A 72,089-nucleotide genomic window follows, 5' to 3' on the forward strand; every position below is an offset into this window, starting at 1 on the left:
ATATATTCCTGGCTCCTGCTCATTAAAACTCCAAGACTCTTGTTTTCCTGGCTTTAGTGATGAAATGAACTTTTCTATGTAATCTTGGCAGAACATGAGGTAATTGATATGATCACTGAAATTTATGTCATTGCAATATAGGTAAATGATTGGGTAGCGTGTTATTGATAAGTATGGAGTTCTAAGAGTTCTGAAGGATGGTTTTGGATGGTATGCTAGAAGCTTGATTGACAGCTTTTTGTTGTTGCTTTCAATTTCAACTCCTTGTGTAGACCTGGGTGGATGTCCAGTTTGTTTGTTTCTAGATCAAGCAGTAACATGAGGTGTTTGCTATTCAGAAACAGCTTTTGGTTTTTGGCTGTGGCAGCCAGTCATCCCTTCACTTTTGTGAGTCAGCTTTCCTTCAATACAAGAGGCATTTTTTTTTTTAAGACTTAGAGAGAGTCTTGTTGAGATAGGGATGAAGGCAGAGATGGGCACTTACCTAGCATGCAGGCTACCCTGGGGTCCATCCCCAGCAGGGGAAAAGCACATTCCCATCTGAATAGTATTTTTAAGAAATACATAGGTCTCAGTGACATGTAGTGAAGTTAACAGGTGACCTCAGAACAATTTAAAAACAATCTTAACTTTCTCATTAATGCAAGGTGAGCACATCTGTTATAGTCATTATCTTTATTAGTAGTGTTTGTCTAGAGTTTGATAATACGAAATGAGGTCTCACCAATAACACTCCATTCCATTTTCATCATTATGCTTCATTATATTCCTGCCTTATCTGCATACATACACAATCTGATCCATTAAATATAATTTTGTTTTAATTACTAAAGTATTTTATTCTTGAAACTACTCTAGAGGGTTATTTTGTTTTCTCAGGTAATAAGCAAATATGCATTTTACCATTCTTATAAAGTAATTTGCTTTTTCTTATCAGTTTTTAATTTAGTAACAGTGATAATAGCTCTTGATATTTAGTTAGTAGATTACACAAGGTCTGGTTGTCTGTTTGCTGACAAATGCTTTGCTTTCACTAGCTTTTGTTGCATTAGACCTTTCTGTCATTGAGAGTAAACACTTAGCACATTATAGCACATTAACATTACCCTTTAGTCTTTGAGAAGTGCATCCCTTGATGTCTTTCTTAATCTTTAAATAAGCTTCAATGCACAGGAAATAAGACTCTTTAGCTTATTAATGACTTATTTATCGACACCTATTTTCTTGTTGGATTAAAAAAATTATTATATTGGCACATGCTTGATGAACTTCTAAGTAAATCACTTCAATGTGTTTTCCCCCGTCTTCAATTTCAGATGTTGAAAGTTAATCAATCAGTGGCAGGTACACTGACTGAAATGTAACTCTTTCCCACTGGGTCTCAATAACCTTCATGCATCTCCTACCTAAAATGCAATGATAATTTCTCATTGTTTCAGAAAAACACTCAGGAAATGGCTGTTATACGTAGTCGCTTATTGTATCCCAATTTTCAGCTGCTTCCACCAAATTCATTTGAATTTGTGAAAACCTTAGATTTAAATCACATTTTAGGAATTAATAATAAGAGTATTGGGTAAAAATTATTGTTAAACCCATATGAAACAAAGGAGATGTGTCAAGAAAACATAACGAAGCTTAACAAGAATGAAGAAACAATCTAATCAGAAAACGAGTAAAAATCAGGAAGGTACATTTCATCAGAGAGAAGATAGGAGAAGAAAATAGGAGCATGCATGGAAAGCTGTTCTCTAGTCATGGATGTGCACGGAAGGACCACAAGGAGACTTTACCATATACCTATCAGATGGCTAAAATTAAAAATAGGGCAAGACCAGACGGTCGAGATGACTGGGAGGATGTAGTTGCATTGTCATTACAGGTAAGAAGATGAGGTACGATCATTGAGAAAAGTCATCTGGCAATTTATTTGAAAATAAAATATGCATTTGTCTTATGCCCTAGGAACTGTACTCTTGGCATTTAGCTCAGAGAAATAAAATCCTATGCTTATGCAAATCCCTGAACATTAATGTTCTCAACAGCGTTATTTGTAGTTAGCTACAACTTTCCATGGACAGACTCCAAATGTCCTTCAATAAGTGAATAGTCAGACAAACTCTGGTACACCTAGATGATGGAATTCTACTGAGCAATAAAAAGAAAATCAAGATAAAACCAAACCCCAAACAATTAAGACATGCAATAACTTGGACAGACCTGGATAGCATTATGATTAACGAGGGGGCAAATCTAAAAAAGGTTATACACTGTTTGATTGCGTTTATATAACATTACAGAAATGCTAAATCTGTAGAGAGTAGTGATTGCTAGGAGACAGGGAGGGGTGTGGGCAAAAATAAAAAGGAGTCTGAGTGTGTTTTATGGTGATTACATGAAATCTACAAAGGAACAGAGTACATGAAACTTTGTTCCCCCTGCATTCTCCAACATACACAGGGCAGGGGGAACAGTGCTTTCCTGGTAAGGTCTAGGCCAGCATTGTTCTGATATAAATTTCCTTTTTTTTTCATGTACTAGGTTACATGAAATTGTTACCCATTTCTAAAAGGTTTCAAGGAACTCTTAGTACCTTATCTGTGTACCATCTCTTCTTATATGACTTTCCATGAATATAGGCTTATTTTAAATAAAAATGTTTCAAAAATAAGTAACAAGTAATGAATAACTTGAAGTATCATCCACTAGCCCTTTGTAAAATATACTGTATACACAATTCTTCAGATTCGCAGTTGCTGAAGAAAATACATAAACAATCATTTTCACTCTACATGTCTTAAATTATGATATAAGGCTACTTACGGATTAATTTGGTCAAACAAAATTGACTATAGAGACGTATTATTTTCTCATGGCATATGTATTGTCTCATGAAGTAATGCTGCATTTTCAGGGTTTGTCCTTTGGAAGGAAGGGAAAGGCAGTGGCGGCAGGGTTCACTGTAGATATTAGTCATCCCTTGATATTCCTTGATAAATGAATAAATTAGTAGGTGCTGTATTTAATGTGGAAAATAAAGAGTTTGCAGTAGGCACACTTATCACTTATGACCTCTCAGGAACTTATCATTGTAGAGGTAGCTCCTGTAGGACCCCCAAGCAGATAGATTTAGAATTAGCTTTCCTCATCTCTACTAACATGTTATCAGTACTAAACCTGTCACATGGCACACAGTTTCAAGAGCATCTGGGAAATTAAAATGAGCATGTGAATTTTTTGTGAGCCATAATTGTCTTTGTCACAAAAAGACACACGTTGATACATCTTAGTGAGAACAGTGAGGTGGCGATGAATTGTCTTGCATCCTCTTGAACTAATGCATGCTACACTAGGGGACTTAAATGCCCTACTGTCCCTTCCACTCATTGTCAGTTGCTGTCACACACTTCCTTTGTACCACTAGCGGATATCTTCCTTCTTTTTTTTTTTTTTTTTGATTAAAATCACTTTATTGATTGAAAGATAAGAAATGAAAAACAAAGTGGATTAATACAATTCACTAATTAGGAGAGAAGTTCACAGACCAGATATATTAGCCTACACCTGGAATATCATAACTCAAGGGGCAGAAAAGAGGAGAGCCAGATATATAGTCCAAACTGATCTACATCAAGGAAAGCTCTCCCATGATATCTGCACAATTGTTAGATATTGCATGGACATTAGACACAGTTAACTCCAAAATAAACAAAAACAACAAAAAATACTGTCACTGAAAAACTTCTAGTCTTATGTCCAAATTCTCAGCCATCAATTGTGATCACACACACACTCTGCAATAAAAGCAGGTGGATCCCTGACCATTAAAGGGCAGCCTGGGGAACACAGAGTTAGAATTTTGTCCCGGCAGAGGACAACAGTGTGTGGCGGCAGCAACCTGTGTTCACTTTACTCTGGAAGTTGAAGACAGGGATGTCAGGATGCTCAGGATCAAGAGTTCTTAAAAGAATTCAAGGAGAGAGAAGTTCTCAAAGAAGTCAGGTGGGGACAGTGGGAGTCTTATTGAGGTAGTAGACTCTATCCCTGGGTTTTAAAAACAAAACCCAGCCTTAGAACATTGGTCATAGCTGTGGGTAGTGAATACTTGCTGTCTCATGATGCTCCTTGCCCACTGTTTGTAAATTTGGGTGGAAATGTAGACTTATAAAGGACTTAAAGTTCATTTGGTCCAAATTCCTTAATGTTTTATTTTTATATTCTTTAATATCTGTGAGGGCACCGGAATAGAAGTCTGTGACTTTTAAGTCAGACAATACTTTCACTGCCCATATAGTCTTTTAAATAAGTAGTGCAGGTGGATAAGTACAGAAGGCCGATTAATCTCTACTCCTCACAGAAAGTCTAACAACACTGAGAGCCAGCTCTGGGAACAGACTTAGAGACAGCCAGCAAGTTTTCCTACAAAACATCTTTACCTTTGGTGTATTAGGTCCACAACTTTACAAAGCTGTGCCACCAGATAGGAACCAAAAGCCCAAATACATAAGCCCATAGGGGACATTTCATATTTGAGCCATAACAGTCTACACCTGGTCCCAACACTCTCGTGCCTGTCTCATAATGTCAAATCCATCCAGTCTTCCAAACTCCCACCAGAACCAACCATTAAGTTCTTCTCATGGCATTTAAAAACTTCTCTGGCTTACAGCTCCAAGCTCTTCCACATTCCTTCCACAAGACAGTTCAAAAAAACCTAAGAAATACCTGGTCAGATTTATTACAATGACTCCACTCTTGGTACCAGTTTTCTGTATTGTGAAAAAATCCTCAAGAAAAGCAACTTAAGGGAAGAAGGATTGATTTGGCTCATTGTTTAGGGGATTTTAGTCCACCTTGGAGTGGTGCACTCACACACTCCAACCCTAATATTAGGAGTCATCCCTGGGAAGTTTTTCTTCACTTTGGGTATTGAATGAGTGTCTGGGGGATTAGAAATTATGTGATATTGTGTGGTCACAAGGGGGAACTAAGAGAGGACTGACTGATACCCTTTTGTTTTTTCTGTTGCTACTCTTTTGCGCTATTTTCAAAGTGAATGATGAGCAAATGAAATTTACAATGTATCTAGGAGTTCTGCAACTGTAGACGAGAAAGAGCATGTACTACAGGTGAAGGTCTCCTGCAGACTGGCTCCCATGTCCATGTTTCCTATTTTGATGAAGAAGATGATGAGTGCTGAGTACTTAATCACCGGCTTCCTGAAAAACAAAACAAAACAACAATATCACACACACATACTTTACTATGCTTTGCACTGAGAGAAAATAGCTTCTCCCCGAATGATTTTAATGATTCTTGATGAAGTTACAGTGTGCCACCTACCTGTGGTTGAGCTAATGAACAAGTCTACATAGTTCTAGCATCAATGCCAGTTATTACTTTTATTTACCTTAACAAATAAGATAAAACAATGGAGATGCATATGGGCACTTCACCCCGATGTGAGTGTCACAGTGGCTTCCTTGCTGAACCCAAGGATGGTTCTGGATATGGGGCAAGTGGTTGCTTAACTTTGTGCTTGTGCACAGTAACAGCCACAGCCACACAGGTTTGCACTTTTCCCCAACTCCGAACACTTTCTCTGTTGCCTCAGTCTAGGCAAGCAAGCAAAGAGATGAAGCATTGATTTTTGTACTTTCCAATTTCTGTGGTGTGAACACTCTTATCATGGTTAATTTCAAACTCATTGTATCACTTCACTGAATGTACAATTGGGAAAAGATTCACAGTGGGGCTCCATTGTATAGATATGCAGATGCAGCTTGTGTGAAGAATTCCAAGAAGACCAACACTGTAAAATGTAATAAACTAATCAGTGGTGAGCATGTATTACTTTTGTTTGGAAAACGCATTATTTGTTTGGGTTTCGTATGACTTAGTAGCTATATTTAACAAGTGGGTCTGGGAATCTCTAGACATTTAACAATTGGCTCCTTTGAGTCAGTCAGGACACCTGTAATAGATGGTAACACAATGCTTTACATTATTCTTACCAGTAAACTGGGAGTCTCCTTTCATACCTCTCTTTTTCTGTGGGTCCCACACCCAGACTCTCAGCAAACCCTGCTGATTTACTGCTTTGCCTCTGACTTTACAGAGGAACCCCAAGAGTTTAGAAGAAACCACCGATGGATTCTGTATTAGTAACATCTCTCATTTCTGTGATAGAATATCGGATAAAACTCAAGAGAAGGTGAAGTTACTGTGGCTTACGGTTTGAGAAAATGCAGTCTATGTTGGTGGGGATGGCATAATGGAGACACACAATTACAAGAGCATGTGGCTAGGACTTCTTGTACCTGGGCAACCAGGAGGCAGAGATAAAGTGGGAAGCATGGCTGAGCTGCAAACCTCCAGCAGTCTGCTTCCAGCAGGCAGGGCCTACAGCCTAAATTCCCCATAACCTCCTAAAAGAACACCACTGGCAGGGGACCAAGTATTTAAACACATCAGCCTCTGAGGATTATTGTATTTCCAATACAAATTCTGCAAAGCCATATTAATTTAGTACCAGAGACCAGACTCATACTCTCCTCTGTCTGCACAATCCTAACTGAATAGTTGTTTTCCTCTCTAATTTCATTTGTGGAACAGATTATATACTTTCTCAGCCATTTTAGGGTCTGGTTCCAGCAGTTTTTCCTACCTCTTATACCATCAATTTCCCATCTTCTACTGATTATTCTACTCGACCTTCAAATGTGCTCTTATTTCCCGCCTCTTCCCTGCACACTCCTGCTGTCACTTCCTTGTCAGTTTCTGCCCCATTTCTTTCCTCCGTTTTTGAGGGACACTTCTTGGATGCTTTCTATGCTTCCAATTCCTTTTTCTCCAAAGATGTGGATCTACTCCTTGTTGTATTTCCATCTCCCTGGCAGGTAATCTTCTTCACAATCCTTTCATGTTGAATCCCTAGTACTTGGTGTTTGGATGTGTTTTCCCCTATCAATTCTAGCTCCTTGATCATTTCATACTCTCTCACAACACCCAATGTCATCTATAGCCCAGTAACCCCGTATCTCCAAAACAGACCTCTACTCCAATGTCTAGATGAAGCTCTATGCTGCACTGACTTGGATGTCTGATAACCCCAACTCTTGTACTCAGGTTCTGATATTCTTCTCCAGATCTATTCTTCGTCTACCTGTTGGCCTCTCATCAGACAAGCACAGCAAGCAGTGTATTAATGCAGTACCAGTGACTAGGCTCACAACCCACTCTGTCCACACAATCCTAGCTGAAGAGTCATATACCCCCCAATTTCATTTTTTTTAAAATTTGTGGAATAAATTATATTCTTTCTCAGATATTCCAAAGTTTGGTTGCAGCAATTCTTTCTCCTTTTAGTCTGACATCAGCTTCATTCTTTGAAACCATGCATGGTTCTTCTGCTTCACCCTTAATCAACTCTTCTACCTGAAGCCTATGTAAAATCTGACTACTCCCTGGTGTCAGCTGATCTATTATGTCTTTTCTCCTGAGGATTGATCCCAGTTCCTTGTGCTTGCTAAGCCTGAACCATGCTGTAGAACTATACCCAGTGTTATTACCCTGATCCCTCTCATTTCTCATCTGGATATTCTGTAAAGTTTCAATCTTTCCCCCTTTCATTGATTTTCTACACAGCAGTGATTATTTTAAACTTAATAGGATGCAACTCATCACTCAGCTCTCTGCAGTAGCCCCCCATTTCCCTCAGATGATGTCAAAGACTTCAGTGGGGAGAAGGTTTAGAGCAACTGCTCTGTTCCCGATGGTTCTTCAGCTCACACTTTCCCACTTTGCTGCTCTTGGAAAGGGGTGATCATTCATCAGTCATGGTATCTCTTGCTAGCTCCACTCAAGAAGTTTCACTTCACAGCTATTCTCTTCATTAATTTTTGGCCTTCTTTAAGTATGTTTAGACTGTGCATCTTCTTACTGAGTCCTTTTAAACCATTGATACCAGTTATGTGCTGTGTATTTCATAAAGCTAAGGGAAGTGATTTTTTTTAATGTTTTCCACCTAAAGAATTGATAATGTTTGGAGAGATGGATGCATTTAAGCCGATTTAAACATTAAACAATATTTTGATTTTTATTACTTTTAATTATGTGTACATATGTATTTCTCTGGGTGGGAATGTCCATGTGAGTATGAGTGCCTATAAAGTTAAAACTGTTGAGTCCTCAGGACCTGGAGTTACAGGTAATAGTAGCTGCTTGACATGGGTGCTGGGAACCAGGTTTTGGTCCTCCGCAGAGGCAGCACATGCTCTTACTGCTGAGGCATCTCTCCAGCCCTGATGAATTTAACTTAAAAATAAAAATTTACGTAATGATAATACACATTTTCTCTAAGGAAAGCAAGTAAGTCATTGTTTCCCAGTCTCAAATGTGGTGGATACATTGAAAGGAAAATTGGCAAATCTGAGGCCAGAAGGATAAGGAAGATGAAACAATCTTAATAGCAAAACAAAGCCAAAGAAAATGGGAACCATGACCAAAAATGCAACAGATTTAGTTCACACATTTCTGTTTCATAACAAGCAAATTATAGAGCAGCGGTGGGAAAATAAACGATACACAGAGACAAACAAAAGATTAAAATTTCCCTGATCTGACAAAAGATTGACTACAGATACTTCAAGGGGCTCAAAAAAGTAAATATGAAACTGCTACTCCAAGCCCTGAGAATATTCCTGAACTCAGCAGGTAGCATATTATTGTTTAATAGGAATAATGTATTCTGGTATTATATGCTACAGTGGAGTGAATACAATTGAAAGTAATGCATTGCATATCCAGAAATAGAAGAGAAGAATTTAATGCATTCATCTTAAGAAAATAACAAAATTTTAAGGTGGTAGATATGATAATTATCCCAACTTGATCTTTACCAAAGGTATACATGAATCTACATATTATATTGTACCTCTTAAATATCAACAGGTGTTATGTGTCTGTCAATCAGAAATCTTTTTTTTTTCAGAAATCTTTTTAAAGAACTTCAGGAAGAAAGAACGAGCTAGTTCTAAACTAAGAAATAACGAGAAAGACTACCATTGTGCCTGTATACACCACTGTCCTCCATGCTGTTCAACAGTTTACTCTCTGTGGAAGACTTTGCATTAGCAGAGTGGATGCTAAAACCGTGAGACTGACGAGGGAGAGGGGCTGATACTCAAGGACTGGCATTCACTAAGAACGTGAAAGAAGTCTATCTTTGTATGTTGGGGTAGGGTTAAGAAGTGTGCTCTCTATTTTTCCTATTAAAAAAGGACAAGTTCAGTGGTCTATAACCTGTAGGTCATGATCCCTTTGGAAGTAATATATTAGATATTCTGCATATTAGATATTTACATTACGATTAATAATAGTAGCAAAATTACAGCTTGCAGTAGCAACAACATAATTTTATGGTTGGGGGTCACCACACATGAGGACAGTAGTAAAGGGTCACAGCATTAGGAAAGTTGAGAACCACTGGACTAGAGGAAGAAAACGACCAGACTACACATTAAGCAAAACATCAATTTTAATGCACAGTGAAGAGGCGAGTGGTGGCCAATGAGGCCACCAACATCTGTAGTTAAGTTAACATAATGGGAAACCAAAGAAAGACCACAGGAGTATAAAACAAAAATAAATGAAGAATCGTGTTGCAGTAGGACCAGTAGTTGCCTGCAGTTTTAACACTAACTTACCAAAGAAAAGCTTAGGGATTACTTTTGTAGAGTATATTGATAGATGAAGTAGTTGGTCTTGATTGTCAATCTGATTACATTCGGAATCATTTGGAGACACAGCTCTGGGCATGTCATCAAGGGCTTTTCTGCAGAAGGTTAATTGAGGTAGAAAGACCCACTTTATATGTGGATGGTGTGATCCCATGGGTTGGGGTCCCAGACTGAAGAAAGAAGAAGTGAGCTAGTGGAGCGCCAGACACATCGACCTTTGCACTGCTGGATTGGATGTGGTGCGGCCAGCTGCCAACATGCTTCCCTACCACAACGGACAACATGATCATGAGCTAAAACAAATCCTTTTTCATGTGGTTGCCTTGCAGGCATGTTGTCATTGAAAAAGAAAAAAATCACTAATGCAATAAGAATTAGCTAAAATAAATCTAAATACTTCATCTACTTGGAAAAGACAGAAGCCAAAAGAAGGACCTAATTTAATTGTCTTAGGGTGGGAAGAAATGGGAATAAATAGCATATCAGTGGAGATGATGAGTGACATACTTTAGAAAGGAAAGTTTCCATGGTAGAAATGAAGAGTAGAGTCAGAAAAATGTCCAAATAAAAAGAAAGTCGGGCTGGAGAGATGGCTTCGTGGTTAAGAACATCGGCTGTTCTTTCAGAGACATAGGTTCAATTCTCAGCACCCATCTGGCAGCTCACTACTGTCTGTAAATCCAGTTCTAAGGGATCTGACACCCCCACACCAAAAAACATTAAAAAAATAAAAAAGAGAGAATATTTAAACAGTAACCTCATCAAATGTACCCCAAAGCAGAGCACGGAGTATAGGTGACAATAAAACTATAATATTAATATGTAATGTTGTGGAAAAAAGAAAACTTATTAAACAATGTATAAAAAGGCTGAATTCTTTATTTAAATGCTAAAAATATTTGTCTGAGACCAAAAAGCCAGTCTAAATATGCTTTTAATACATAAATATTCAAGAACCACTTAAAAATAAGGTTAAAAAAGTCAACATATACGAGTTGGGTAAAGAGAAACACAGGCAGCAAGCAGAAGAGGCAGTATTAATATTATACCACAATTAATGGAACTGAGAGTAAAATCACTAGATGAAATAAACACATTAACAGAATAAATAGGAATATTATGCAATTATGGGAGGCAAAATTTATGAGTGAATTATAAACCTGTGTGCACTGAACATCAGAGTATTTAAATAAAGTCAGCGAAGCCGTTAGAAATACTAGCAAACCTTGACAAACATGCAATAATAATGGTGAATTTCCGTATGTATCACCCAAATGGGCTGTATTTAGAAGCCTCAGAGCAAGCAAGAATAAATAAAATTGGTAGAATGCAGCTTGGAAGTCTGATGTTATCTTTTCTCCCATTTCTTTGTTTTGTCAGCTCAGTACAGCATAACAAAATATTGGAGACTGAGAGGCATATACATCAGAGACAGACTTTTTTCATGGTTGTGGAGACAGGAGGTACAAAGTCAAGGCCTTAGCAGGTTTGGTTTCTCTGGGCACTGTTTCCTCTACCTTGCCTTAATTGCTTCCTTAAATATGTTATCTTCAAAGACAGTCCCATCGGGGGCTAGGATTTTAAATTATGAGTTTTAGGGGAACAACATTCAGGTTGTGATACTCATAAACATAGTGCATGATCACATACTGTTTACTGTGAACCTGCGAGAGAGCAGGACCTAAAAGTGAGGTGGACTGAAGTCTCACACAATAATTAACTTTATTCAGAACATCAGACAATTTATACTCTGAGGATTAAGAGGACTCCCATGAGTAAGGCGATCAATCCCAAGGACAAGCCACACATGACAAAACCATGTTTTTCCATAGAGACACATGAATAACAACAGCTGAAGTCAACTCACTCCTAGATGCTACACCTGGGAAAAGAACAAAAACACACTCCAAGAACAATTCTGTGCTTTTGAAGAAACTGTGGTCACAAGACTCTTGTATTGTTTTCTTGGAGTTTTCTCACAAGCACTCAGAATTCCCCTCACAGGAACAACTCCATTTTTGGATTGTGTTTCAAGAATGTTTTGACAACATACCATTCTGAAAATTCTAGTACTCCTTAAGAATTATCATAAATTTATAAATGCCACAATGAATGGTGTGGGAGCCCGTTCTCGGGTTCCTCGTGGCTTTACCCAGCAGGTCGGCATAGAGGATGATTAGACCATGGGCCTGAGTGCAGGTGTCTGAGATGGTCTGCACTTGGCTGTGCTGGGGGAGGAGGTCTTTTGCTCCACCCCTTGGCGTCTCTATAAAAACCCTGGGGCAGAGACAGTCAGGGCCCTGTTGGAATAGGTTCCAGGCCCTCTCGAGGCTATCCTTTATTTTCTATCTGTTTATCTCCGCGATATTCTCCGCAATAAATCCTTCTATCTAATATTTCCTGCTGCTCGCACTCAAGAAAACTCTGGGGAACTGTGGGGGTGGTTGGGTATACGCCCCACAGAATGGCGCCATGAACAGGGACTAAAGAAAAAAGAAAGGGACTAAAGAAAAAAAGGGGGGACTAAAAAAAAGGGGGGACTAAAGACAAATGAACAGGGACTAAAGACAAAGTAATAGGGACTAAAGATAAAGGAAAATAATAGTTTTATTACAGAGTTTTTGGCGAAAGTGCTGAGTTCAGCCCTGCCGGTGGATGAGGCATGCTGGTGTTATGGAAAATATATATTTTTTATATATATATTTTTGAGAGGCAGGGGTTTTATCCTCGAGAGAAAAGGAAAGCGGACTGGAAGGATGTCCGATGCTGCAGCGAAATTCTCTTCTGTCAAAATTTTCTATCTTCTATCCCTTTCTCAATTTTTATCTGTGAAAAATAAGTATAATAAAATAAGTAATATAAGTAAATAAGTAAAATAAGTAAAATAAAAATAAGTATAAGTAAAAATAAGGGTAGTAAAATAGTGTAGGAAAAACTTAGAAGTGTAAGATTGTGTAGGAAAAAAAGGCAACTAGACAGAAAAACTCTTCAATTTTCTAACTTGGGGGCTCTGAATGCAAACTGGGGGAAAAAATCTTTCTTTGGGCTATTTGGGTAGTAAAAAAGCTCTTCTTCGAGCTTATGGGAAGAAAGAGTTTCCTATGGAAGCTTTTGTCCTGGGGACAGCTGAAATGCTAAGTCCAAGTGGCAGGAGAAAGTAACTTCTCCCTGAGGCAAAAATGGGGGTGTAAGAAAGTTGCGAAGTTTTGGGAAAAGTTGGTCTTTCTCCTGGGGAAAAAAATCTTTCTCTTAAACTAAAAGCTTTTCTTGGAAAACTTGGGAACTCTCTAAAAAGCCTTAATCTTTCTCAAAAGCTCTCTTAAACTTAAAAACTAAAGCCTTTAACTTTCTCAAAAGGACAAAAATTAGAATCACCTGAAGATATTAATATGGGGACCACCTGTGATTAGCTCAAAGGGAAAACAACAAACTTAAGACAGCAAAACCTCTAAGTTCTCTTTCAAGCTTTAAAAATCCTCCCTGCAATGCAGGAGGCAGGGACAAGTTCCTAAAAACCTCTTCTAAGCTCTGTCTCTTCAAGCTAGTAAAAGACAGTGGGTCAGAGTACCCTGAGGGAAACGCTTGGGAGAGTGTGGGTAAAGAGCTACAGAGAACCCAAAAGGGCGAGAAACTTTACCTGAGAAAAGCAAAAAAGCCAAGCTTTTCAGTTACAGCCGAGCTGAGGCATCAAGGGTTTTGTTTCTGAGTGAGCATTTCAGAATGAAAAGGTACTCCTAATCGTCCTAAATCAAAGATCCCCTGAAGCATGCAAACTGTTAGCATTGTATCCTCGCTTCTGACCAAAAACCCAGAGGCGACTGGCCAGCGTCTCTGAGTTGGGGTGAATTTTGGGGATACTAGGGTTCCTGCAGTGGTAAACTTCCTGGAGCACAGAGCTGAGGCAGGAAGGTGCAGGACCCAGGGGGAAGATTGCCAATGAACAAAGCTAAAGCCAGTGGGAATGGCACAGTTGTCCACTTTCCTACAAGTCCTGGGTTGATAGGTCCACAGCTGCAAAAAGAAATCTGAGAAAAGCTTTCTTATCAGAATAAGGACCTTTCTGGGAAAACAGTAAAGCTGAACTGTGTCTGAAGCAGTTGTCCTGCCAACGCTGTCTGGGGAAAGAGCCCAGCCAGGGCAGAACAGAACTATCCAGGAGTAAAGCTTTCTTTTCTGTCAGAGAAAACACCTCTTTAAGAAAAGCTTTGTTTCAACTGACTTCCCTGAGATGAGGGAGTGCAGCCCTGAGGGGTGATTGCCTCTGGAATAAGCTCTGTCCTTGAGCACCCAGACAAGCAAATGCAACCCACTGGGGGACTGGGCCAGGTGAAGGTCTGATAAGGCAAAACCCCTGTCCTAATGGGAGTTTAGAAATGGCAAAAACCTCCCTTGTTAGATTTTCAGTCTGTACGCAAACCACACAGACCCAGAAAACAAACGGACAAAAAGCCCCTACCTTCAGTAGCAGGGAAAGCCGCCACTGTAGTGTCGGAAACTGTTTCTGGGGTAGAGGGGATAAACTGAGACCAAACTGGGAACTGTCTGGGAGAAAGACTCTGAAGAAACAGAGAAGGGACATAATCCTCCCCAGAAAACTATATGACCTGAAAAAGCTGCTAGAATTTGAGGCAGATTTGGGGGGAGAAAAAAGCCCCTACCTCCAAAGGCAGCTAGCAGAGGAACAGAGCTGCAGATACTTGAAGCTCTGCATCTGGGGAAGGGAGGAACAAGCAAAATGAGATAGATCAGTGGGAGAAAATCTCTCTGAAAGAGCTATGGGAAAGTTGTGAATGTTTTTCACTGACTGGCTAAGACAAACACAAGCCCCGAGGAAAGTTGCTATCAGAAATTGCCCACCTCAATGCGCCCTAACGAGGCAGGTGCAGTTCTGATTTTGGGGCCAGTGTCAATTAAAGGAGAGACACCTGTTAAAGCCAGCTGAGGAGAGACCAGAAACCTCCCAATGTCCCATAATTAAAAATGTAAAATGCCTGTTCAAATCTCCCGTTGCAAAAGCAAAAAACTTTGTTCAAACCTCCCGGGCAAGAATTTGTAAGCAAGTCTGGTAAAAAAAGAACTTAAAAGTTGACTCTCAGACCCAAAAAGAACTATGGGAAATGACTGATATAAGGGAAATGATATAAAGGACTGATTTAAGGGACTGATACTATTATGGACTGATATAAGGGAAATGCATTCTGGGAAAGGTAGTTTTTCGCTAAAGATGGTGACACTGCCCTGAAACACTTTTGTCAGCTCGAAAATACGTTCATGGTAAACTTAAAATACAGCTTTTAAAAGAATAAGGAGGAAAATTGTCTAAGTGTCAGTTCCAATGAAAAATTGAAAGGATACAGAACTAGGTGCTTCGCGGTTTGGGGCTCCTTGGTAAAATGCCTTATTTACCCTAATAGCTGTGCAAAGTTTTTACGGTAGCTGGATGACAGAAAGCTACCTATAAGAGCAAACAAGCCACTTTAAAATCCTTAAAACAAGGGAAAACAGTTTATACACTGAACGTTGTCTTAGAATTGAAGCACTTAGGGGAACTATTATGAATTTGGATGAAGGGACAGCCTCTAGTTAAAAACTGTTTACCGCTAACAGTGCATCTCTGCCGGTCCGGAACGGCTGAGAGAACTGGCAACTTTGGAGTATGGCATCATCCTGGGAAGGTTATAGTCCCCTAGCAACAACTATCACAATTCTATAACACTCACTAAATCCCAGTGCTTTATAACAAAGCTGACTATAAACTCTAAACTTTGGAAATGATGTATGTACTTCCTGTCTAGTTAAGAGAATCTGTCTAATAGAGATAGTACTAATAATTAAGAGTAAGAAATAGAAAAAGATGAAAATAAGATATGTGAGTTTGTAAAAATTCTCTTGTTAGATCTGTGTTAAGAAATCTTTAGGTGTTTGCTAAGTTAAATATATGCTAATGATAGCCTTATAAAAGTTTGTAAAATAGATCTATAGAGTTCCTTTAAGAATATAAGCTTACAAGAAGAATCTAAGGTAGTCCTAAGACATGTAGTAATAAGCTTGTAATAAGTAAAGATGCTAGTTGTAAATGTAAGTTTAAATAAGAACATAAGAAATACATAAGAAGTAGTAAGAAATATATTTGCTAAAGTAGTTCTATAGTTCTCTTAAAGAGTATAAATAAGTAGATGTTAATGTTATACGTGAATTTGTAAGAAAGTGTAAATGTTAAACATGAATCTATTCCTAATGTATATGGTGAAAGAACCTGAGACACAGAAGGTTAGTGTCCCAGCAGACTGCAAAGTAGGCAGTCTGAATGGTTTCAAAAGCTCCAGAAGCCGCTAAGAAGCTAAGAATGGCGGACTCGAGAACCAGCACAACAAGGCATCTGCAGCTGAGATCCGTGGAAAATCGATGCAACACAGAAAAACCTGAGCTAACATCAAAAACGGTGCGGTTTAGAATACTACTGTACCTAAAAAGGTCTCTGGCTTGAGAATAAGTTCAGAGACGCTTGTTGGAACTAAAATTTTTAACAGCAAAAAGTTTTGGTTGAAAAATGTCTCTTCATATTTGGAAGTGAAAGCCTGATACCAGAGTTTATTTCTTGTTTGAACTTTTTGAACTTAAAATGAGATAAAACTACAGAAAGATTTTGGTTATGGATTTCTTCATATTTGGAAGGCTAGTACCAGAATTTATCATTTGAATTTTGGGACTTAAGAAATGAAATGAATAGAGATTTCATTGCAATGGGACAATTGAGTTTACTTATAGTAATGACCTAGGAACTGTTTTCTGGAATTGGGTTAAAAATGGAACTGTTTAAATGAAATTTATTTCTACCTAGAATCAAGATGCAGTTTTGTGTATGCATATATGCTTTATTAACTGGTGATTCATGAATTGTTTTGTGGAACTGTTTATGTAAAATGGAATTACTTATGCAACTGGTTTGTGTTACAAACGGAACTGTTTAAACAGAAGTTTGGGTTTTCTAACTAGGCTTGAGATTTTGCTTAAATTATAAAGAAAAGGGGGAGAGTTAATATTCCTTAGTCTAATTTCAAAAGTTGTTTGAGTGGATTAATGTCATGTTTTTGTTAGTAAGAAATGCAAATGGGGTATATTAAGAGACTACTTTTAAAGTGTAAAGAGTTTTATTAAACTGCTTTTGGATGTTTTGCTAAGTTTTCAAAGTGTTAATGGTTAGATTGAGAAGATTGCTTTTCAATATGGGTTTGTAGGAATTATATATGTTTGGATTCCTCTAACTAGGTTTGAGATTTTGTTTAAAAAATTATAAAGAAAAGGAGGAGTTACGAGATTGAATTATGTTTGCAGAACCCTATTGATATCAATGCACCCTGGTTTTGTGGAGTTAAGGAATATTTAAGTTTGATATGAATACATCGAAGTTTTTCCTATGTTCTGTTAGCAAGAAAATTCAAATGATTGAGTTAAAGTTGTAAGACGGAGAAAATTGTTAACTATATTTAGCACCATATATGCTAATTCAAATGGTTCTGTTAAGAGTTTGCTTTGAGTTGTAAGACTGAGAGAATTGTGGCTATGTATAGCAATATTTATGTTAACCTGTTAATGGTAATGATGAAGCTAAGGGATTCTTTAAGTTTGTAGTCGCCTTAAGAGTTTTTGGCTTAGAAAGGGCTTGAGGCAGCTAAGACTGCTGTAGTCACCTTGGACCTAATTCAAAAGAGAAATGCCATCTATATCATCCTCTACTCCATATTGGGAGGTGTAACAGCTTGGAGATTGCTGTAAGCCATTAATAGTTATTTTTTTTATATATTAAGAAAGGGGGACCTGTGGGAGCCCGTTCTCGGGTTCCTCGTGGCTTTACCCAGCAGGTCCTCATAGAGGATGATTAGACCACGGGCCTGAGTGCAGGTGTCTGAGATGGTCTGCACTTGGCTGTGCTGGGGGAGGAGGTCTTTTGCTCCACCCCTTGGCGTCTCTATAAAAACCCTGGGGCAGAGACAGTCAGGGCCCGTTGGAATAGGTTCCAGGCCCTCTCGAGGCTATCCTTTATTTTCTATCTGTTTATCTCCGCGATATTCTCCGCAATAAATCCTTCTATCTAATATTTCCTGCTGCTCGCACTCAAGAAAACTCTGGGGAACTGTGGGGGTGGTTGGGTATACGCCCCACAGAATGGTAGATAACAGTACATCTGTTTATGACATGGATTACTTGAGTGTTCCAAACTTGTTTCTTCTTAGAAGAAAGACAAAAGACTACTTTCAAAATATTACTTTTCATTGATGATGTACCTAGTCACCTAAGATGTATAACAAAACTCATGTTGTTTTTATATTTGCTAACACAGCATCCATTTTACATTCAATGGATCAAGTAGTCATTTAAACTTCTACTTCTCATTAATTAAGAAATATATTTTATAAGGTAAGGGCTGCAAGAATTATTTTTCTGATGGATCTAATACCCATCTAGAATGGAAAGCATTCACATTCCAGACTCCACGAACACTTGTGAGTCATGGGAGGAGATCAGGATGTCAATAGGAATAGGAGTTTGGAAGAAGTTGACCTCAATCCTTATGGAGATCTTTGAGGGGTTCAGGATTCTGGTAGAGGAAATAACTGCAGATATAGTGGAAATAGACTTAGAAATGAAGCCTGAAGTTGTGACTGATATGTTGCAATTTCTTGATAAAGTTGGATTAGATAAATAATTGCTTTTTTCAGATAAGCAAATAATATTGTGTTCTCAGGTGGTCAAACATTGTTGAAATGCCAACAAAGGATTTAGAATATTATATAAACTCAGTTGCTAAATCAGAAACAAAGTTGGAGAGGATTAACACACATTATGAAAGAAGTTCTACCATGGATAAATGGTGGCAAGCAGCATCACATACTATCTGTAAATCTTTCATGAAAGGAAGAGTCAATTTAGGTGGCAAATTCCACCAATGTCTTATTTTAAGAAGTTGCTTCAGCCACTCTAGCCCTTAGCAACCACCACCCTGGTCTGTCAGTAGTCACCAACATCAAGGCAAGATTCTCCACCAGCATAAAAGGTATGGCTTGCTGAAGGTCAGGATGACATCTAGGAACACTATTTTAAAAGAAGTATGTACTTTTGAGACATGATACCATTTCTCAGTTAATAGAATACAATATAGTGTAAACATAACTTTCATATATATTCAGAGACCAAAAAAAATCCATATGGCTGGTTTATTCTGATATTCACTTTATTGAAGTATTTGTTTTATTAACATCTTTGAGGTGTATTTGTGCGTAAAAAAGTCATAAAGTTTTGTTTCTTAGTAAGCCTCAATAATAAAGTTTAGAGTTTATGCAACAAACAATGAAACACAGTCTTTTTTTGGGGAATCCATACAAAATAGGCAGATTTGAGGCGGAATGGGAGGCACAGTACTCTGACTGAGGTTTTTCTATGCTCACCTATGCTTTCCAATCAAATGGCTGAAGTGAAAATGAAGTTTGGGCCTGTAAAAAAACAATCCCAAGGATTTAGAAGAGTTTCTGACACAGGATGCCTTATGTGCAGTGTGTTTACGGAAACTAAATAAAGAGCAATAGTTGTCACAGTTAGTATTTTTTCATACTTTTAGGATGGGTCAATGAAGAGGTGATTTTGCAGTTTGTAGGTGTAAGTTATGGAAAGTGTCCTCAAGGACATGTAGAAGAATGTCTTCTAAGTGACTCCCATGACAGTCAGGTTGACATTAAAGACTAACCATCATACCTCATGGAGACATTCCTCTGTGCAGGATTGGGAAGAGGACAGATACAGTGAGCATACACTCAGAGTCATTTCTTACTGCCTCCCAGATCAAAGGATTAGGTGTTCTTAAAGAAGGGTAACCTTAAAAACATATTGTTTAGTCAAACAAAAATAACCAGAAGGGAATATTTACTGTTTCACAAGAAAAAAAAATGCATGCTGAGAAGGAGAAACACATTCATATTGTGAGTGTTCATGGGAACAGAAAGGTAGACATCAAACACGTTATAATACTTGGCCAAGACATGAGAGAGGAATGTGAGTGGGTTAGAGAATTAGAGAGTGGAATAAAGCAAGGCTGTGCTTTGCACAGACCGGAGCTAATAATGGGCTCTCAACCTAATGGTGTGATTAAGAGGGCCTTCTGTACCTGATGTCCAAACATAAATCTGTGGACTGTAATTACAGATGATCCAAGCATAAAGAATGCATCTTTAAAAACATTTTTTTACAAGCCAGAATTAAAACATTCCGTATAGTTACCTCAGGTATGAGAAGCTGGACATAAATTGGATATTCATGAATCTGCCAAAATAAGACACTTCTGTCTTCAGACTATAATTGAGAACTTATAAAACTATGAGGGCTGAAGAAACCAAAACGGCCCCTAGGTAGAAAACATCCTACCCCACCTTTTAATCCTCACTCTTGGCCAGCCACTGAGAGGCAGGAGTTTCACACCCCAGATGTAATTACCAGCACAGATGCTCAGTCTTAGTACTCTGGTATTTCACACAGAAACTCTGGGAAGAAGATAGATCTTTTCAGTTTGAATCTCTCTGGCGTTTTGAGGCACTTGGAGGATTTCACAATGAGAAGCTGTGTAGATGTTCCCTGTGATCTTTGGGATCTCCTGGCAGTAGGCCTTGATTGACAGTTCTCTAGAGATCTTGAGATGACATGGATTGGGTAATTCCTATTCATGAAGGTTGAGAGAAGCTTGATGTGTGTCAGCTCTCACTCGTTTTTGCTTGTTTTTTTTTTTTTTTTTTTTTTTTTTTTTTTTTTTTTTTCTGGTTCTGAGTGTTGATTTCTTGGAGATGAGCTTGGCCCTCACTACAGAGAGTATATGCCATGGCAATTTGGGCTGTGAAAGAATGTTTGAGATATCACTGAAGGCTTTCAAGAAGGCAGTTCTCTTACAGCTCTTCTCACCTAACTATTGAGTATCCTTTTAGAAGACTATAGTTCCATTATCCTACAGTTAGTCACAAAAATGATAATCATATCCAACACCACATTCTGTTTAAGCATTGGCAGCCTTATCTCATTCAACTCCTTACTGCTCTGTGAGATAGATGCTCTGAGATCTAAGGCAAAAAGATGACACCACTCATCTCTCTAAGGACACTCAGCTAGAGCCTGGTAGGTGGAGACTGGGGGGTAAGAAGCTAAACACTGAATGCCATCATCCTTTGAAAGTCACCAATCATGATAGGGTGCTGTTAATCTGCTGTGCGGAAGGCTCAAGGCAAGAGGGAGGCAGCATGCATTTTGGAGTCATATGGAAGAAGGATTTTATTAAGAGTTTATGTGGGACATTCTGGGAGAAGTGATCCATCTCCTGAGTGGTTTAAGAGTAGATGTTTGAAATAACTGACAGTTTTGCCTCTTACACTGATATTAAACCTCATTAGTAGTTTTTAGATGACAAAATGATCATCGATGTACTTAATTAAATGATTTAGGCTTCTTACAAGTTAAAAAACATAATGTATAATTACTTCATATACTACCTGATGAATGGAGCTCAGTAAAAATAAAAGCAACAGTGGTAGCATTAACACTTGGCCAATTAATACACCCAAGTTTCAAAATGCTGCACAGAATTATTTTATAATTATAATTAAGAGCAATAACTACTAGCCCTTACTCAGTACTTTCATAGAATGTGATATTGCATTTAAAAAATTTTAATCAGAACTTTGACATGACAAAATTTTGTTAAGCTAATTAATATTAACCAGATATTCTTGTTTTTAAGAAGAAAATGAGGATACATTTTATATACACAGAAGGGACATGTAATTATATTGCTGACTTCTTCAAGTGAGGAAAATAACCTTTGTGAGCATACACATGTGTATGCATCCATCCATCCATCCATCCATCCATCCATCCATCCATCCATCCATCCACATGTGTGTGTGTGAGTGTGGGTGCGTGTGACAGCATGAGTGTGGATTCAGAGGACAACCTTGAGTGCCATTTCTAAGCCTTTCACTTTTGTTTAAGAGAAGATCTCCTTGTTTGCTGTTTATACCAGGCTGACCTGCTCACAAGCTCCTGGGGATGTTTCTGTCTCTGCCTATCATTTCACTGTAGGTACACTGAGATTCCAGATGTGTGCTACCATGTATAAAGATTTAGCAACAGAACCAATGTTGGAGTTTAGTGGTAGAGTGCTTTGGCCGGTCTGGGCCAAGGTAGGCTGCGTAGATTACACCACAAAACAGATCTCACGTAAGAGGTTTTTTTTTTTTTTTGGGGGGGGGAGCAAAAGTCTGTCTTAGAGTGGGACATGAGAGAGAAAGACAGACAGACAGAGACAGAGAGACATAGAGAGACAGAGAGAGACACAGAGAGAGAGAGAGACAGAGAGAGAGACAGAGACAGAGACAGAGAGCGAGAGAGCACACAAGAGAGCAATCTGTGACAGGGACCTTTTAAAGGGTTGGCAACTTGTGATGACATGGCTGGCCCACTGAGTCACTGAGGGCAGGCTGAGGGATCACGTGATTTTCAACACCATTCCCATTGTTATGTGAGTTTTGAGGACTTTGAACTACGGTCCTCATGCTTGCTCAGTTAGTATTTTATGGAGTGAACAATCTCTGCAGCCCTTTAGGAAAGTGTTCTTGTTCTAGATCAGTGGTTCTCAACCTTCCTAATACACGACCATTTAATATTGTTTATGTTGTGGTGATCCCCAACCATAAAAGTATTTCATTGCTACTTCATAACTGTAATTTTGCTACTTTGATGAATCATAATGTAAATATCTGATATGCAGCATATGTGATATGTGACTCCCATGAAAGAGTTGTTAGACCCCCCAAGGGGTCGCGACCCACAAGTTGAGAACAGTGGTTCTAGATGTTTTCCTAGATAATAAAACAGATACTAGGATAGTTTATTGGGAGTTTAACTAAATGTGAACATTTATATGATAAATGATACTTACTGAGCACTGACTATGTGACAGGCAGCATCTTAGGTGATTTCTATTACGTTATCTCATTTAATTATTATAAGACCCTGAGACTGTGGGATTAAGTATCACGGCACACATTTTATGAAGGAGTAGACATAGGCGTAGAGAGTGAACTGGCAGCCAGGTTTGAGGTCACACAGCTGCTGAGCTGCTGAGCTAAGATTTGATCTAACGTATCTTCAGCTCCTACCTGTTTACTCTCAGGTCTTTTGGAGATTCATCTCAATGGAATTTATTTATAGGAGATGATTCTTAAGGGTGAGCATTGGCCAGCAGCAACCTGCCCCCACACTCTGACTCTAATCTCCTGAATTAAGTAGGGAAGTATTTTTGGTGAGAGAAATAAGCATTTGATTGGGCATATATCACATGACATCTGCTTGTTGAAGTCTGCCTGCTCAGTGCTGAGTGATGTATTTGCATATGTACATATTTTTCAAAAAAAATGTATTGGGTGAAAAAATGTATTGGGATTTATATTAAAGAGATGAATTGAACTGTGAACACACCCGAATATATTTTTTCCTGGACATGGAGAAGTTTAAGACAGTGGAATACATATTTTATTGTTCTTTTACTCTTTTCTGGTATTTAAATACAAGATTCTGAAGTGAAGTCCACATCTCAATGAATGTTATTTCTATTTTCTCTAGTTCTCTCTAATTTTTGCTTGATTATTTTTATTGTGACTACAGTGAGATCAATTACATTTCTAGTATTTTAATATCTATTGTAAATGATTTTAATTAGAATTCAAATATTTTATTTAACAAATGTTTTACTTTGGAAGTAGATGAAAAAATCATATTTTTGTCTTTCTCTATGAATTCATATGATTTGAATTTTAGTATTTTTTAGTGTGCATGTGTGAGTGTGTGTGTGTGTGTGTGTGTGTGAGAGAGAGAGAGAGTGTTTGTGTGTATGTGTGTGTGTAAGCATGGATGCTTGTGTGCCATGGCAAGCATGTGGAGGTCAGAGGACAACTTGTAGGATCCATTCTCTGGTTCCACCACATCAGCTTAGGACTCAGATTCTCAGGCTTTCCCTGCAAGCTCTTTTACTGAAGGGCCATCTCATCAGCCTAATGGAGAAGAAATGAACGGAGTCATAAATAGTCACAAATATGCCTTAAAATGTCCTGTTTATGTGTTAAGGGCTAAGCAAATCTTAGTCATTATGGTTCTAAAACAAATTAACAAACAAATACAAAAGTGAAAAACCTAATGTTTATCTAGTGTGTGTCTCCTTGTGGGTGTCCTTGGGGGAGTTTAGATGAGAGATTTTAAATGTATGCTTCACTTGGATTATAATCTACACAATGAGATAAACATTCTGGATGAATTTCACTTCACTTCAATGTTTATTTTTTCACACACTGTATATTTATATGACACACTGCATATACATAGAGAGTTTTCCGCAGTCATTCAAATACTGCAGAATGGTGGACAAATGTTTGTAATGTAGAATGCTTCAATAGGGGTCTTCAAACCTTGAAAGATTCTACGTCACAGAAATTAATGAGTTGGTTATATGTAACTCATAAATATATTATGAATTGGTCTTAATATAGTATGTGGACCTCACCTTCATTCATATTACTGTGCTACTCATCAGAAATTCAATATTTCTGTGAAGCAGAAACATACCCATGAATTTTCTTTTCCTGGACCTAAAATGCATCATTGTTGTTAAACCTAGCAGTGTGACTCAGTTCCATCAGGACATTATTGGTCATCTGAAATGCGTGTGTTTTCACATTGTATATGAACAGGAGGCACATAATCACTCTATTTTTTACATTTAATTTTCAAATGTACATATTAAATTGGAATAAATTTAAAGCCATGTTATGAGTCTGTGAGATTTCTCCTCAAAACATACAGGATTTATTGAAACATTAACTAACCAAAGAGTATGTCCATTAAAATACTTCATTATTCAGATGATCAATGTACATTTATAATAGAAATACTTAGTTATTTATTTGGACAGGCCCTGAAACTCAAGTCTAAATGTCCCCTAGGGATACTGTTTACCATATACATACATTTAATATTTCTAGAAAACATCTCTATCTTGGATTCATGCTTTATGGGTGCTTGCATGCAAGTGGAGTGTTAAGAAATTGACTAGTAAAAATTCAGAAACAATCATAGTATAAAATTAATATGAATGCATTTCAGTCTCCATAGCTATTTTCACCCATATTTTACTTTATTCAATGAGAGCTACTTCATCTTCTGCTATTTCCTGAGAGAGAGAGAGAGAGAGAGAGAGAGAGAGAGAGAGAGAGAGAGAGAGAGAGAGAGAGACTCCTGGAACCCCTCTCCAGTCACAGGGTGATTTTTCGTTTCATTTTAAAGCCAGATTACCTTTGACTCTCCTGCACAAAGACATGAGAGGAACGATGGACGTGGGGACTCAGTGGTGATTATACATAATTCTTTGCTTCATCTGCTTCGTGACATCAAGCTACTCTGCCGCTCCCAGCATTGTCTCCCTTCCTATAGGTATATATCTAATCTGGGGATAAAATTGAGAAATAAATGAGGCAAAAATAAAGCATTGTTCAAAGTCGCCTTTTTACTGCCTTGGAGTTTGGGAAGGACTGCTCTCTACATTGGCATTTGAGAGAAGAAATTTGGCTATTATAGTTTTTCGTGTTATTTTTATTAAGCGAATGAAAAAGAATGGTAGCCATTCAGCCACTAGGGTGTCAGAACAGCAAATTGAGGGGCCCCCAAAGACCTTGATACCCATTTTCGAAGTTCAATTCCAATCCCCGAGATTAGAGAAGCCCTTCCAAAATGAGGGTCACAAATGCATTTGTGACTTAGACGATTTGTCTGGACGCTGTCAGGGCAACAACTGGCGATTATTGAACAGAACTGCTGAGTTTCTCTCTGTACCACTTTTTCCTTTTGTTTTGGTCGTTGCTAGATGTTAAAGTCTGTCAGCAAGTAAAAAAAGAACCATACTAGTTATGTGGAAGAGATGGAACATGGAGATAAAATGGGAACAAAGCAATCGGGAGATAGGTTTTCAATTAGAGATGACATTGGTTTTGTCTTAAGTAATTTAACTGATTTGAAAATATATTTGTCAATTACATATAGTATAGTATATAATACATAAATGACATTATTAATGTTGGGTCATGTGAAGGTGCTCTGTGGGCGCGGGGCAGTTGACCATTTCCATAGGACCTTCTCATCCTCACTGGTTCCAGCATCGTCCCTTGTGGTCCTCTTATCTTTATTATGGGTCATTGGTTGGGAGAAACATAGAATCCAGAAGTAGCCAATCCATTGATGGAGAGATTATCAGTACAAATATAGAGTGAGTGAACTTGAATGGTTGAACCTTTTCTGTCAGAATCTCCACAACCCTCAGGAATACTCACTCTTCATTTTCTCCCAACGGTCTGTTTCCAGCCCCACCCATCTCCCTCTGCTGCCTTCCTGTCCTTACCAACACACTACCATAATTTTCTGCTTGGTTTCTTCATAGGTTGCATACTGGCTGTGAAGTCCCATCTCCTGTTAGACTTGGAGAGTAAAGCCTCAACACATCATCAGATCACACCCTCTCCAGCTTAAAAGATTTCACTGGCTTCCCATACACTTGATGTGCTCTGAACTCCACTGCATGGCCTTTAATTAACACCCCTGGCTCTTGCTCTGTGCTGGTCACTTCGTTCATCTGCTTCTCCTTCCCCAACCACTCTGGCATAACTTTATCCTTCCAATAGCCAGGCAAGTCCACTAGACGGCAACTTCACAAGGTGTCCTATGTGCTCCTCACTGGACATTAAGTCTCAGCTTAAATGCTCTCTCCTCGCTCATGTGTTCCTGGTAAGATCTGTCTGTTACAGAGCATGTGAGGGTCTTCCCTGTGCTTCTTGTAACTTCAGACACCTATTTAAAGTGCAATAAACATAAGCATGAAATAAATTTTCATTGCTGCCCCTCCTTGGTGAGTTAGCAGATAATGTATATTTTCAGTGGAGGGTGGCTGCTCTGTGACCATGAGGAAGTCTAGCAGTGTCATGGAGAGGTTCACCTGGTAGGTTTCAGAGTTCATGCTCCAGCTCTGCCTCTTGCTAGAAGTGTTACCTTTGGCAAATTACTTAATAACCTCTGTGAACTGTTGGTCATTATGTAACATCGAGGTAATAGTATTATTTTACAAGGTTGTTGTAAGGATTATGAGCATGTGTTCCAGGTAATTAGCATGAATAATAATGAATAACATTTACCAATACTTTTCTGAGCCAGGTCCTAGGTTGAGAGTTTACGGTACCATCTCATAGATCTTTTTAAGTCATGCTATTATTCTCATCTTGCATTGAAAAAGAGTTTAAGGTTCAAGTATAAGGTCAAAGTTATTTAATTACTAAGTGGCAGAATCAGGATAAACTCATGAATTAAATTACAGAACCAAATTTTGTAGATATTAAGCTACTTTAGCTTCTTTGTGATACATGGAAAAATGCATCCAAATGGAAATAAGGAGTTATTTTTTTCTGAGTGAGTAGACAAAGGTAATCACAGAGCAGAGATTTAAAAAATGTATAGTAGTAGGAAGCCACATTAAGGACTCAAATGACCACTAGGAAGGGAAATCTGGGGCGGGGGTCGGGGGAAAGTGCCTTTGTAGTTTCGGTAATCTATGAGTTACTTTTCTCATTGCTGTGAACCAAATACCCCAAAATAAACAATATAAGAGAAGGACTTATTTTCAACCATGGTTTTGAGGGGATACAGTCCATTGTGATGGCCATCATGGTGGGTTTACAGTCCATCATGGTGGGGATACAGTCCATGATGGTAGGGATACATTCCATCATGGTGGGGATATAGTCCACATTGCTGGGACTACATGAAGAGAGAAATGTCCACAGTCAGGAAGCAGAGAGAGATGGATGCCGATGTTCTGTTAGCTTGCTCCCTTCTCTATTTCCATTACTTCAGAACTCTGCCCATGAAATGGTGCTGCCCACATTCAGGCTGTTCTCCTTATCTCAGTTAACCTCACTGGAAATTCCCTGACAGACAAGCACAGAGACAAGCCTCCTAGGTAACTCTAGATTCAGTCAAGTTGACAAGGAAGATTAGCTATCGTTAGCTCACTCCTTGTCCTCTTGTTGACCTGATATACAAGCACATAGTTAAAACCATAACAAGTAGGTTTTCGTTACCAAGGATAGTTCAGTGGTCCTGTTGGCATGCTTTTCTGTATTGGCTGACTCTAACAATCCTTGTTTTGATGCCCTAAACCTTCTTCTGTCATAATTGCTCTGACTTATGGTTAATTGCTTTTTTTATGTACATCATAACTTACTATAAGGCCACAATGGTTGCTATATTTGCTAGGAATGTCCATGAGTGTTGAACTACTGCTGGTCTCATACTAATAAGTCCTTATTTGTTTTTATCCAAGTTTTGTGGCTATAATAGCTTATGGATTTTATTTGGATTTTCTAGATTTGTACAAGCAATAAAAATTTAGGTCTGCCATTCTGGAATGGATCTAAGATTTAGAATTCTGGAATCTTCCAACCCCCAACACAGCTTCCTAAGAGTATCAGTTTTCCCTGTGGTTATAGTCAATATTTTTGTAGTCTCATTTTCACAGATGGGCCAGATCATAGACACTGGTAGATTTATTCCATGTTTTAGATGTAATTTCCTTTATCTAAGGCCAATGACTACATATTTTCTCCAGGACTTGATGTTAGACTCTCAGTCCCGACCTTCTATATCGCTTACCTGGTGCTAATTCCTATAGAACTAGACTTCATTTTCTGCTAAGATACCATTGCATTTTCTGCTAAGATATCATTGTATTTTATTCCCATGATCTGGCTCTTACTCTTCCTTCCTTGAGGTCTGTGTCTGAATTTCTGTGCTGGTTTTGTTTCAATCAGAATTTTAATCATCATGAGAGGAGAGCTCCTTTGTATCATATATTTTAAGATTATAATATATGTGAGTGTGGAAATGAATTGATATCCAGACATGTAGAAACTGTTGCTCATTAGTCCTGCTATGAGTGGAAAAAACATAATCTAGATGGAGTTTGCTCTAGGACCGTAAGTTTCAACTATACCTTGTAGAGGCTGACCTTATAGATGTTAGAGTCCAAGTGATCTGAGTTCAAGCCTTGAAACAAAATGAATAGATTCCAGTGTGTTGATGGAGCATGCTAACAAATGGATAGAGAGGAGGACTATGTGTCCAGAAAGGTAGAGCGGAACTAGAGAAGAGAGAAAGAGAGGTAGTGCTATTATTCCATAAGTCACAGGGAGCCCCAGAAGACTTTGGGGAGGCATAGTGCATAATCAGTTTTATATTTTAAGGAAACTGACTCAGTAGCAACATAAAGAATGAAAAGAAGACAGTGAAACCATGATATGAATCAATTAGAATGGTATTGAAAATGTCTAAATGAAATATAGTTGTAGTACTGACCAGACTGGAGGAAACAGAAGGGGAAAGAGAGATTCAAAAGAAGAAAAAAGGCTCCACTCACAGTCCACAGAGGCTGGTTACTTAGGAGAGAGGGGAAGGGAGATGGGAACCCCAGGCTTCTGCCCTGGGTGATGAGGAGGACATTTGGTTGGATTTATTGTACTGCCCCCACAGGCATGGGATTGTTTCATTCTCTGCTCTTAATATTACAACTTACAGCAGTATCTGCTCAAACTCAGCCTTGTGGTGTGGCCTCCTGGGTCCACTTCTGGGCCAAAGGTAATGCTTGGCAATCTTTCTTAGTGGCTCTGTTACTTTTCTTGTTGCTATGTCAAAGTAACTGAGAAAAGCAACTTGGCTCACAGTTCAGGAGTATAGTCCATCCTAGTAGGTAATGCAGGTTGGTAGAAGCATAGGTCATATGTGCCTACCGTCAGGAAGCCACTGCTCCACCTGTCTTTTCATTTTAATTTAGTCCAAGATGCCGCATATAGAATGGTTATTCCCAGTGGGTGGTGGTGTCGCACTGGGGAGGCAGAGCCAGGTGGACTCTGTGAGTTCAAGGCCAGCCTGGTCTACAGAGCAAGATCCAGGACAGGCACCAAAACTACACAGAGAAATCTGTCTTGAAAAACCAAAAAAAAAAAAAAAAGAATGGTTATTTCCACCTCAATTAACACAATATAGAAACTTTCCCACAGATATGCAGTGTTGTTTAGTTTTTATTGTCAACTTGACACAACCTAGAGTTGCCTGGGAACAGAAACCTCAATCAAAAAATTACCTTGCCGGGCGGTGGTGGCGCACGCCTTTAATCCCAGCACTCGGGAGGCAGAGCCAGGTGGATCTCTGTGAGTTCGAGGCCAGCCTGGGCTACCAAAAGAGTTCCAGGAAAAGGCACAAAGCTACACAGAGAAACCCTGTCTCGAAAAAAAAAAAAAAAAAATTACCTCAATCAGATTGATCAGTGGTCATTGCCAAACTCCTTTGGGAAGTGCCGGAGTCTAACATAACAGTATTCTAAAATGAGAAAGCTTTGGAGATACATACTAATAAAATATATAAATAAAATAAAACGAACAACAGTCCCATTGAGAGGCAACCATTTATGAATTGTGGTCAAATCAAATCAATCTTCATGAGAGATTGTCTTGATTCGTGACTGACGTAGGAGGGTCCCGATATGGTGGATGGTACTACGCCTAGGCAGTGGCCTGGGATGCGTAAGACAGCCACGCATGAGCCAGAGGGTAGGCTAGTAAGCAACGTTCTACAGGGTCTGTGCTTCAGTTTTTCCTTGAGTTCCTGCCCTGACTTCTCTAAGAGAGAGATGGCGACCCAGAAGCGGAAACCGAACAAACAGCTTCCTCCCCATGTTGGTTTTTGTTAGAGTTTTATCACAGCAACAGGAAGCAAACTAGAGCCCATGCCCAGAGGTTTGTCTCCTAGGTGGCTCTAGATCCTGTGAACTTGACAGTCTATGCTAACCATCACAGTGCTTTAGCTTCCACACACCCAGGATGGCCTGGAAGACCTGGATGTGAATTCCATATTTATGCTTAGCGTGCCAAGAAATGGCTTCAGTTTTTTCACATGTATATTGCCACATCCTGTGATCTCCTGGTTTTTGTGGGGAAAAGATGTGTTACCAAGGTGAATACATGTTTCTTTTCTCTGGGGATGAAAATATTTGATCTGTAGTTGGAGAAAAGTGAAATTAAATGAAACCATAGAAATTGACTGGAAAAAAAAAAAAAAGAAACACTGTATGTTAGCACTTTTTTTTTTTTTTCTGACAAAGCTCAGCAAGCCTGGACAGAAATCCTTGCACAAATCTGATTACCAGACTTTTCCTCACTGCAGCAGGAGCCAGCTCAGCAAGGGAATCAACAGAATACACTGATAACCCCCCTTTTACCTTTTTCCTTTAAGAGGAGATACACCTCAGAAAATGTGCAGCCTGTTCACAGTTCAGCACAAACTCACATGGCTTCCTTCTTTCCTCGGATCCCTCTCTGAATTCTAGACGGGGAAAGGACATTCTACAGTCAAGCAAGATGAGTCTCCACCCGAGATTACCTCCCTCCACAATGGCTCTTTACCTGCTCGCTCCAATACTTCACTCCAACTGCTTTATTTCCTCTAGAGATGAGACTCAAACTGGAGCAAACATAAGAGACCTTTCAACTTGAAAGGGATGATTACAAGTCAATGTCTGTGTTTGCTGTGTCCAGATCTCCAAATTCACTCTGATGGATGGTCATTGCCAAGCTCCTGAGAAGTGCTGGGGTCCAACATCACAGCACGATAAACTGAGAAAGCTTTGAAGACAAGGATTAAATGAAACAAAACAAAGAGAAGTCCCGTTGAGAGGCAACATTTAAGATTTGGGTCAAAGAAGCCTGAATTGGAAGTGAGGATGTGGATTCTGTTTTTCTCTTCTCTGTCACCACTTATACACATGGCCCTCTGCCCCTTGACCTGTCCTGGACCTTGGTTTCTATATTTGTGACATGAGGGAGAGAGACAGCTAGCGGCTTGCAGATGTTGCTCAGTGGTTGGGATGCGTCCAAACCCCTAAGGAAATAAAAAATTTTAGGTGACACAATCAGGTTTGATTTGTAAGTTTGGAGAGTATATCAGGAGTCTTGAGTTTGTAAATTACCCCTAGATCCTTTTTTTTTTTTAACTTTAAAAGTTTTTGTTTCAAAGAAAAACCTGGAGTCTAAAAATGTTCCAAAAGAACAAAGTGAATTCCTGTATATTTTTCATTTAGACTTTTTTTTTAACACTAGTACTGTCTTACCTCTCTCCTCATGTATCTCTGTGTGCATGCATTGTTATAATATGTTCTGAAGTAGGGGGATTGTTAAAGATATTTAAGCATAGAGGTTAAGAGAAAGAGAGGATCCGAGAAGATGAGCCCCCCCCCCCAAGATGGCCATGTGCTTCTCAATGAAGAGTTGCCTATTATAATATTTTTGGAACAATTTGAGGGTAAATCACAGTCATCATGGTTCCACACCTTAAAACACTCCAGTGTATACCTCTTTATATATCCACCTTTCTAATCACAACATGGTGGTCCAACTCAGGGAATCCAGCATCAATATGACATTATCTAGTGTACAGGAGGTTTTTAAATTTTTCAGTTTTCTAAGCATTATTCTTCAAACCTAGCTGTATTTTTATACACCTTTTTAAAAAATTGGAAACAAGGTTAAAAGAGTCGAGTCAGTAAGTAAAGATATTTGCCACCAAGCCTGATGACCTAAATATTATTCCCAAGACCCATAGGGTGGAAGGAAAAAAATCAACTCCCGCATTCTGTCCTGTGACTTCCTTTCATTCACTGTGGCACCTGAGTTGGAGTGCACCTGTGTGTGTGTGTGTGTGTGTGTATGTGCACGTGCAGGCCCAGGCACACTCAGACACACAAATAAAAGTAAAATATGTTCAAAAAGTGGAAATAATCATACAGCAGTTTTTTTTTTTTAAAAGGAAAGTCCATTACAGAGAGCCTTTCGTTCCCAAAGTATTTGAGGGAAAGCAGAAAGTCTAACGGTTGCTGCATCCACCCCAGGATTCTAGTATGTATTTCTTAAAGAGACTTTCTCTTCCATAACCACAGTCCCAGTGCCTGTAGAGGAAATTACCATCCATACTACTACCCTCATGGTCAGACCCCATGCTCCCTTTATAGACAACCATCTAGCTCAGAATTCTATGCTACCTTCACTGTTGTATCTTTTTAGTTTCCTTTAGTCTGGAAGAGTTGCTCAGACTTCTTTTGGCTTTCTTGACCTTGCTATTTTAAAGATCGGGGGACATTTATTTGTAGAAAGTCCCATGTCTAGTTTTGTTTGACGTTTTCTGGTGATACAGGCTATGTGAGCCCATCAAAGATGTTGTCCCAGTCCCAGATTCAGATAGCTCTGTAAATTGTCCTCATTCCTTGTAGAGGAAGACAGTATTCTTGAGTGCAGATCTGGGCAATAGCCATGTTCATTAATATTGGTGTATTACTCTTCTCTCCTTGCTCACACTTCGAGACCCCTGGTCATGGTGGCTTTTCACACTCTGGTATGAGTGTCTATTTTTTTTGCCTCTAAAACAGAGGCCCTCCTGTTCACACTCCTACAGTTTAGAGGAGCAAAATGAAGTAGAGCATACTTACCTCCAAGGCAGAAGTTGGGGAATTAAGTCAGGAGTGTTGAAAATAAAAGAATGAATCATAGAATATCATGTAACCTGGAGAAATGATGATTATGTAGAATAATGTATAAGTTGGTGTAATCTATGTTAATGCACAAAATTCATTGTACTTGAGCAATGTTTCTGTTTTACTGTAACCCTAAAGTGGTTGCATCTGGGTTAGGGTTATAGGGTATACCATGTCGTATAAAGGGGCTGGGGAACTCTTATTTTGACAAGAAATGCACTTATGTCAGATTTCTTTAAGAAGGACTTGAAATTTGAAAGTGTGATCCACCTCATGCCAATGAGAATCTTCTCTTTCTCTTCTACGGATTCAATTTCAGAAAATATCTTTGGTGGTAAAAAGATGAATTAAAAAAAAATAAAACAGGAAAAATGTGACCTTAAACATTGCAACTTGACTGTATAAGTAATTATAGAACATTGTTGTTGTTTGGTCTTTGGTCTTTTGGGGGGTGGCCTGCCACCCAGCTCCCAAGTAAATCACATATGGAGGCTTATTACTAATTGTGAATGCCCGGCCTTAGCTTGGCTTAGTTTCTAGCCAGATTTCCTTATCTTAAATTATCCCATCTACCTTTTGCCTCTAGGCTTTTCTTGTTCTCTAACTTCTGTAAATCTTACTCTTACTCCATGGCTTGCTGCGTAGCTGGGTGGCTGCCCCATGGAGTACTCCTTCTTCTCTGGCTCCTACATCTTAGCTCTCTCCTCCCAGTTTTCTCCTATATATACTCTCTGTCTGCCAGCCCTGCCTATCCTTTCTCCTGCCTTGCTATTGGCCAGTTCTTTATTAGACCATCAGGTGTTCTATACAGGCACAGTAACACAGCTTCACAGAGTTAAACAAATGCAACATGAGCAAAAGTAACACACCTTAAAATACTATTCTACTACATTTCCCCCTTTTTGTCTAAATAAAAAACGAAAGGGCGTTAACTTAAACATATAAGACTATATACAATACCAATTATCAAGTAAGGATTATATTCACAATATTCTGTCCATTTGTAGTTAGAATATTCAGAGAAAATAATGCATTATCTATCCTATCTTAGTGAAACTGAAGTTTTATACCTAATTTACTATTTATCGTATCTAAGAAAAACTACAACTATAACTATTTAGTCTTCAATTCCATCAAAGACCCAGAAAGATGTAATATTATTTAACAACAGAGACATTTGGCTGCCTGGACAGTCACCCAAAGTTCCTCTACAACATTGGGACATCCATCTTCAGTCTACAGGCCTAGAGTATCTGGCAGACTTTTCAGTGAAGTAGGAAATTTAAAAGACTATGCTGCCTTGTATTGGCAAAATTCATCAGTCATTTTCTTCTGTGTCCTACAGAATGTCTGACAGACTCTTCTGTGAAGCAGGGATTTTGAAAGACTGTCCTGTCTTGTTTTGGCAAAGTTCAACAGTCACTTTGCTCTGTGTCCTGCATGTCCAGTCTGCACAGCACATTGTCAGCAGTCAAAGGCAAGAACAGTTTCTTTGCACAGTGGCTAATCTTGCCACTATGAAAGCAAACTCCATAAGGAGTTTCTTCAATGCCCATCATCTTCTCTGAACTAAACTGGTGCTGCCAGGAGCAGATGTGTCTCATTGTTATGGAAAACCTGAACTTAACAAAAATATTTTAAATGCCATATTCTATAGATCTTTGATGTATGTGAAGACCATCTATCTAAAATATATCTATCTAACCTAGAAAACATACCTAACACATCTACACATTTGATTGTTATAAATGACTAACTACTGGCCTATGTTTCTTGATTATGCTAGATAGTTTAAAATAACAGCTTTCAAAAACTAGATTTTTACCTTACATTTTAAAATAAACTGCATAGGTACAATACCTTAAATAAGAATAGAAATATATAGACAATATGTTGTAACAAAAACAACCTTAATTTTTTTATCGAGATACAAAAATCCTTTAAACAAGAGTAGAAACATATATACAGTGTAACAAAATAACTTCAAATTTGTATCAGTATACTCTATTCCTCTAAACGATAACAAACATCCATAATCCATCAAACAATCAAAAGCCACTCACACCCACCAATTCTTGGAAATGTAGGTATAGTTTCTCAATACTTCTTTCTGCTATCTGTGGACAAAGTATCTTTAGGGTCCCAGAGAGAAAAATTTGAGATAATGACGAAGTCCTGGGAAGACCAGCAGCAATAACCTTTGCTGGTAGATATCACCTGTCAAGTTTCAGGAGGTCTTGCCTGATCAAACCTGATCCATATTAACCCTGAAGGAATTCACAGCCTCTCATCTCCTGTGGGAATGAAACTCCAAAGCATTTTTGATTTCCATTTGACAAATACATTTTTTAACTTTTTTTTTAAAGTTAAGGCATTTCTAAAATATCTAGATTTGTACAATTTAGCAGTCCAGTTCACAATCCCATGCATCCTAGCAGCTGTCTTTTGCTTCTCAACAGTCAAAAAATTCAAAATCAACACAATAACAAACAGAATCCAAACTACCTGTGCATTTCCCATCTTACGTGGCTTTTTTCTTCTTTTACTCTTTCTTTAAAGACTTTATTATTTTTAAACTATTTCTTTCTATGATTGTCCATATCCCTTTTCTTTCTTTCTTTCTTTCTTTCTTTCTTTCTTTCTTTCTTTCTTTCTTTCTTTCTTTCTTTCTTTCTTTCTTAAGCCTATGTACGTTGTGAAACACGCTGGAACCTGTTCAGAGGTGGTTCCATCTGGACCTCCTTTACTACATCTCTTTTAACCTTCAACAAACTTTTAAACTGATAAGGTACACCTGGATTCTCTGCATGAGTGGTTCTCAGATGGCTCAGCCTGCTTCTTGGGTCATGAAAGCCAAGCTTGAAACCCGAGTCTGTTTGGAGGTTTGTCTGACCAGAAACTGCATTCAACCTTCCTAGAGCTCTAGAATGTCAATGCTTGCACTGTTGCAGGCGTTTTTTACTTAGTTTTTTGTTCCAACTTCATGTACTGGCTGCTCAAGAGCTCACTGACCTGCAGAAATGGTTGGCTGAGACTCTTAAAGGAGCTGTATTCCCCCCATCCCCCTTTTTTAAACTCAACTTTCTTAAGCCCTTCCTGGAAATAAGGGCCCACGCTGGAAGGCCATTAATAGAAGTCTTATTTACATAGTAGGACTCTGGGGGATAGTGTGAAGGCCTAATGAACCCTCTGCTGCGTTGTGCCTCATACATCCTTACCTGGTCCTTGATAAATAAATAGGTATCCTATTTTCAACACTGGCACTGGGGTGGGAGTGCAGAGGAAGGGTTGAGTGGAGATGGTGCATTCCCGTAATTCCAGCACTCTGGAGGTAGAGGCAGGAGAATTGAAAGTTTGAGATCAGCCTAGGCAGAACCCGCTTCAAAAATCTATCTTACCAACTAAACAAAATCCTAAAACAAGAAGCCATAAAAACCAGCACCAGGATCTTATGTTTATTTTTCCTTAGATTATATGATGCATAAATCAGTTACAAATGTAGTTAGAGATAATCATGAAACCACAGTTGCTGTATTTTCAAGGTATTTATTTGCTCATTTGTTCTAAAAGTGTGTGTGTATTTTTTAATTAGTTCTAACACTATCAAATAATCAAAATGCACATGTGGGGTATAAGGAATGCATGAGATCTGTGCCTTGACACAGGCTACTCGGACCAGGGCTGCCATTTATAGCTTAAGAGATGTTCCCTGCATAAGGCCCCACACTGTTCCCACTATCATGAGGAGAACACCCTTTGGAGGTGTGCTTTAGGCTGCTCTGAGAGCAGTGTGGCATCTGCCATCATGCTTCTGATTCTCACACAGAGCCTGAACCCAGGAAGGGGAGAGGCACAGCTGCTTTGGTCTGTAGGTTCCCTGGGTTGACAGGCTTGTTCTTCAGTCTGAAGTCTCAGTCCAGAGCCCTTTGAGAAGACAAACACTCAGCCCCTCAATACGTATGTGAGTCCCTGACATCGGAGCAATTTAAATTGCAAGAGCTTTGTGTAAATGGAACAAAAAGGAACTGGCTTTTGCAGTGCGGTTATGTTTTACTGAACTATCAATGTAGCATGACCTTCCAATGAGTCTCTGGGATGCAAGAGGATGTGTCTTTGCCTGCCAGCCACCCACCCTGCTGATGTAGCATCTGCAGAGCCCCAGGGAGTCCTCTTTGAGTGTGTCGAGAAGGAACTCCTTGGAATTACCCACTTTCTATTCACAGAAAGGGAAACCCTTCCTCTAAAAAGCCGTTCTTAGCCATCAGAGGGGATCTGAGACATTTGGCAGGATCATTTCTGAACAACTCCAGGCCTGCTTCACTGAGGCCGTCACTAGCAATGGGCCAGGGGTCCCCGCACATTTCACAGGGCAAAGCTTTCATTAGGCTCTTCCGAATGGCTTTCAAACTTCACTTCCAGGCTTGCAATTTTTACGTAGATGGAGAGAAGTAAATAATTAACACATTGCTCTGTTTAGTGACGACTGGATATTGATAGCAAGGCAGAAGTAACAGCAGCTGTCATTATGTGTTCATTAAGTGGCATGCACCACTGGGGCCTCTTTCCACAAATTATCTTATGCACCCCTTGTGTCTCCCCTCTGAGGCAGTTCCTCACATCTGCAGTGACTTCCACTCTATGCAAGGCCAAGAAAAAAAACATGGAATGCAAAACCCTTTATCCAGATGAGACAAAAAAGAGCTAGCCACAGCCTTGAGATGCAGGTAAGTGAAAAGAAATCCATCATGCAAGAGGGTAAAGCAAAAGAACTCACATGGCTTCTTCATGGCACTGGGCTCAGGAGGAGTGGAACATTCTCTAGACATGAACACCAGAATCCCCTCGCGGCAGAATCTAACTTCAGTTTACCCTGATGGCCATTGTAAGACATGCCAGGATTTTGGAAGTGTTTAAATTGAAAACTTTTGTCTTCAAATGAATGGAGTAGCTGTTTTTGTCAGCTACTTATTCCAGGCAAAGAAACTAATCTGAATGTGTAACATGAGGAGCGTGTGCTGGAGCACAATGCTTCCTGAGGGTCTTGATAGCCTGATGTTTGAAAGACATGTGTGTCAGGATATGGCTTTTTATATAAAGTTATATATAAAGTTTTATATATATATGTATACACACACACACACACAAAGTTATGAACATCAGGAGGCAAAGCCTACTGTCAAGAAAGTTAGTTCACATGTAAGGTCACTGAATCAGAATAGATTTCTTAGGCATAATAAAAGGACAGGAAGATCCTCAGACTCAGCGTCCCATTCTTGGCTTGTCTCTTCACGCTCCATGGAGGGTGCTGGAAACAGACTTTTTCTCTGAAAAGAAAAAGCCTTTTACTTGATAATATTGTGTCTATTTAAGTTCAAAATAAAACAGATAAATGGGAGTAAGATTTCCCTGTTGATTTTTTTATCCCTACTTAGCAGAGGATCTTCTTTGAGTGTTTTAGACTAAAAATATTCCCGACACACACTGTGACTATATGATGAAGCTCATGGATAAAACTGCACATGGTTTTCTTACAGAAAATACTGGAAATGCAAACTACTAAGAAAATGGCTTACAATCCTATTTATTTATTTACTTATTTACTTACTTATTTATTTACTTATTTATTGATGGACAGAATCCCATGTTAGCTCGGCTGGCCTCAGACTCCTTGAATTTCTGATCCTCCTGCTTCTACCTTTCAATATTGGGATTTCAGGTGTTTGCTGCTGTGCCTAGTTTATAGGGCACTGAGGATGGATCTTGGCTTCCTATACGGGAGGCAAGCAGCTGAGCCCTAGTCCCAAGAATTGCTTTTACTAAGGATAAACTTCCTATCTTTGAGGTGGTTCTCTTGACCCTAATTTTATTTCTTTTTGTCCCTGATTTTTCCTACATTTTTATATTGAATAGAAAATAAAGAATGTCACACTGGGTTTGTTTGCACATATTCTCACACTACTATCAAAATAGCAATTTAAAAAAAACAGTAGGGTTATAGTGCATGTGATGAGCTTTGCCCATTAACAGATAGATGAACGGGCTAGAGTGGAAGAATCGTAAATGGAAAAGGGGATGAGTGAATTCACAAGCTAACTCAGATAAGATTAGCAGGGTTTCCACATCTGCTATCAAATATGATAGTGCACTAGTGTCCTCTGGAGGAACAGAGCTGATAGAATGGTTCTGTATCATAAAGGATATTGACTAGTTTGGCTTACACGGTGTGGCTGGGTATTCTAACAATGGCCGACCTCATGCTGTAGAGTTCGGGGACTTGGTAGCTGCTCACTCTATATGCCTGGGTGCCTCAATGGTCCTAACCAGCACAGAAGGCCTGGAAGATGACCGAAGAGCAGCTTTTCTTCAGCCTATATTGAAGACCAAGGAAGCTGGGTTCTTCAGTCAGCACAAAGGATGCATGTCAGCATCAGCTGGGGAGAGGGAAGAGATACTCTGTACTGGTGAAGGTGGGCGCAAAGCATGAGTAGTTCCCTTCAGAACTCTTTATGTCTAAGCTGCTGTCAGGAGTGATGTGAACTGTGGAAGAAAGGGGCTTCTTCCCCAGTGAATCTTTTCAGGACATACCTTTATTGACTCTCCCAGAGGCATGTCTCCTAGTTGATTCCAGATCCAATCGAGTTGATTACCAAGACAAACTATGACACACTATAACTATAATTTTATAGGACACCTTCCCAGGCTTTCTCCAATCATTTTCCCTTTTGCATAATTTAACTTTATTTTCTGAGCACCTGAGTTTCCATTAGTGTTCTTGTCCTGTGGTGGGACGTCCACCGAGAAAGAATTTTTTTTGGTGAAGAGCTTGTCCTGCACCAAGCTGGGGAAGGCAAAGCCCCTTGCCATTGGTTCATAGCTTTGAAAACATACATGTGACTTCTTAGTTGAAAAAGCTTCCGGGGACATGAAGGACTAAAATCCTGAAGGATGGTTTCTGAAGTTTTTCTTCTGAACTCTCGGGACACTTACAGTGTGGGCCAACAGAGAAGAAAGTGCTAATGAAGGACACTGGCTAAGTCCTCTGCATCAGACTGTCATCCAGAGAAGGTCTGTAGAGTGTAATGAGGCAGACAGTAAAGTTGCTGGAATTTGAAAAGGTTGAAGCAGCTTCAGGAAGAGCTACTTGTGCTTCTTGGGTGTTGGGATGTCATGCCGGGACTAAGCCGTATGCAATCCAGAGACAATGAAGCAATCAGCTCTCTGTGTTGGGAAAAGTCTGTCAGGACTCAGCATGGATGGAGAAGCCCAAGTGCTTTACCTCTGAGGCTAGACCGCATCACAGAGACTCGGGCCAGTGATGATGAATCTTTGCTGTCTGTCAGCAGGGTTTATGGGGTACCCACCAGGTGCAGGCCATATAGTTCGGTTTGAACAAGCCCTCAAAAGTTTGGCATGCATGGAGTATGATGTCAGTAAGTATCCCAAAGTCTGCAGCCTCTCCAAAAGTCTGTAGTGCTTTCGTTGGGATTTTAAGTTCAGAACAGACTCTACATCTCATCAGACAGGAGCTTGGACTAAATAAGTGGCAATGAGACTGTGAGAAAGGCAGTTTCATGTATATCACACTGGTAAATTGTTGAGATCATTATGTAACTCTGCAATAAAAGAAAGGGTTCTTATTAAGAACACGTAGGCACGCTCCACACCGCTCTTTTTCACTGGTGGTGTAATGAGAAGAATTGAATCTCTTTGGAATATTCTTGTCTATAGCACTTTCCCTGGACAAAATGACACTGTTCAATGACTCCTTACTATCCTTTTTGTTGTTGGTTTGAGGCAAGATCTTAGAATAAAGCCCAGGCTAGACTTGGACTCTGGATCTCCTGCCTGAGCTTCCCGTGTGCTGAGGTCATAGGAGGGCATCCTAGTGCCTGGCTACCATCCTTTTGACTAGAGAAAAACACAGGAGAAATACCGATGTTTTTTGTCATGGCAAAAGTCAAGATCCCAAGAGTAGGTGAGGGCTCTTCTCTATGGTCCTTGCCCAGTAAGAACTTTGGTTTCTCAGGCTTATCATTTATGTTAGCCATTTAGGGATCTTGTAAGGATGAAGACTCCCACTTTGTACGTTTGGAATTCATTCTGAGATGCTGTTTTGCATCTAGGTGATCCTGATGGTTATACATTAGAGAGTCCAATCTCAGAATTTCTGGTGCATGGATGTAGAGTTAGATAAGATTTGATTATCCTATAAGGCATTTAAAACCAATTCCTTTTATTATAAGACATAATGTAGTGTTGTGGTTTGAATGAGAAATGTCTCCTATAGACTTATCTGTTTGAACACTTTGTCCTCAGTAGGTAGGGAGGTGATGAGCTTTTAGAAGGTGGAGCCTTACTAGAGGAAGTACATGAGTGGGTTGGGTGCAGGCTTTGAGGGTTTATAGTCTTACCCCACTTCCTGTTCTTTTCCATTGTTTGCTGTGTGTGGACGAAGATGTTATCAGCTAGCTTCCTGCTCCAGTGTCCTGCTGCCACGCCTTCCCCACCATTATGGACTCTCCCTCTGTAACCATAAGCCAAAATAAACTTTCTTCTAAGGTTGCTTCTGATCATGGTATTTTATCATAGCAATAGGAAAGTAACTAGTATGCATAGTAAAACACAAGGAAAAAAATGATATCATGGCAGCGTAGAAACATGAAACTTAAAAAAAAAAAAAAGAAGCATGATCCAGGACTGGCATTTCTGAGTTGACCTCAATCTTGGTAAGGAAAGTGCAATGAGAAAGGCAAGCAATGTTTCCCCAGGCACTGAAATGTGCATGCAGATGTGGTGTGTAGCCTGGCGCTAAGAGGGAAGAAATAGCATTTTTGCTCTGGAGTTGTGAGTTATTTTCCAAGTCAGCAAAATTTTGTGCTTCCCTGGGCTTCTCAGCTCATATGGATTCTTGACAGGGAAGTAAAGTGCCTGTCAGCTGTTGGAAGGTAGCAGATACCAGAGAAAGCCATGAATTTATGACTGGATTTATCTTTCCAAAGCTGATACCTTTGGGGTAGAGGAGAACAGAGTTTTCCCAAGATTTAAAAAAAAATGGTCTGTTTAGCCGTAAATAAACTCTCTCTGTGTGCACACCTGCAGTTCTGGTTAGTAAAGGGCTTCACCTGTGTGAAGTTTTTTCAAAACTAGATGAAACTAGGTAGTCAGTGACTTTGAGTTTGTCAGAAAGCTACGGAGAACTCAGGATCGTCTCTTCCTGTCCCAGCATCTTGCTCTCAGTTACATGATGACTCTTCCTCCCAAGGAAAGGTTGCTGATAGTTTCTAAATGTTTGCAGACTGCCACTGTGCTCACGTTTGGCCCACAGAACACATTTTGCACTTTCCTTGTGTGTTCCTTTTTTGTGTACCTTGTTAGGCAGAGATCAATATTTCTCCTTCCTCTGACTCTATTTTTTTTTTTTTTTCATATAGAAGTTACAGCAGCTATTGTTTATGAAGGCAGAGTTCAGGGCATTTATTTTTTTTCAGATTCTGAACGAAGTCTGAACTTGCAAAAAATACATCTTTGACCAGTGATCTCAGCTCTGCGGCAACATTCTCGTCCACTGAGCACTGATACTCTTGGAACAGAATATGAACTCAACTCCCTAAAGACATCTGAGAAAGGTCTGAAACCAAGTCCGAGTTAAAATATAGATCCTACACGGTGCAGGTTGTGTTTCTGTGCTATGTAAACACATTTCCTTTAGGAGCACACACAAGGGAGCCTGAGTGAGGAGAACAGTAGAGAGCAAAGTATTTTTCAGACACTCAGGGCAAACGCATGTCCCTGAAAAACATCACAATAGGAAGAACACTTGTCTAAAACAAATGCTGTTGTCCTATCCTTTACCTTCTAGAACAGGAACTTATCTTTGTAAATAACTGGTTCATGCCCTAAGTTTACTTTACAGTAGCGTCCTCATAGAGTGATCTGCCACCCATTCCTTAAAAACATGGAGGCTAGGGGCTAGCCTTGGACCTTCGAAAGAGAATCAGTGGATCATGTTTTTCATAAACATCCTTGATTAAAACTACATAAGTAAAATTTGCACAATACTAACAAATAAGATTGGAGAGACGATCTTACTGAGACTTTACCTAGGAATAGTGAGGAAGCTCCCTCAAGGATGGTAAATATTATCTATATGTCTGTCTATCCATTCATCCCTGTTCTCAGGTATCCCAGGAAGGTTTGCTTTTAAACCCATTAATTGTTTAATCAAATAAATATTAGCTCTGGGACTTCTTTTCAAGCACAAATTTTCTGAAAAAAATGTAAAATTTCATTAAATAATAGATTTTTTAAAATAATAAGTGTAGTTTTATGAGTAAAGAACTAGTTTTCAAAGTTTCACTTTTTAAATAAAATCAAAATAGAGTTGTCTTGTTGAAGAGCAGGCACGTGTATGTATTGCATTTTGAAGCTGAGCTGACTCATTCAGCTCCCGTTACAGTCTTCTGAAGTAAGTGTTGATAAATTCCATCCAGGAAAGCATTTCTTACTCATTTGACTATTTTTTTTTTATAAATAAAGTTTTACTGAACATACTGATGCCCATTTATTTGTATGTTGTACATGGTTACTTTGGGGTTATCGTATCAGAGTTGAGCCAAGACAGAGAGAGCTGTTTATGTAAACCCTAAATGAAACATTTTCTATCTGGTCCTTTATGGGAAAATTTTGCCTTACTCTGCTAGAGCTGACCATGCTTGAAATGTACATCTTGTTGGCCTTGGGGCAACTTGCACCCCTCTAGGACATCTCTGTCTATGGTAAGTGCTTGCTGTTGTGTACTGTCTAGATTTATTATTATTTTTATATCTTCCATGTCACAAAAAGAAAGAAAGCTCTTTCTGAGGACAATGGTTCAGCTACTGTTTGGCTAACTTTGCATTTCCTAACTTATAAAATGTCAGTGAATGATGCAATGTCTTATGGGATATTTGGGGGTATTTCTTCTTGTGATCCTTTAGCTGGTCCACATTACTTGGTTTTATCTTGTCTCTTGTAAACATTTTTCTGCATCTTAATTTACATTTGAACACCTGTTCTGTCTTTTCCTTGCTCATTAGCCAGTTGGAAATACACTTATCTAATCAACGGCCAGGGCAATCGGAGACTGAGAGGGATCTCCAATTTTGTGTCAGAAATTGACAGGCAAACTATGTACACTGTCTTATTGGTAATGAGTCCCAGTGACAACAAGCTAAAATGTAGTCACTTATTTCTTGTGGGATTGCTTTAAATCAAATTCCTATCTTCCTAGTTCACTTCTGTCACTATGATGGATGTCACAGGATTAATTTATATAAAAAATAGATGTCAGACAGTCATGCTTGCACACACCTGTAATCACAGCTCTTGAGAGGGTGAAGCAAGGGGTTCATTGTGGGTTCAAAGCCAGCCTGGCTACAAAGTGAGGTTCTGTCTGTCTTGAACAAATCAGAACAAAAGCAAAAAAAAAAAAAATGGAAATGAATAGATGGTTTAATGGTTCATGGTTCTGGAGGACGAAAAGGTCAAGAGTCTGGCCTCCATAGCATCTGATGTAGTTCCTTTTGGTGCACAATAGCATGGCAGAGAGTATCACATGGTGAGACAGAGCAAACATTTCAGCTCAGTCTTTCTTCTTGTAAATTCACTAACACTATCATGGTGCCTTCTCCCTCATGGTATCATCTAATCCTAGCTTCTTTCAAAAGGTTCCACCTCTGATTACATATGAGTTTGGGAAATACATTTCCAACAAGTGACCTTTTCAGGGATACATTCAAACTGTTCAGTACATTTCTTTTTGTGCCCATGAATTACATTTGTTTCATCAGTGGTGTTATATAGTTTAGCTGTGGACTTGTCTTTGGAAAGTTACATCTTAAAGGATAGGTCATTTTGATTACTCCTGCATCAGGTATGGAGCAAAGTATGTTTTTAAAGTGTGTCATTCATCCATGACAGGGTCACATCAGGGAAATTATATTGCATTGACAAATTTCTACCCTCTTTACAGAATTCCATCCCATTCTACTTATTTTACATAATTTGAGTTGTCAGTGAGAAGACACTGTTTGGTGAGCAGAGATAATGAAGTCATCAGTACTGTTAGAGATGGATAGTGTTTACATTGTAGAGTATGCTAAGTGATTTTTAGCTGGCCACCGAGGAGGCTTTTATCAAAGTCATTGCAGAATGGGCTGAAGAGACATTCTGAAAAATCTTCAAGTGTGATACTTTTCATAAGATCCAGTCTGTCTCCGAGTCTCATGTCCTTGTACTGAGGTGTTGGATATTGTCTGTTGCTGTTTATAAAGCCAAATGACCAAGCTTCAAGTGGCATAATCATTTCTTCCTGGAGCTTATCACCACAATCGAGCTCCCACCACTAGAGTCATAAGTCTAATACAGTTCCTCATGCTGTAGTGACCCTCAACCATAAAATTATTTTCATTGCTATTACATACTTAACTGTAACTTTGCTACTGTTATGAATTATAATGTAAACATCTGTGTTTTCCGGTGGTCTTAGGTGACCCCTGGGAAAGGGTTATTCGACTCTCCCAAAGGGCTCAGGACCCACAGTTTGAAAACTGCTGCTCTAGACTCTAGAGTCATAAGATCCATTTTTTGCAGCAGAAAGAGCTCACTATGATGCTTCACCCGCCACATGAAGAAATGGAATACTTTACTCTTTATAGTGTGCGTAGACTTTTAAAATTGTGGTGACAGTAGTGGACCTGTGGCAGATAAATAAGTGGAAGTACTAGCCATTTACTTATTTAACGTAGACTTGTAGGCCCATGGCAAGCTGAGCTCACTGCCCTGCTGCTCCTTTTCTAATGAAGCTGACTGGGGGTGGGCATGCTGTCAGTTAAAGCTCTTGGAATGTGGCTTATCTTCCTCATGGCTTCCAGTCAAAAGCCATGGAGCCATAGTCAGAGACAAGAGGCTGGCTTTCCCACAGTGATTTCTGGTTTCTCTGTCATTGGTGAGGAAGTCTGATCCTCAATAACACTGTCTCTCTCAAGATGGCCACAAGCAGAAAGGGACCAGGCCCTAAGCTGCTTATTCCTGTTACCTGAGATTGTTCTAGAAGCAGGGACAGTTCTAACATGATGCTTTCTTTCTAAGCAAAGCACAATACACTAATTCTCAAAGAAAAAAAGGAGGGATCTGTTGAAATTGATTTCCTTCTTTCAAATAAACATAAACTTAAATGTTTTCCTAAATTTCCCGGAGTCCATTTTCTTTTTCTTAAGATGAGATGCTCTGAAAGGCCACCTGCTCTTTGTAGACTTCAGAGACAGCACTCTAGCAAAGAGGGGTAGGAAGTAGTGAAGGAGTAAGAGTCTCACCTGGGCAGCGTCTCTCCTGGGGGAACACGATGTTTCTCTTCTTCAGCAATGCACAGTCTCAGCCAACAGGAGAGGTGTGGGGTCTGCCAGGGCACACAAGACACTAGGAAAGCTTAAACACTCAAACTGTCCTTCATTCCCACGTTTCATGGAAATGGAATTTTACAGGGAATAGACAGGAGAATGTGAGATGTCATAATAGTGTGGGTTTTATTTTTTTCTTTGTTTTATTGAGACAGGGTTTCATATATTTCAGGTTAGCTTAGAATTCTCAGTGTAGCCAAAGATGACCCCAAGCCCACTGGTACTTCTGAGCTAGAGTGTCGAGATTTCAGGTGTGTACCACTCTACCCATTGTCACTGTGTTGGTGGCTAGAGAGGAAATCTGGGCTTCATTCAAGATATGCAAGCACTCTGCCCAATAGGTTTGTTTGTTAAAATACAAAAATACTAAGACGTTTCTTTGCATTTAGTGAGAAACCTCTCAGCCTTCCTTTTACTTTTACAAACGCCCAACCCTTTCCCTGAGGAACTTACCTCCCTCAGCTGTGATGTTACTTGTACAGTAATTTACAATGCAAAACGTCCCATAATTAAGCAGATTGCCATTCTATTAAAAATCCTGCAGCTGATGTAAGAGCATATTTCTTCTCTCCCTTCAAACCTTTCTCCAGCCTTTATGGTAATGATACCCATTCTTTATATATCTCCCTCTGCTTTCTTCACAGTTCCCCAGGTGGTAAGAAATGTTATTTGAAAGACACAGACACAGACACGTTAGGCAATTAACAGGCCTTCGCTAAATAGAGCCAACAGACCATTGGAATATGCACATCTGTCCAGGCTAGCTCTCTTCGTATTTATCTCCATAACAATGACCCGACCCAGTGGCTAACTAGGTGGAGGAATTCACCTCTTTAGCTCCACTCTATGTTAAGTGCCAAATAAGAACAAGGCACAGATAATGAATTTCTACTCTCAACAACAAATGTTCTAACACTTCCATCCCAAGTATGCCTCCTGTTGAGGCTGCTGAATCAGGAGTTGCACATTTACGATAGGAAATGGAATAATTCGCCTACTCCAACCCAGGGAGAGGCGATATCCTGCAATAAATGACCTGGCTGTATAAATAATAAAGTAAAAATGGGCCTGAAGCTGCCTGGGTTTTTGTTTGCAGGAAATAGGATAACTCTAAGCAATTTATGATACTGTTTCCCAGCTAGAGTCCAAGGGCTATTTAGTTAGTAATGGCAATAACAGGAACAGCTTCATGTCAAGATGGAGCCACAAGTGCTAGGCAGAAAGAGAGCAACAAATATTAAAAGATGTCAACTGCCAGCATGTGTTGATTGCAACTTGTGGTGCTGGGAAAATGGAGCATGCCAGAGGCATTAGTAGTGAGAGAACCAACCATCGGAAAACCTCTGAGGCCAATAACAGCTCAAATCCCCTGGACCCTGAGATCCTCACTGAGGAAAGAGAGAAGGAATAATTGATGAGCCCCGGAGGCTTGATCTGTTAACACACTATTATCTCAGTTAGTGTAATTACTGACCTGACAGTATTATGGATATGCATCTAGAGGAACCGACATTCTTGGGTGCTTATGTGAAGTAAAGCTTTCAGGTTGCCAAGGTGACCAGTCCACTGTTGCATATGTCCTGGGGCAGAGAAAGGCAGCCATGCTCAATTTCCTTTCTGAGGTGTTAAACCCAAGGGAGATGATGCTGATGTGGAGTTTTTTTTTTCTTTTTCTTCCAAAAATCATATAACAAAAAAAATCTTCAAACCTCCCCAGGATCAGATTCCAAGCCGAAGATCATGCTGTGAGTCACTTCCATTTATTGAGCACTTACTGTATGCATCTGCAACAAAAACATATGCAAACAATCACCTTCGTTGCTCACAGTGATCTGAGGCAGGCACGTTTTTATCTACATCTTACAGGTGGGTGAAGTAAGGCACAGGGAACTGAGTCAATTGGAAGAGCAAACAAGGTTGGTAAGGGTGGAGTTGGAGTGAGACTCAGTTTTGTTTCATTTCAGAGTCTGAGGCTGAATTAGTGCTCATGTTGTCTCATGTAATAAAGACCAGCAAAAATTATATTCATTTTAGCTTATACGGATTGAGTACCAATTATGTTATCAGTGGGCTAAGTGTTTTAATAGAACAGAGTAGGATTACCACTGTAAAAATGGTCTCCAATCTTTAGTGTCTTAATACACTGCAATTTAGGGCCACAAATCACTACAATGAATTAAATGAAGGGTGTGGGTGGTACAAAGGGGGTTCTACTATATGACGTCTTCAAGGGACCTGGGTTTTCCTCCAGTGAAATCACGACATGAGCGTTCGACTTGTTTTAGGGAGATGTGCACAGACCCCACACAGGCCACCACTGACAAACCTAAGGATTTCCTCTAACTCTATCTTGGTGAACCAATGAGTTTATTAAAGTTACTTCAAGAAGGAACATGGGTGAAGAGTTTCTTCTAAGAACCTGGAGGACATCAAGACTGATCTTTCTCCAAAAGCCCACCCCAGTACTGAGGAGCCTCCTTCTCCTTTAGTAATTCTTTGCTGCTTATCTATCTCAAGGAGGGGTTTGGTGAATCTTAAAACTTTTTGAGCATCCTGAGTCCTGTAAGTTGTGTGAGCTTCCTGAATCTTACAACTCTGTCTCTTCTCTCCAGGAAGTAATGTTCCTACTCAGAGGGAATGGATTACCAACCAGGACTTCAGAGACTTCAAAGGACAGAAAGCAGAGGAGAGAGGGGCTCATGGGAAAGTGGCACCTTACTGCCACAGTGCAGAAGTGACACACACCTAGTGGGCTCACAGTTGGTGGCTTCTGCTGAGAAATGTGCTCGGTCAGGCTAGGAGGTCACTGCAGAGCACAGATTAACTGGTCCTGTCAAGAGTAACACATTCAATGAATACCCAGTTAATCTGGCACAAAATTGGACTTGCATTAACTTATTACTCTCATCTATGTTTTGACATTTGTCTCATGATAAAAATAAGGAAACAGATGTAGGTCATTCCACCTTGCCCAGACTACCCAAGCAGTGGTTAGAAGTGGGTTTATGGTGGAGGATGAACAAATCTCTTCTCCCATAGGGAAATCTAAAGTTTGTAAAAACCCTTCCCCTTGGATCCATTGACCATTTTTTTCCTTTGACCATTTTAATAGACTATTAGCAGCATTTTTCCTTGCAATCATCTCTCTAGCTCCCTCTAGTTCTGTGTTCCCTGGATAAGCTTGATTCTTTCCTCCCTTGGCCCTTTGCCTGAACTGCTATCTACAGTCTCCTGACTTGGGCCCCTCCAATACCCCCTTCAGTCTCAGCTTGGACACTCTTCACAATATCAGATTTCAAAGCTTGAGTTAGAGAGTCTATTACAGTCTTCCTCAGTCTCCCAGGATGCTGTGTTTATGGCTTATCATAGTATATTTCAGCTATTAGCTAGTATATCTGTCCCCCTTACCATAGGTTGAGACCTACAGGGACAGAGATTTGGCTTTGCTTCTTTATGTCTGTGTGATGGTATCTGAGGTGCCTGGTCACCAAAGGAGACCAGTGAATATCTGTAAAATAAGTGGAGAAAAACAGGGATATGCATCTCAGTGTCCTGACCCTACACGCTTCCCTCCAAAAGCTTCAGTCTTTATATGTTATTGTTTCTTCTCTTTCATGTGTTGAATGTTATGTTAATCCATGGGCAAATTTAAAGAAAAAGAAAACTCTCCTATGCTCTCAAGCAGATCACAGACTAAGAGACATAGAGATATGTAATACTGACATAGAGACAAATAAACTATGACACCCTTGGATAATTGCCACTATTAAAGGAAAGGAAACGGGGTGGGGGCAGTGATGTCAGATCATAGAGAAAGGAGAGATTGAGGAGCTGTGACAAGGTTTCACAGAGAAGGTCTTGATGACATATGCATTTGATAAGTGTATCAGGAGGATGGAGAGAAGGCTCAGCAGTTAAGAGTCCTTCTTATCTTTCAGAGGACCCAGTCTTAGTTCCCAGCACCTATGTGACTTATAGGTGTCTGTAACTCTAGTTCCAGAGAATCTGATGCCTTCTTCTGGCCTTTATGAGCTTCTGTATGCATGTGATACACATAAACTCATGCAGGCATACACACATACATGTAAATGAAGAATAAGTTTGAAAAAACATGCTTCAAACAAAGCCAGAGAGAGAGAGATTCCCAGCATGGGGAATCATGTAGAAAAGACCAGGAAGATTCAAATGCTTGTTTATTTTAATTTTAAAAATTAGCTGTGAGGTGGTGGCACACGCCTTTAATCCCAGCACTCAGGAGACAGAGCCAGTGGATCTCTGTGAGTTCAAGGCCAGCCTGGGCTACAAAGTGAGTTCCAGGAAAGGTGCAAAAGCTACACAGAGAAACCCTGTCTTGAAACACCAAAAACAAAAAATTATATTTGTAGGGCGGGAGAAATGGCTCAGCGGTTAAGAGAATTGTCTGCTCTTCCAGAGAACCCGTATTCAATTTCCAGCACCCACATGTCAGTTGACAATTGTCTATAACTCCAGTTCCAGGGGATTCAACATTCTCACACAGATATACATGCAGGCAAAACACCAATGCACATAAAATAAAAAAATAAATAAATCACAAAATATTAAAAATATATATTTGTGTGTGTACAGATAAATGTGTGTGAACACATGTCCATGCCAAGATACATTTGTGGTGGTTAAGGGACAGAAGTGGAGTTGGCTCTGTCTACCATATGGGTCCCTGATACTAAATGCAGCTTGGTGGCAAGTGCCTTTACCTTTTTAGGCCATCTCTCTAGCCCCAAATGCTTATTTGAAGGATACATAAAGGCAAGTGATCCAGTAAACAGGCTAATGATTTGATAGATATTCTGGAAAAGAAAGAAAGAACATCTAAGGTTACTGAAGAGATGCTAATCTTGAGGAAAACACAAATTAAAACAAGAGTTTACTCCTCTGAACATCCAACTGAATGACTGATATTAAAGAGTCTTAAATATCAAGTACTTGATGGTCATGAAGTGGAGTTTCTGGAGCCCTTGTATCCTGCTTCTTCAAATGCAGACTAGTACAGCAATTTTGGAAAACAGCTTAGTCTAGTGTATTATGGGATTAAGCATGCCCTTTTCTGAATGCTCAGTTGTTCTATCTTTGGACATGTAGCCAACAGAATGAAAATATGCACCCACACAAAGATGTCCATGGACATTCTGCTAGCAACTTTACTCATAACAGTCCAAAGTAGAAAATCAGTCAAATGTCCCTCAGCATGGAATTGGAGAAACAGGTTCTTCTATAGCTATATGTGAGAAATGCTTTTTCCCCCCTATCCAGAGTAGTTAGCCCAATAAGGGTCCTACCCCTTCCCTTTTGTGCTGATTGGCCAGTAGTGTCAGATTGCAAGTTGTGATTTAACCAATAGTATGAGACACAGTCACAAAGATAAGAGATAGAGGCCATTTGGGGCATGCCTCTTTGCTAGCTTGGTTGGGGTTCTGGTACACTGCACCCTTTTTGTGGATGACTTTCACTTTGGTTGCATGTTTCTTTGGGTGAAATCAAGAATACTCATTCTTTACACTAAATGACCATATATTCCTCAGGAATGAAAAAGAAACAAATTAGCAATATATCCAACAGTGTGGATGAATCACAGAAGCATTTCACTGCGTGAAAGGAGCCAGACACAAGAGTGCATACCGGGTACATTTACATGAAATCCCAGAACGGACAAAGCTGATCTGTAGCCATGGAAAGTGGGTTCATGGAGAGTGAATGCCTGGAAGTGGGTGCAAGTGGGTATTTTGGGGTGATGGGAATAGTTCATAGTTCAGTTGTGGTAATAGTTATGGGAGTGCATGTATTTAATAAAATTATCAAACTGTATGCTTAAAATGAAGACATTTTGTTATATATACTATGTACCTCAGGAAATGTTTGTTTTACTTCAGAAGTAAAACAAAAAATAGAGCAAGGAGATGTGGAATGCCAATTTTTAGAAGAGATAAGTAGGCCACAGACTGTGTATGGAATGACCAGCTGGGAAAAAGGCTCCGGAGGTCAGCTAGCAGCAAATGTGTGAGAGGGTGGGCTTTTCCCAGAGGCCGATGGCTCGGAACTTGTTTACAAAGATACAATAAGACATACTGTCTGTATTAACGCATTGGAAGACGGTCTCCAACCCTGTGCACCCATCCATCAAACTGCCCGAGTCAGTTACAGTTGCTCTACTTTGAAACCAACTCTTCTCTTTAAATAAAAGATTCCTGGATAGACCAATTCATTCCACAGTTCATCAGTGTGTTATGCTTGCCTATCTTGAAGAAGCAAACCAGAAACAAATAACCATCAACATGATACAGCTAACTGACATGGTTTAGAAATCTGTGAGAAATAAAAAGAGGGTGGGTGGTTGAGGGTGAAGGAGATCAGGAAGCAGTCACAGCATCTCTCTGTTGCTTACTATGTGACATATACTTTGCTAAACTCTACCCATGGAATCCCAACATTAATGAAGTAGGAACAACCATCCCCATTTTGCAGATGGGAAAATGGGTAGATACGTTACATAATTTGTTGAAGCTCTTGGGATTAATAAGGATCAAAGTCAGGAATGGGAATCCTGGATAGTCAGCCTACAGAGCTTCAGTTCTTAGTCTTTGGACTCCAAGACCAGAGTGAGTGAGACCAGAGTCATTGGTGGAAAGCTAGAGGAAGAAGATAATCATTGCTGGGGTGACTAACTGAATTTACAAAGCATGGGGAAGTATGACCGACTCTCGACTTCCTAACTTGATTAACTAGGTAGATAGTAGCACCACGTAGAATTCTGAGGACACAAAAGAAATTACTTATTTTCGGGGGCGGGGGAGAAGGAAATGAGTTTATCTCCAGACAGACTGAACATTAAAGCAACTTTGGAGTATGTGGGGCGTTTACCCAACCACCCCCACAGTTCCCCAGAGTTTTCTTGAGTGCGAGCAGCAGGAAATATTAGATAGAAGGATTTATTGCGGAGAATATCGCGGAGATAAACAGATAGAAAATAAAGGATAGCCTTGAGAGAGCCTGGAACCTATTCCAACGGGCCCCAACTGACTCTGCCCCAGGGTTTTTATAGAGATGCCAAGGGGTGGAACAAATGACCTCCTTCCTCCCCCAGCACAGCCAAGTGCAGACCATCTCAGACACCTGCACTCAGGCCCATGGTCTAATCATCCTCTATGCGGACCTGCTGGGTAAAGCCACGAGGAACCCGAGAACGGGCTCCCACAGGAGTATCCATGGGGCCATAGCCCTGTGGTTTTAGGGTAGGATCAGGTTTCCCTCTTGCTATCTTTGAATTTGCTTCATCTTAGTCCCTTTGTCCTCACAAACTGCCTGTTAGTAGATCTGAGAGTTACAAACTCCCTGGTTCATTAGCAGAAGAAAGTAACAATTGCCTTCTCTACCTGCTCTGAAGATCCTGGTGGGTTAGAGTGGGCTGTCTGTCCACTCTTAACTGTCATTGAAGTTAAGTATGTACTTGGAAGGTCTTGTTTTCTATTCTTGAGACAAGAACAGGGCCACTCAGACCCTATGGGCCACAGGAGTGGTTCTCTCAAGAAAATGAGGCTGTTTTTAGAAGTGGGGTAAGTGAATTCTGGGTAGTAGAAACAACAGTCCATCCATGACTCAAGCAAGCTGAATGCCTTGTTTATTCTCAGATATCACGTGCTGTTCCAGAGGCACACAGCCCGATGTCTGTTGGGTGAAATTCTCTGCCAATATATCCATCTAGACATTCTTGAGCTGTTTTTTTCCCAAGCTTCATTGAAATACTTATCTTCCTTTCATTCCTTTTTCTCACTCTACCGTTGTGTTGGATTCACTTTGTGCCCTTTCCTCATCATTTTGTCCAACCATCTACATGCAGCTTGAGGGCAAGGCCTCCAGGACACATTGCCCAACAATGCCTGCTACATCGGGTGTTTGTTATAGGTTTATTGATATAAAGTAATTACAAGCAGTAGTATTTTAGCTCTGGTCTGGGAGATGTGTGAAATCACTTGTTTTCACATGGAGACACATTTGAAAGAAACCCAGTGTTTTTCCAGACCAGGTGCTCACAACAGAATCAGAAGGATTTGCCCTGGGATTAGATTTTAAAATTAAACCATCTCAAAGTAAGTTGAGCCCAGAAGGATAGAGGACAGTTTACAGACACACATGGCTGTGGATTATAAAGTGAGATGGTTGCCACTACAAAACTAGTATTTGTCTTATGAAACTTCGAAAACAAAGGAAAAATAATGTTGCTTTTGAAAACCACGAAGGCTGATAGATGGTAATTATTTTCTGCTCGGCTGCAATTATGATTTAATAACATAATATAGTATATTAATGACCGTGTTGTTTTAATTGGAGAAGCAAGTATATTAAGCATATCTATGAGAATTTAACACCAGTAATGTATCTGAATTCTTAACTTTATGGGAAAAGCTGTAAACCATTATTTTTCAAAGTCAGAGCATTTAACTCTAAAGCCAAAGAATTTGAGGAATGAGCTCTTCAACACTAAGAACGGCAGAATTTTTGTTCACTATTTTTTTTTTCTAAAAATTGTTACACTCGAGTTTGGAAAGAAGTGAATTTTGAAATTTCTGGTTACAAAAGGGAGAACACTAACCGTGATGCTCCTTGACTTGGGCTGATATTTCCTTTGCTGTGAAGTTGCTCATAGTTGTTTTCTGTGTCCTCAACAGGCACAGACACAGATGTGAATTGGGGCATTTATCAATCTGGCTAGAGGACAAGACTGCTCTTAGGCTCTTCAGGCCTCTGTGTGCTCCTCTGGGTCTTGTGTGTCCTTTCCCATATATAGGGGTAACACCAGATTTCACCTTGAGGGCTGATTTAGGTGACTGGAGAATATGGTTAATGAAAACCTACATATTGTATATACTCCCTCTGTCTCACTGGTATAGTGGGCAGGGTTTTCATAAACCTTGGTGAAAACTGACAATATTTGTTGAGTGCCAATGGTATCCTGAATGCCACATATTATGCACCCACCCCCTGCAAGGATTCTGAGTATTCTGTAGAAAATCCCATAAGGCAAGTATTATTGCTTTCATTTTACAGTGAACTGAACTTTTTGACAAATAATTTTGCTCAAGAATATACAACCAGTAAATGTTGGGGTTTGAAGAATCCACATTTGCTTATTTGGGAAATACTTTTATAAATGTGCTATTTCATCGTGATCTTTGGCTCTGAAGTGAAGTTAGAAGAAACGGGGCTGGAGAGGTGGCTCAGTGGTTAAGGACTGCTTTCTTGAGCAGGATTGGAGTTCATTTCTAGCACCCACATCATGTGACACCTCACCATTGCCTGTAACTCCAGCTTCAGCACTGTCTTCTGGCCTCTCTTCAAACACCTCTACACACACACACACACACACACACACACACACATACACACACACACACACACACACATACACACACACACACACACACACACACACAAATAACAATCAAATAAAAAGAAGGGACTGAATATATTCACAAATTATTCAAGATGTACTTATAAATGCATATCCTCACGTAAGTAGCATTTTATTTAAGGTGAGCAAAGTTAATTCACATGGTCCACTTGGCAAGCCCTGTTCTTTTCTTTCTTGGAATTAATGTTGCCTTTGAAGCTGAATAAATAAGCGAACGTAATCAATACATTTGTCCTTTTAGTCTTTGGGGTTGAAAACCTGGTTTTAACAAAATCCTGTCAATGCATAGTTAATAGCCCCAGTGTATATACACAGATCCCTGGATGCATAAGGTTATGGTTTTACGTATTTGTCATGAATGGCTGCAGCATCCATATATTATCCAACCATGCTTTTCTAATGGGGATAAATGTGCCGCACGGTGGACTCTCAAGATGGCAAGATACACAACTCATGCTCAGTGAAGCAGGGGAAAATGTATTATCCCACTGCCAGGCTGTGACATGCATATATTCCATTCCAGCTTCATGAGGGTATTAAATCCAGAGAGAGATCAAATGAAAATGCAGAGACAGATCTCCACTTCTCCAAGACTTTCTATTGGCTTAACGCTATTTGTATAGACTCGAGAAAGCACAACTGTTTTTGTTTTGTAAGAGAAATCTGCTAAAATATTATATAAGTTTTTTAATCTCCCCACAAGGTACAGTTTGTTAAACTGCCTGGGAATTCAGAGAAATTTTTAATAAATAATAACTTAAGGGAAAGAGTTCCATTTTGGTTTGATAGTAATAAAATGCAGAAAAAATGTAAAAGTTACTTATAAATTATCAAAACAATGTAAGTTCAATATTTTATTTCCTAAAGGTCATAGCTTACATAACTTTTTACAAATAATTGTTTTTGTCTGGCATATTGCCCTCTGTCCCATATTGTGGTGGCATTTTAGAATCTTAAATGTATGTACCTCTGGTTAATGAATAAATCCTGTGAGCAGATACAATTTCATTATTAAAAAATGCTTCCCCCTCAAAGCATGTCCTTTGGTAAGTGCATTTCTAGAGAAGTCACCATTTTCAGACCTGTTTTTTTCTTTGAGAGAAGACTATTAACACTGGTGGGATTTGGGGGGGGGGCAGTCAGTGTCCAGTGGTTCACAGAAAGTACTCCATGATACTCTTTGACTTGACAGGCCAAGTCTACTGTTTGATCTGTGTGGCTGGCCCCGAGATCAGATATCATGATGGAAATGTAAGTTAAGAGTGGACTTGGAATCCTGAGTATCGGTCTCTTGGTAACAGCACAGCTCATACAGTGCTTAATCAGAATTAGAGTCAGAAATTGTGGACTTAGTTCCTGTAACTTTACCATAATGGCCTGAGAATTAGAGATGAAAATGTAAATAAAAGGATTGTGTACTTGGACAGAAAATTTGCCAATGGTTTTAGTTTAAAGAAGAGAAAGCTAAGTCTTTAAAAGGACGTTGGTCTGCAGTTGGTTTGGCGTGGGCGCCATTGTGGTTCACTCTCATGAGCTCAGAGGTTTGCTTTTCTGGTTGTGGAGGTTCTATAACCTTTAGAGGGATTCAGATTGCCTTTCTTAGGGTGATTCAAGATGATGACTAGAGCTCAACCCATCTTCTGGTAAGGGGTTTACATCCTAGAAAGGGTAAGGAGCTGACATCCTTAAGAGAAATTTCCAGAAATTGTGTTAATTTACTTTTCCTTACAACTCATTTGATATATTATTTTTTCTGTGGCCACATCTAGCTGCAAAGGAATTTGGGGAACAGAGTCTTAACTCTATGAGGTAAGAGTCAATGGTGCTTGTTACTAAAAGGAAGGAAGAAACAATATTGGAGTGGTAACTTGCATCTCTGTTACAGCTCCTCTAAATAACTATTTAAGAATGTGCGATTTTCTAATGGCAGAGAATGACCCTCTAAATTTAATGGGGCCAATTTCTAAGGATAGAAAATAAGAATAAGGACTTTTATGCATTTTATTATCCTTCTATTCACATGTATTTGTGTACTACAACATCACTTTCACCCTATTTAGTTTCGTTCTCCGAAGTTTCAATATAGGCAAAAGTCTTCTTACTGTAAAGGTTATATTCTTTTCAACACTGGTGAAGCAATGGGAGAATGAGTCATCCGCCTTTGTTTACAGATCTCCAAGCAGGCTGTCTGCAGTGCTAGACAGCACTCAGAGCTCCCTGGACAGCTTACAGCTCTGCTCTTGGAGACCTAACCTGGTCCTGCTCCTCCACCATCTAATACCCTTTTTTTTTTTTCCCATGCAGATGGTCTTGTCTCAAATTTCACTAAAGAATAAAGATAAACTGAAAAGAACAGTTCATGGCAAATCCATCCACACTAGATCCAGACCCTTGGGCTTCTCTTTGTTTCCGTGGAGGGAGAGTGCTGTGGGATGGTCTGTATGTCAAGTGTGTTGCTGATTGGTCAGTAAATAAATCACTGATTGGCCATTGGCTAGGCAGGAAGTATAGGCGGGACAAGGAGAAGAATTCGGGGAAGTGGAAGGCTGAGAGGGAGACTGCCTGGAGCCAGCCGCCATCAGGACAAGAAAGATGTAAAGTACCGGTAAGCCACAAGCCATGTGGCAAAGTAAAGATTAATAGAAATGGGCTAAATATAAGAGTAAGAGCTAGACAATAACAGGCCTGAGCTAATGGCCAAGCAGTTTAAATAATGTAAGAGTCTATGTGTTTATTTTATAAATGGGCTCTGAGACTGGCGGGACTTGGTGGTGGGAGCTGGAGAGAAATTCTCCAGCAACAGGAGAGTCCTGTTTCTTTGGTAACCCAGCTCCACTCCCCTGCGATAGATGCCACCACTTCTCACCTCCTCAAAGGCTTTACCCCTGCAGTTAGGTGTCCTTTCTCAAGCATCATTTTTTTTTCCTCCATGGAATTACTGCTGTGAGAATTCAAAAGTATGTTAAAAGCTCCCATGGAACAGAATTTGCTTCCTATTTTTGGTTACCTTCTGTCCCTCTTAAGAGAGGGATGTGTCATCTGCATTCCTGGCCCACTGTACTAAAGTCTTTCTGCTACAGAAATCTTTGTCAAGCCTTCTAGTGGCTAACATCTTGCCACATCTAGGGAACATTAACACTGATTTTGCAGGAGATTTTAGGAACAAATAGCTGGCCACTCCTCTCACCTTCTAGAAGCTGATTTTTCACTTAGCGTATGTAACTCTGTCATGCTTCTTTTCCTTCTCAAACACTGGTTGGCTTCCCCATTCTTCTCTGATAGGCACTCTTAATTCTGACTTAAAGATTTTGGGAGTACTGTAAGGTAAAGTCTCATGGTTATTTTCTTTCTTTCTTTCTTTTTTTTTTTTTTGGTTTTCACTCTTTCCCCAGGTGATTTTGCTAGGCACTCTGGGTTTTACCTCTTGTATATTTCTAGGTAGTTCTAGACAATTCTAGCTCTCCTCTTTCATTGGCTTCCGACATACACGTTGAACACCCTCCTCAGCATCTCTATGGGAAGTATAAAGAACACCTTTAAATTTGGCACACAGAGTTCTTGGTTCCCCTCCCCTAGTCTTTTCTTCCTACCATGTCAGCAAACAGTGCTGCTGCTCACAGAGGGATTCCTGCCCAAAGCTAGACGTGACCACCAGAGCCTCTCCAGTTCACAAACCTCTCGATAATACATCAGAACCTATCATTTCCTGTTCGTAAACACGGACAGAACTGATCAACTTCACCATGATTGTCATGACTTGACGGGCCCAAGCCCTCCCTCCGACTTCTAGCCCATCACTCCACTTCTGATCTTGCCTCTCCTGTGTCCAGAGCTCTGTAGGCTGAGATGTGAATGAAATTACTTCAGATACCCTTCTGCTTACCCTCCAATGGCTGAACTAGAAAGACAACTCAGCTTCTTACAGTGGCCCCTGGGCCTCACACATCCTCGCCTCTTCTTGTCTAGGCAGTCTCAGTGTCTATTTCTCTTGCCATTGGCTCCGTCACGTAGGTTATTCATCTTCTTCATAAGGTCAAGCTTGAGCTCCCTGTGTACATTTTCTTCTCGCTGCTTGGGTAGCTCTGCCTCTTCATGTCTGTAAGGCTTGTTGTCCTCACTCATGTGAGCCTGTGTTCTGCAAACTTTCTCTCAGACAGACCTACTGTGGCTCTGTTCTAGGCTTTTCCCTCCATCCCCCGTCCAGGCTTATTATTCCTCATAACATTTATTAGCATATGAGATTGTATTACAGGCTCATGCCTCTTTTGGTTTCATTACTGTCTTCCTTACAGAGTAAGTTCCATGAAGCTGCAGACCTTATCTTGCTTGCCTTTTGTCCTCTATGCTTAGAAATGGCCAAGTACATGGGACACTAATATGTAAAGTTATGATTCTGAAATCTTAAGTTACTTAAAGAACAAATTAATTTTATTTCTCTTTTTACTTTATCTGGCCTGAGTGATTTCAGTCTTTAACTGTTCTTTCTTTCTTTTTCTTTTGGGAAGAGCGCATCAGTATGCAGCAGGGTCAAGAACAGAAGGCAAGTAAAGGTCGATCTGACACATACTCTATAAGGTTTGCATTCCAAAATGGCCAGGAACAGCTCCATTAGCTGCTGGAGCACAGGACACACTTCAGGAGCTGAAAAACAGGGAGAGCATCTTCTCAACCCAGTAATCCACTGGTTGCAAACAAACCATGGTTGCAAAACAAGTACAAAATTTTCTTTCAAGTTTGTCTCTGCTTTCCACAGGAGCTCTTTCCACGTGTGTTGACATAGATTGGTGCTGTGGGATGTTCTGTATGTTAAATGTGTTGCTCTGATTGGTTAATAAATAAAACACTGATTGGCCAGTAGGCAGGCAGGAAGTATAGGCTGGACAAGGAGAGAGGAGAATGCTGGGAAGTGGAAGGCTAAGTCGGAGAGACGCTGCCAGCCGCCACCATGACAAGCAACATGTAAAAGATACCAGTAAGCCACAAGCCATGTGGCAACTTATAGATGAATAGAAATGGGTTAATTTAAGATATAAGAACTAGATAACAAGAAGCCTGCTGCGGCCATACAGTTTATAAGCAATATAAGTATCTGTGTGTTTACTCAGTTGGATCTGAGCAGCTGTGGGACTGGCAGGTGAGAGAGATTTGTTCTGACCATGGGCCAGGCAGGACCAGGAAAACTCTAGCTACAGATTTGGTTTGAACAACCATTCTCAGGATGTTTAGAGCCACATCAAAAATATCTGAATGTCAGGGTGTGGTGGCATACGTCTCTAATTCAGTACTGGGGAGGCAGAGGCTGGTATAGCCTCTCCCACTCTCTCCATGTTCCCTTTATCCCCTCAAGTTTATGTCCTATGACCTCTTCTTTATCATTCTTGTTACACACACACACACACACGCACACACACACACACACAAAGACAGACACACACACACATAGACACACACAGACACACAGACAGACACACACACACATAGACAGACAGACTGACACACACACACACGGACACACACAGACACACAGACACACACTCACAGACACACACACTCACAGACACACAAAGACAGACAGACACACAGACAGATAGACTGACACACACACACACACACGGACAGACACACAGACAGACATACACAGACACATATACACACACAGGCACACACACACATAGACGCACAGACAGACAGACAGACACACAGATACATACACACACAGGCACACACACACATAGACACACAGACAGACAGACAGACACACACAATGACACATAGACACACAGACAGACACAAACACACATAGACACACACACATAGACACACAGACAGACAGACAGACAGACACACACACACACACATACACACATACCCTACTGAATCCATTTAGTGTTCGTCTAATGTACATGTTTAGGGCTGAGCACCTGAGACTGCATTAAATATCAGAGCCCATCCCTGGAGGAGACTGATTTTCTTGCTCCTGGCAGCCATTGATTACCTGTAGCATTTTGTCTTGGGTGAGGCCTTGCGAAAAATCTCCCTATTTATGTAACATGGCCTTCCTTCCTTCCTTCCTTCCTTCCTTCCTTCCTTCCTTCCTTCCTTCCTTCCTTCCTTCCTTCTTCCCTCCCTCCCTCCCTCCCTCCCTCCCTCCCTCCCTCCTTTCACCTTTCACCTTTTTCTGTTGGCAATTACTCTTGGACAGAGCAGAGAGCTCACCTGGACAAATTTCTATAAGATTAATGGAGCATCCTCCAAAGGGACATAACATCTGAGCATAAATCTACTGTTTTAGTCCCCAGACTAGAGCCCTTCTTTTCCTGAGTCTTTGGTCATGATCACTGTTAAAACAAATATCTCTTTGAATCATGGACCAACACCCACTTTCATATTGGAATTTTATCTCAGTGCTAAAGACTGCAAAGGGGCTGAAGGCTAGAAGTTGGTGCGTTTTATTTTAAGTTGCTCTATATGGCCAACACCAGGGTGATTTCTCACTGGACTAAATCCCACTGTTATTTATTTTTATGATAATAGTGAGTAAGATCTGTGAACATTCTGGAGTTTTGGGGATAAAAGAAAATATTATTCTTAACTTGCACTGTACTTGCCCCGCAGGTATTGTCCATTTTTTTTTTTTTTCTTAAGAAAGCACCAAATAGCTTAGCTGCTCCATATAGCTTTGAAGAAATGAAAAAATACTATTGGAAAAGGTGCTGGTGACCACGACAATACACTAGCAATTGCCACTTAGCTTATCCCTTTTGTAATCCTCTGTTCCACCTCACTGAGGCTGGTAATGTAAAAACCAAACCCAGAAGCCACAGCACAGAGCACGGAGACAGCTGAGCTTGCGCCTTCCAGTGCCCGCCTCGGTCCCTGTCTCCTGGGGATGGAGTCTCCTCGTGATCAGAGGAAGCCACTGGGCATGAAGGGGCTCCCTGGCCCTTCCTTACTTTTTGAGGCAGGCAACGCACATGAGACACTGGCTCTGGAATGTGTGCAGGCGTTTGCTGTTTGAAGATGCCACCACCTGTCATAAGTAGCAAGCGGGCTGCATGTTTGTTTCTTGAGCTGTGGTCTCTGATGTGCAGAATCAACACCATCAGACTGGAAACTCTTCAGATATACATAATTCAAACTGGCCTGGTGGATGCATGCCTGTCATCCCCTCCCATGGGAGCCCCAGGAAGAGGAGGGAATTCTAGCCAGTTTGAGCTACACAATGAGGCCCTATCTCAAGACAGACAGACAAACAAACAAACAAACAAACAGCACCTGCCCAACATCCCTCAAAGGAAAAGCATGCCTTCCTAGACCCAAGGAATCTGCCTCATTGTAACAAGGTCCCCAGTGAAGAATCTGGACATCCACAATACATTTTATACTTTAAATAGTCTAGTAATAGTATTTAAAATGTTTTTATCACAAAGATGAGACATATTTGAAGTGACAGATATGTTCATTATCCTGATTTGATCATTTCATAATGTGCATTTTTTGTGAAAATATTGCATTGATTCTATACCTCAAATATACAATACAATTATTATTTCAGTTAAAAATGAAGGAAAACTCTCTCAAAGCTCCTGCCAAAGGCAGATATCCTACAATAGCAAATGCTGCACTCTGTGTAGCCAGAAAGACCATTCTGTAATCACTCGGTTTATTTAGCATTAGTTGTTCGGGAAGACTGACTGGAAGGGTCGTAGGAGGTGTTGCGTTTCTGATTTGCTCCCTCACCCTGTATCCCGGGGTAGAGAAGTGCGGTCTCCCTTCTTGGCCTCCTGTCCTCATTTGACAATGTAAACCTTCCAATTTCGTGTTTAGCTGTCCTTTCATACATAATAGTTTATCTTTGGGGAAAAAAAAGAAATCAATATTTGTCCACAAGTCATTTCTTTTGGGGGCTGGTTCAGAAGAATGAAAAGGATTGAGGAATGTTGTTACTGTCTACCAGAGCTCTTACAAAGCGGCAAATCTCCTAGGTCCGCAGAGAGGCTAGGATGACTAACGCGCACAAATGTGGCTAGGAAGGACACTGAAGAATCTTCCCTACGGCATGCTGCTTTATTTCTTCAGTGAGACAGCCAGCACAGAGACCACTAGGGCAGGCCTTCAAAGAGGGCAGTTATCGGCCCAAAGTGGCTCAGTGGGATTCACAACAAAGGACTTCTCAAGATCAACGGTCTTTGCTGACATTGGAACGGGTTGGGGGAATGAAAATATGATTAAAATAAAACCAAGAGACAATGGCACTAGTGGAGAGGGATCCCCTAGGGCCCTGTGGGAGGGGAAGAAAGACTCAGCAGTTTTCTGGAGATGCGGAGAGGAAGCGGTTGCAGCTGCTGATCAAAGCGGTGTTTCTCTTTTTCATTCTTGAAATATCAGTAAACACATGAATCCTGCACTCCGAGATGCAGCATAATGTATTGCTAAGAAAATTTGAAGTAGTTATAACAATCAATCATTGTTTTATACTCCAATAAGCTCAACTCTTTTTTTTTTTCAGGCCCCCTGTTCAGTTAGTACTATTTGCACATGTAGATGCAGGCACCAACTCTCTTTGCAAACAGAGTGATATGGGGCATCGTCCTTTAAGGTTGGTTTCACAAAGCTTTGCGTGTCAGTATGACAATAGTCTACTAACAGCCAAGGAAGAACTTAAGGTATTAACTATTTGAAGGGTATTTGGAGAATGAAAACCCAAACAGGAGCCTGTCAAGATGAGGCATCTCAGAACAGGATTGCAGGTGAAGGCAGACTGCCCACAAGAAATTCAGGGCTCCAGCATATGGTCACACATATTGTGTACTGCACAGCTCCAGGGGGTGGCATTTACATGACCTCCATGAATGTCACTCCAAAGTTATGGAAGTAGCAGCTATGAGTGCTGTTAATACTCCCAGTATAAGACTCAAAATATTCCGGTCTTACTCATTTGTGCTCATATTTTAAATTCTCTAATTAGTCTAGAGCCACACAAAGTTTGTAAAGTGGCCCTAGAAATGGTCTTTATGTGTCCTATTTGTTGTGTGACAGGAATCTGACAGAGCAAAAAGCCATCTTTTCTTTTTTAAATGGAAGGATGTGCCAGAACACTGTTTAGAACTCTTTTGTTGGGAACTGGTACTCAGAGGCAGGCATGCACAAGTTCAAATGGCATTGCATGGTAAGATATTTCATCAGAATTGTTCACAAGTGCTCCTCAGGAGGAGCACTTCGCAGTCCATGCCTGAGTTAGAATCCATCTTCTTTCACTAATCTGCTTCTCTGTCCTGATTCAATCCTTGGATAGGGTCCCAGCATCCATGCTTCGCAACTGCTATGAAGATTGTGTGGTGATTCCTATAGATCACGAAGAATCAGCATCTACCCAGAGCTCAAATAAATGAGAGAGACCATGTATTTCAGTCTAACGCTCCAAAATCTAAGTTAATATCTCCTCAATTTTACTGGTAAATGCTGCAATGTGTAATGTGAAAGTGTTATAGGAAGGAAGGGTGGTCTCCAATGGATACTCACATTTACATGTGGGTGATGGGAAGAGGGAAGAGAGACCTGTCTGTTGACGCATACCTCTTTCTTTCGGTCCTGAGACAGAACAGAAAGACAGGGAAAATTATGGGGATGTGCGAAGACAAAGGAATACTTATCTAGGAGTCTAGTTAAAATTCTCAAGACCTGAGAAGTAAACATTTCAGCACAATCACCAACTACTTAAGGCCTTTCCCCTTTCCAGCTGAAGACCCCCAGCTAGGAACCTCACCAGAAACCTCAGCCACAGCAGAAGACATGTACTAAATCCCTTGTGCAAACCCAGTGACTCCTGGGTTTTACCTTACCAGTTTATAATCCATCCAAGATATCTTTGGGGCACTTTATAATCTTATCAGAAAGAGAGAGACAAGGAAATTTGTAACTGCAGACACTCCAATGGTATACATGGAGGATGTTGAGATACTTAATTACTGTTCTTCCTTGAGAAGCCCAGATTTTGGGTATGTTTTGGCCTTTTCTTTTCTCTTAGCCCTGTGCTCTAAAAATCCGTGTCAGCAGTAGTGCTGGCTAGTCTTATGTCAACTTGACACAAGCTAATGCTATATGAAAGGAAGGAACCTCGACTGAGATGATGTTTGCATAAGATCGGGCTCTAAGGCATTTTCTTAATTAGTGATTGATGGGGGAGGCCCCAGCCCATTGTGGATGATGCTGTCCCTGGGCTGATGATCCTGGGTTCTATTGAGGAAGCCAGAGGAAGCAATCCAGTAAGCAGCACCTCTCCATGGCCTCTGGATCAGCTCCTGTCTCCAGGTTTCTACCCTGTTTGAGTTCCTGCACCTCAGGACTTCCTTTGATGATGAACAGCAAAATGGAAATGCAAGCCAAAAAAACCCTTTCCTCCCCGACTTGCTTTTTGGTCATGATGTTTCATTGTATCGATTGAAAGCCTAATCAACAGTAACCTTTGCTACACTGGGCTCTCTCTTAAGAAGCCCATGTCCATGCTGTTATGTGTCCTTACTCTCTTTTGTGAGAAGCTTCCTTTCTATTTTTAGTAAAACCCCAACTCAGCTGATTAGTTCTGAAATTCTTTTCTGTACTGAAGCCATGAATCTTAGTTTGTCTAGGTTAAGATCCCTAAATGATTAAAGGAACCACTCAAGAGGCTGAGGGTGGTAATATAGAGCTGTGACTTTGTCCCCTCACTGATGGCAGTCTGAGATACAAAAGAATAGAATGAATTCCTTTGAAAAATATTTGGGCATTTGTTGGGCAAGCTTTTAAAACCTCTGCCTTCTTACTTCATTCCTCAATGGCTGAGTGAGTAGGAGGCATAGTACCACCAATGCCTTTCATCATGTGTGTTCTCTGATCCTCAACACACGGAGGAATGGTACTTTCTTTTGCACACAAACCTCGACAATGCCATGCAACTTGCCTTGGCTAATGAAGCATGTGGGGATAGGCAGGGGCGATCAAGGGTCTGACTTTTTCAGGGGCCTTGAACACTTGGGTTATTAACTCTTGTTTCAATGATTCAGTGACTATTCTGAGCATGGGTGCAAATGGGGCTGCTGGCAGATTTGTGATGGTCACACGCTCTGAGGCAGATGCAAATCTTATGTTTGCAAGCCACTGAGATCTGGGGGACTGTTTAGTTTTGCAGTGTGACTTGCTCCTGATTTCCCCAAGCAAGCTCTGATAGTTTCACATAGTGCTGAATCAGAGACTCTGAGCGCCGTACCTATGTTCTGGAGATGGTCATTGTATAGTATGACTGGTAGATATGAACCTTCTGAGTGTTCCTTGTGTGTGCGTGTGTCTGCAGGTGCACTTGTATACATGGGTGTGAGTGCACATTTGTGTGCATACATGTAGATGATAGACGACAACCTCAGTTATCCTTCTTTTGATGCTGTGTACTTTGTTTTTTAAACATGGTTTCCCACTAATCTAGAACTCAACAAATGACTTAGAATGGCTGGCCTGTCTCTTCCTTTCCAGCAGTAGCATTATAAGCATACACAGCCCCACCTGGCTGTCCTCAGATTCTGTTTACTCTTGAAAATATAAACGCTAGTCAATAACTAACTGTTTTATGTATTATAACCAGTTAGTAATTAATAACAAATGCTAACTTATCAAAGTATCAGTTATATTTTTCAAAGTTAAATATGATCTTTAACAAATTAATTGTCCCTGGTCAAGTGTGATATTATTGAAATGGACTGGAGTAAAATGTGTTTTAATATCCTCAACCCTATCCATTCTTCAAGAACTCTGAGTAAAATTTGATCTGTCTAAGGACAAAGATTGTAAAAATTACTGGCTAATTTTCTCAAGAAAGAGAAGAAAATTAGGGTCTACACAAAGTAATTCTTTCCTGTAACATGGCACCAAGCTAGTAACAGATATGAAATGATTATTGATCTTCACACATTGTTTATGGTGTTGAGAGAAGGTGACATACATGGAATGTGAGGATGATTGCTGCATTTTGAACTCCCCAGTCACCTAAGACAGAAATGTCTCATAGTGAGCTGTGAAAGCCAGGAAGATGACATCACAACTATGGGAGAGCACACTGTAGAAATATTAAGTGTTTAAGAAAACAAGATATTGCTTCTAGGATAGGAAATTTATATTTCAAATACTTTCAGTTATCTCATAGCTGATCAAATGACATGAATAGACAAAATCATAGATTCATAATCAGTATCTCTACTAAAATAAATTTGATTAAGGAAATATACAAAATAATGAGAAAGTAATACACTTTCAAAACCAAACCAAACATATGAAAAATGAAACCAGAGGTTGATTTATCAAAAATTAAATTCTGTGTTTCATAGGCTATCTTAAATTCCTATATTCTCAGATAATGCCTACTTTGCTGTGTTTTTAAAGTAATTTGTTCATAAATTTTAATGTTAACTTAATAATATTCTTGCTTATGCTCCCTGGTGGTAGGCAAGAGATACACTGAGGGCCAGATTAATTTTACTCTCACCAGGATATGGAGTTTTGTCACTTGCTAGGAATGACACAAACTTGTTTATTCATTAGCTTTGGTAATCCACATGGGGTACTTCCTGTGCTTCTCCTTAGGAGTGTTTTCTTCACATAAGATCTATTTCATGCATCCATTCTCTTTTGTTTTAGAGGTGAGGAAAGTGAACTTCACATGTATGGAAGGCTGGAAGGGTACCATCATCTATTGTGGCAGAGTGGTTTCTGTGAGCCACCTCCAAAGTGTCCAACCTACTTCAGTTTACTGGCGTCCATCTATATTATTTCCCTGGGTCAATCATGGGCATGAAAGAGAAAAGAATATACCCAATCTTCTGGTTTTCAATTTCCCTGTTGGCTCTGACAGATGAGTATGTCTAATCATGCTTATCCTTTGAGTGAAACTATCTAAGGTAGACGTTGTCAGTGTCTCCTGTGGACCTCTCTCAGAAGCTCAGACCCCTGTCAGCCAGAGAGAGCACTATTAGGTCCCAAGATGTTTTTCCAACAGAAGGCTGTAGCGTCCAGTATGGCAGCCCAGCACGTACATTGCTATGAAGATCTGCTTAAGTTCAGCCCCCAACCCCATCCACTCTTATTTAATTACATTTCACTTTTCTTAATTGTTTTTCAATTATTAAATTTGGATTTCCATTTTATCATCTGAGAAGAGAGCCACCCATTGCCCCATGGATCCGCATGAAAGGTGACAATTTGTTTTAAGCTGTATTGTCTTGAAAAGTTGTTCTTCAATGAATTGATTATTGGATTGCATTTTATTTCATTATTTATAAAAATCATTTGAAGACTGAAACCTGAGAGTACTTAACAAGAACAAGTTAATAAAGATTAAAAATCTCTTAATCTACCAAAAATAGAAAACCTCTATTCATGGTTCAAGTAACTCCTTAGTTTGAAAATGACGTGATGATTGAAATGTGAGATGGTCTCCATAGACTCATGTTCAGAAGGCTGTTCCTTTGGTAGTGCAGTGTCTCTATTTTTGGAAAGCTGTGGAATCTTCTGGAGGTAGGGCCCAGCTAGCAGAAACACATCCTTATGAGCTAGTCTTTGAAAGGTTCTTGAAAGACCTTGGTTCCTGTCCCCACAGCCTGTTTTCTCATGTTCTGTGATGTGAAAAACCTTCACCACACACTCCCCCAACACGCTTTCCACCGTCCTTGCCTCAGTGGAGGGAAATCCCCTGATACTATGAGCCAAAGTAGTTCTCTTTTCCCTTAAGCTGCTTCTGCCTGGTGTTTTCTCACAGTTCTTCAGGAGTAACTACGGCAGATGGACTTTCTGAATGGACTTAGAAGAATAAATAAGCCTATTTCATGAATAGAGCCACACTGCTCGGGCAGCAGTCATGTTTCTGAGCCTGTGATAGTGGTCATGACTCACACCTGTTTTCATATCCTTCCCTTGCTGTAGCTGGTATAAAAAGTGTCTAATTTTAGTCATTTGTAGATGCTGGATATAGTTTCATAAATATGTTTACATACATATTTCTTTTTAGGAATTATTACATTTATTTATTGTGTGGGCACATGTGTGCCAGGGAGTATGGGTGGAAGTCAGAGGACAACTTGCAGGATTCAGGTCTCTCCTTCTACATCTGCCATGTGGCTTCTGGGAACTGAATGTATGTCATCAGACTTACCCACTGAGCCGTCTTGCCAGCCTACTTAAGTACTTCTTTCTACCTCACAAGATAGCAAATCCTGTGAGAATGAAAATATCTGATTCCTATGCCACCTAGAACAGCCACTAGCTCTGAAGAGGTGCTTGGTGACCTCATGAAACTCATGAAGAATTGATGCTGCGCATCGCCACTCAGTTATCTGAGCCTTTACATGAACTTATCCCTCACCTTTCCTTCTGGTGGTACTGAGAATCAAACCCAGGGTCTTTTGCATACTAGGCAAGTGCTCTACCACTGAGATATATACCAAAACCAGCTTATTTTTACAATTCATTGTTCTTCAATTTAGTAATAATTTTGCTTAATTTCTCCTCTGTGTTTAGGGCTCAGTTAGGGAGACTGAGAACTTAGAGAGCTTAAAAATGTATGAGTTGTTCTTTGGCTATGGTATAATTTATAATGTTGCCAGCCACCTTTAACAGACAACGAAATTTACCTTGCTGTGTGAGTGTGCATGAGAGAGGCAAAGAATGTCTTTAAAAAAATACTATTTTCCCCTGATTTTGCTTCTAAATCGTCCTCAGAGAATTCTTAAATCTGATGAATCCAGCTAAGGTTTTTCTCAGTGGGTTCAGAGAGCATCAGTTAGCTTTTGAGGTTTCCCTAAAATCCCACATCTCACCATCAGTTTTCTTCCTGTGCAAGGGCTTGTGGGCACAGTGTAATGTCTGTGACCTGTACGAGTGTGGGGCTTTGGTAGCACCAAGTGACAGAGTGGCACAGAGGAAGCCAAGCTCTGCCACCTGCTCTCAAGTCCCTCCAGCTCTGGTTTCTCTGCAGTCATTCATTTCGACAACAAGCAGAAAAATAACAAAAAGCATATATGGAACAGACCTCGGCATCTCCATGCAGGTGGGGGAACGGTTACCTATACCACAGGAGAAAAGAACAATGCAGCTCACACAATAAAATCTCATTGGCTTTCTGTTAATTTGTCTTGGAGCTGTGGAGCAGCTAAAGAAAAAATAAAAATGACAATAGTGTTCCCAGCTTTGGACTGGGGAGTTTGGATGCTCTGGAGATTAGGTTTTCAGCCTAACGGATGGTTTTTAGAATTGCACAGCCCTGAATTGGCTACCTGGAATTGTTGGAATCAGACAAGGAAATATTATGTCAGGGAATCGTAGATTGTGAAGTTGAGCCCCGACTCTTTCCTCTCTCCCTCACTTTAAATCCCTTTATGAAACAAAATTGCATTTCATGTAAAACTCCAGAATCCTTAACTATACCCTCCCTAGACAATCTGTCTCCTTCTTTCCCCCATGTTGCCTTTTATCTCTGTTTCCCCTTTTTTCTTTCCCTTTCCATTCAGGAGAACACATATCTGGCAGCTATTTTGCTGGGAGAGCATTGCTTTGTCTATTTTGTTTTAACATTCAAATGCTCAACTTGAATTCCTGTTTCTTTAGACCTCATGTAAGAATAGTATGCGTTGGAGTTGAAGATGTAATTTCCTTTCTCTCCACTCTGCTCCTTGTCACCAGCAGCCTGGCTGCCTGGCTCATGGCTTTGCATTTCCCAGGCATTCAAGTGTTTATAGAATCCAACGATC

Source organism: Peromyscus eremicus, chromosome 6 (assembly GCF_949786415.1).
Source record: "Peromyscus eremicus chromosome 6, PerEre_H2_v1, whole genome shotgun sequence".
Lineage (NCBI taxonomy): Eukaryota > Metazoa > Chordata > Mammalia > Rodentia > Cricetidae > Peromyscus > Peromyscus eremicus.